This window comes from Dioscorea cayenensis, unplaced genomic scaffold (assembly GCF_009730915.1).
Source record: "Dioscorea cayenensis subsp. rotundata cultivar TDr96_F1 unplaced genomic scaffold, TDr96_F1_v2_PseudoChromosome.rev07_lg8_w22 25.fasta BLBR01000177.1, whole genome shotgun sequence".
Classification (NCBI taxonomy): domain Eukaryota; kingdom Viridiplantae; phylum Streptophyta; class Magnoliopsida; order Dioscoreales; family Dioscoreaceae; genus Dioscorea; species Dioscorea cayenensis.
Window position 1 is genome coordinate 492 of NW_024086568.1, and position 72089 is coordinate 72580.

Genomic DNA, 72089 nt, shown 5'->3' on the forward strand with positions numbered 1-72089 from the left:
ATTGCTTCTATCTACTGTTGTGAGTGGCATGGTGGGTAAATTCTGTCGAAAAGATCATCCTGGGAAGATGGCTCTTTGTATCTTCTTAGCATCTGAGCAGCCGGAGTTTGGTCACTGGCTATGACCTAGGAGTCTCAGGTAACATATTAAACCATTGTTAATCAGTATTTGAGTCTCTCTCAAATTGTTTAGGTTTTAAAGAGACATTTAACAGTTTACTTACCTCTCTATATTCATGTGTATTCAAGGTGCTTGACTGTGTGGGTCCTTTTCATATGATTTCTTTGAAGTGTACCTAGAATGGAGCAGAAGGCCTGAATCAAATACTGCAAATTCAATTCTGAGTTTCTTGTTATTTGCATCTCTTCCCTTTGGCTGCATTATTTTGCTTCTGCATTCATTGCAGTAGTTACAGGTATTTGGAAAATAGTCCATGTTTTTGTGGTGGCCTTTACCTTTTTAGTTGGTTCACGCAATCAATGGTGCAGCAGAGAACAACCTCTTCTATGCTCATCCTTGGTCGTATTTTCCTAGAGCATCAGTGTGGATTTCTTCAGTGGGTAATAAAGTTTATTCACATCGTTATGCAATCCTTTGGATGCTACTTTTCTTCATAACCCTTATATATATATACCTTATATATATATAGTCTTCTTAGACTTAAAAACTTGTGCACTTTGGAACTATAGCAGAGTCCGTCCTCTTTATCTCTCTGAGTGGCTCCAGCAAATCTTCGTGGCATGCTCAATGTTGGCTTCAGCTCATGATCACCATTAGTATTCAACATGAAATCTCATCAATTGTCCCAACTGCTAAGATTGAGGAGGGATGGGGTTGGCGTGTTAGTCTTGCTCTCGCTGCTGTTCCTGCAGCGATCATCCTCTATCAGTTTTGTTTCTCGGACTTTAACCCTCATTGAACGTAGTTGCCAGAAAGGCCAAATCCATGCTATGCAAGATTCGCGGCTTGAGACATTCAAATGGAGTATGACGACATATTGGAAGCAAATGCAAAGAGCTAAAGCTATCAAAGCATCCCTGGTCCAATATGACAGAGAGAAGTATGGGCCCAGCTCACCATTGCCATCCTCATTTTCCTTTTCTTTCCAACAACTCCTGGCATTAATGTCATCATGTTCTATGCTCCAGTGCTCTTTCAGACTATTGGTTAAAGATGATGCATCTCTGATGTCACCGTTATCACTAGGACTTATCAATGTTTTTATACCTTTGTCTCCCTAGCCTTTATGTGGATGAGTTGGAAGGAAAAGAGTATACTCTTCTTACCAAGGAGGCCGGAATACAGGTAACTGTTTATGAATGCTGTTGGATCATTAATTGCGCTGATGTTTTACAGGACAGGTGGCCAGGCTGGGATATAAAGATTAACCACTATAGTTTGGCGCAATACATCTATATTTTTGGGTTTGCATGAAATCTGGGGTCCTCTAAGAATTTTAGCTTGATCTGGTAAGGATATTCCTCTAGAAACACATTCAGCTGGATAAAATTCTCATGTCCGACAACATATTTCTTCACTTTTGTCATTGCACCATGATGTTCTCATGATGCTTTATACTTACTAAAATTTGGTCTCTTCTTCTTTCTTCGCCAGGTGGATGGTGATCATGACCATCTTCATTTTATTCTTTTACGGAGACTAAGGAAGTATGCAATAGAAGAGATGATCCTTGGCACTTTTAGTTTTGATTGGTTCATCAATGATGAGGACATTCCTGTATCCAATGAGTGTAGTTGGAACTGATGACGCCCAGATATAAGGATGTAAACCTACCATTGTGGCATTAGGGATTTTTAGATCGTTCAACCAAATATTTCTTAAGAGACGAACATAGGATTTACATGGAGCCTGCTATCACATTGTTGAATAAATATGTATTTATATAGCCAATGTAACCGATGTAGCATGTTTTAGTATGGAATTACAGTTTGATGGCGAGCCATTAACTGTTAAATATAGAAATGACCAATGGATGCTTGAACTTGTAGAAGCCTTCACTTCAAGAATCCATAACACTAGCCATTTCTGTTTTACCAATGGCAGTGCATCTTGTAAACAAAGCAGCTACCATGATTTCGATTATCTCACCGACAACCTTAACCTTAGTGCAATTAAAATTTTGTATCAGAAAAAGGTAAAAGAAGTTGATGCAGTTGTGAGCTTGAGTTGATAGACTGGTGCTAACTACTGATGTCCAATTTTTTGATCCTAGATCTTTAGCAATTTTGAGCCCTGAAATTGCCAAAGGTTAAGGTTAGGCACTATTTGTGTATAGCACTAAATTGATCGCCTTTCTGAAAATTTATTATCTTTAGCTTTTTGATAATGTGATTAAATTCACGACTATAGGCATTTTTTCACCGTGATCTTTCATATGGCTATATATAAGACCTTTGCGGTTTAATCTGTTGGTATACGATGGCTCATAATGTGATCGAATTTGTAGTTATTGATTATCTATCTGGGTGGGCGTTCAATTTATCCGGAATAAATATAGCGTTTCTTTACAGGATATTGTTGGTACAGAGTATATAATTCTTACATCACTTATCTTATCATAAGCAATGATTAAATATGATGAAACAAATTCACCTCTTAGGTAGATCTTTAAAGTGTTAGAATAGATCGGAATGATTTGGTAGCGAAATCGTTACTGTTGGTAGAGCTATATGTTTTAGTTATTTAATTTTATAATATTTATAGTTGGTAAGGCATGAAGCTTAGCCAGCAATAAATATTATCAAATTGTTTGATATTTATAATGAGAATAATAATTAAATTTAAAAAATTAAACATTATGAAAACAAATATAAAAATAATGTCATGATAATTTACTGCACATAAATTATAAGCGTTCGTAAAAATAACCAATCCTAATGAATATCGATTGGATATATAAATTAATCAATTAATTTATAATTTTATAAAAATTAATTAACTTATTATTTTATATAAACTAATTTATTATTATATTTTTTTATTTAATTAAATATAAATAATTATTGAAATAAATATTCAAAGATTAAGCATTCCATTACTTTTGCAGCTACTATAAAAGTATTTTATTGCGGTAAATAAATATTTAGTTTTATTTATTTTCTAGAAATTACTTTTAACACATTTGGATTATGAGTTATCATACTTATATATATATATATAACTTGAGAAAAAACACATCAATTTATTAAAGATAATGATATTTAACCACTATGGGGTCAATATGAGCTACATAATTAATACCATATAAAATTATAAAGGTGTTTTATATTAAATTAAATTAGTTTATTGAGTGAATTTGTTTTGTGTTAAAACTTAAATAATAAATATTTAATGAATAATAGTTTTACTTGTATAATAACAAATAATGTTCATATATAAATTAAGCTGAAATTTGAAGTATTTCATACAAAAATAAAATTAATCTTGTATTAAAATTCGGATTATTTATATTAATTTTATATCCATTGTTTAAATTTAAATAATTAATACTTAATGAATAAGGCTTTATAAAAGGCCTGACATAAAATATAAATAATAAATTTTCCATAAGTTTTGACAGCCTCAAAGAAACAAAGTTATTGAAGCATCAACAAATATTTAAATCCTTCCCTCACATTATTCTTGGGAGGATCGAGAACTTTCTGTGATTAACAAAGAACCCGCAGAAACTGCGTAAGTCTTAAAATCACTTCCTTTGAAGGGTGGTTTCAGTTATATATATTGTGGCTGACATGCTCTTAGGCGGGTGGGGAGGCACTCAGATTGGATGTGCGGATCTCTCCGGATCGCCAGTAGGCACCTTGGGGTTAATCGGCAGTTCTGCTTTCCGGAGATGGGTCTTGCATCCATCTTCATCGTCTTATAGACCGTGTAGATGACCATCATTGAGTGAACGTCTTGAGTGGTGGGGTTGAGCGGTGTTGTTGCTGAGCTCTTCTCCTATTCCTTAACAAAATAAAAAAATAAAGAAATTCAGTAAACGAAGGAATAAGCAAAGGTCTTCGAGCCGAAGATATTTAACAACGGAGTCAATTATTAACAAAGAGATTTATTTATTTAATATTATTTTATAAAAGGCATTTTCAAAATCTGATCCTTAACGGTGTCTAAAGAATCAAAGTTTGAGATGTTTTTCAAAATGGATTAAAAATATTATTTTATAGGAACAAAACTCAAAAGGCACGTAATAAAAATAATAATAATAAAAAAAAGAAAATAGAAACTCATGAATTCCATGGATCCATCCTTTTTTTTCTTAGAAATTATTATATATCATGTCACTTCATCTCATCTCTCTCTCTCTCTCTCTCTCTCTCTCTCCCTCTCTCTTGACCCCCACCAGCCTCTCAAAACAAAGCCCCAGCATTGATTACTCCCGTAGGAGAACTCGAACGGGCTAAGCACCGGAGCTAAGTCCGCCAATCAGAACCCTAACCCCCAACACTGCTGCTGTCATGGCAGTAGCATTTGGGGATCACTGCCGGCATTATCATCAGCAACCACTTTTGCCCCGTTCACCAGCGCCTCAAGTAAGTGGATGTCGATCGCCTTGGGCGCACCCTCTAAGAACAGGTTTAATCCCTTACTAAATCCCTTCATATGGTTTCAATTTCATTGTTTCTTCGTTTTCTTAGTTTTGCGCCTGGGATTGCGCAGGGAGGCGTGGCGTACCTGATGTTGATGAGCCGTGGAATGAAGTGGTGACTATGCGAGTTCAGCGAGGGCTATAGAGACAATGAGAATTTGATGTATTTCATGATCATGAGGAGGGTAGTTGAAGAAGGAGTATGAGGAGGATGAGTTCGTTGAAGATGGGCATCATGTTGATCAGACGGTTTCGATAGCAATGGGCGTATGCTAGGGCGCTGCAGGACCCGGAGGAGCGGAGATCCTTTCCTCAGTTGATGGCCTTTGCCGGCAGACCAGTTGTGAGGGATGAGTTCTAATTCTTGAAAAGAATGATAACATTTTGCTTTACTTACTTTAGATCGTAGCTGACTTGCTTATTTATCTTGGCATATGTTGAGATCTACTAAAGACTCCCGAGTCATTCAACTCCTGCTGGCAGCAAGATTTGAATTCTGCACATGAATGGCAGCATTTAGAGACCAAGGAGTTTTACTATTGCCTGCTTTTGTGACATGAGCAGCCAAGGAAATTAGCAGTTAAGGCTAATTTTCAACCTTGGTTCATGTGGAGCGGAGCATCTGATAAATCAGATATAAGATTTTGGTCAAGTGAGATGAAATTTGTTTAGTGTTTGTAGGGAGTATTTCAAATTCACAGAATCACTATTTATAGAAATTTATTTAATTTGTCCATCCATGAGTGAAATAAGCATAGCTGAATGTGTTACATTTGGCTAATTCTAGCTGACTAAACTTTTGTCTTTTAAAGCTGATGATTAAGAAATCATTCAATCTAGAGGGCGCGCCATGCCGAGCGTTTCATTCCTACTAGCTTTAGTGCTTAGTTTTGTTATCTAAATCGCTAAAACATTGTCTTACGCAATGATTGAATGATTCTGAGAGCCAGTACTAGTAGAGTGAAGGTAATACTGAAAGATTTATGGAACTTTAATACGACATAGTGGCTAGATAGTACGACCACAAAATCTGACGATATGAAGTCTGCGTCACTTCTAACATAGTAGGTAAAACTACATATGCGATTATCCGAACATTAGAGTGAGTGTTGTGCTATGAGACTGTGGTGATACAACTATAATTAATGTACCCAGTTGGCTAGGAACTTCATCGTAGTGGGTAACTTGCTCTTGGGTAGTTTCGTGCACTAGTATTTGATATATTTTAGTTTAAATTTGCATGGAGAAGGTGCTCGATTGTTTGCAAATGAAGTTGTAACTTTTAATATTGGTGGACTGGGCAAACCTTGCTGCCACACATGCATGACTAGAGGCCAAATTGGGTCTAGAATCAAAACCTAATATATTATGCAGATCTAAGCTTATATGTATATGTATATGGAATGGCTATTAAACAATAAATTGGGCCACTGATGACCAAGTCTGAAGTAGCTGGATGGGAATCTTTTACAGTATCACTCTTTGACTATGAGGATCGCATGTTGATAGAGAGAAAGTGGACAGGATAACTGAGAGGGTAGATATGTGTCGAGTGCATGTTACCATGAGCCAATTTTGTGATTAATGAGAGCAAAAAGTGACTTAATCAAATTATTTTCACGTCACAGCATGTATTTTCCAGCGGGCAAGCACCAGCACTAATGGAGGAAAGCCTGAAATTTCAGTCCAGTTCACCTCTCACATATGCTTCCAAAACTCATTTGAATTGTGTTCGTAACCTATTCTTGTTAAAAGATGCTGACTGATTCACTGTTTTCTTGATGCTAATTATCTTCTAGAAGTAATGATTTCACATTGATTAGACAAATAATCATTAGTTTCAATGAACCGATATGTTTTTGCGTGGTGGTTCTTTAAAAGTATTTTGTTTACTTCTCTGTGGAAACTGACTAGCGTCTACGGTTGTATGCATGAGGAAAGTGCTGACTGATTCACTGTCTATGATGCTAGTTCTCTTCTGGGTAATGATAGTTTCTACATTGATTAGACAAATAATCATTGGTTTCATGAATAAATGTGTTTTTGTGTGGTGGTGAGTTCTTCCAGGGAGTGTAACGTTCCTTCTCTCATTAGAGGCCCGACTAATGTCTACAGTTGTATGCATAGGAAATGTGTACAGAAACATAGATGCATTTTGACTTGATCTAATAGAAAATTACTATATCCATTCATTTCTTGCACCAAATTCACATAAATTTTCATTCTTGTTAATTTATGAGTTCATTTCATCGATATGAAGAATAGATTAAAAGACGTATGTCTGAATGTGGATTCGATCACGTCACTTCTAGATGCATATGGAGATGGTCGGCGTGTGAGGTCTGTTTCTATTTTTCACTATGAACAACTGTATGAAAAGCTTATTTTGTGTGTGTTTTATACTCTCATTTTCTGTGCAACATATCTTGCGGTATATCTATGTGAGATATGTTTGGTATAATCATATGCTCTTTATTTTGACGCTTGTGCTATATTATTCTTCTTTTGATCAGTTTTAGTCTTAGGCAAACACTGAAAACTTTACACTGCTTAACATTGATGTTCTTTTGTGATTACGGGGACATGCATGTTGTCATGCTGATTGGTCAAAGTGAGATTGATTAATCAAATGGAGTAAAGAGAAGAAATAAATCGCGATGTTGTGGTAAAGTAGGCAAAATATTACGATGGAGTAAAGCCGAGGCAATTCAGGTGTATATCATACTTCACAGAGTTGTATAGAATCGTGCACATGAGTATTATATTTGAAATATTTCGAAACAAATCTCGGACTTTACCTGCGAGTTCAAAATATATATATCTTTTGTAAGATGCAGACCATTTGAGGTCTTTATGCATTTCTTAAGAATTGGAACATGATGTGTATATATTTATGTAAAGGTGTTCGGTGTTAATGTGGTAGTTGTTGAAGACTTGGAGAGTTGGAGATAAATTAGAATAAGTTGTTGTAACGTGCTTGAATAATTTTACTTGATTAAAATGATATTTAGAATGATAAACTAATATAAAAGAAATATCATCTTGGTTAACACAAGGTGATGTTTAATACTAATTAATGATTGTATTAATTCTGAACTAATCAAAAGTTTCTTTCATGTTTCCAGCTCTCACAATTTTAGGTTTACTCCAACAAGATCCACTCATCTCCAAATTTTCATCCGTAAAGTCACTAATCCTTGATAATGACTAAATTTTATGTTACAGAAATATATATAATTTAAGAACTAAAATAAACATTAAGTGGCTACTACTAAGCTAAAGCCTTACGGCTGGCATGTAATGCCTCATTGTCCAAATATCTAATGTCACAAAATATTTACTCACTTTTGTATTTCTAACAATTTATAATCGCGAGTATGCGTATTTCCCCTTCGAATGTATCTATAAACATATTGCTAAATAAATTAACAATGGAGAAATATCATTTTAGACATATATATATATATACTATAATCTGATTCAGTGATGAGACATTTAAAGCATGATGATTGGACCTTAAAGAACTAGTCGAGGACTCCTACCCGGTCTGATTTGGTGATAAGATTGAGACACTCAATTAAGTTGTATTTAATGTTTGTAAGTTCCAGAGAAAGGCATAGAAATGCCTTATTTGAGTATGCTGCTATAACCGTAGTATTATGGTGTCCTGATCTTGGGCATCGATGTAGCGAAGGCCTAAACAACTCGTGGATCACGAAGATAAATGTGTCGCTGTGGATTGTGTGCTAATTTGTTTTATTTTTACATTCATAGGATTCTTGTATGACTTAGCTACGATTAATTTACACCACCCTTGCTTTTCTCTTACGTCAGAGCATATGTTCTCTCTTGCGCATTAACGAGATCTTTGAGGGTAGGAATTTCCTAGTACCTGCAGGAGCGAGTTGGACTATTTGAACTTGAATGTTGTTGAGGAGGTGTCAAATTTGAGTGTTGTGTTGGAGTGTCACGTAAAGTCTTATAAGGATCTGTCACTTAATCTTGTTTTATTGCAGGCCAATATGTGCCATTTCAATGGATCTGGTTTTTGTCTTTGACCTGCAGTGAGCTGAGACAGGAGTTGCTGGCACATGCCATTAGCATTCTCTTAATTTGAAAAGTCATGAAGCTTAGATGATGTATACACCATTTTCCATAAAACTGCTTGTGAACTTATTTTCTTGTTTCTAGAGATTCCTGATGTGCATTTTGACCAACAAATTAGTGATGATTACTCTGGAAAAATTTCAGGCTTTTGAATTTGTGCGTAAGTAGCTATATGCTATTGGGTTTATTCATCCGATGAAATATTAACTTGTCTAAACAGTTTTCCGAAGATGGTGATGAGGAAGAATTCTTCTATCATACTGCAAAGACCAGGAGTTGGACAACCTTCTTGGAGATATCTATCATAAAAATTCTTGGTAGCTTATTTTCTGAGTCTTTATTCCTACCATCAGATTCACCCATGTTAATTTTTCAAAAATTAATTTGGAAGAAAAATTTGTTTTTCCTCTATGGGCTTTAATTATCCTTCACTTTTCTATTCAGTCCTCATTTGAATTATTTTTCAACTCTATATGGTTGCTATGCGATAGGGCAGTGTGATTATCTCAGTGGAATTAATTGTGATTCTTGGCAATAAAATTGTTTTGTCCTACGCTGTCCTTTTTAATTGATTGTCTTCTTTTCCATGTCAAGTTTCCTCTTGCTGGCTTAAAAACCTGCCTCAAGAGAGAATCACTGATGATTTTTATACTTATCATCTTTGAATTCCTCTTTGTAGATATGGAGAGGGCAATTGTTGGGGTTTGGTGTCTCATGTGCTTCAATTTGCTCCTCAACTAATTAGGGGCTGTGAGATTTTGCAGCAGAACTTGATCTGGTTTGTCCACTTTGATTAAAATTTTTCATATATTTTATATTCTTATTTGTACGTTATTTTATTTCCAATTTCTTATTCTGCTTGTCAATTTTTCTGAATATCATCTTATTTTGCATTCTTTTGACAGCCTTTTGTCATTATCGCTGGTTGCTCTTCAAAACAATTATGTGAGGACCCATTCTGACTGAAGTTCATTGTATTGATATACAAAATGGAAGGTTATTATCTTTTATAACTGATACACTTTTCAAGCAACAAAACCATCTAGTTACTTGATTTTTAGTGATCCCTACAGCTTATATTTTACATTTTGATAACTAGGTTAATTGCTGAGTTTACTTACATGGCTGTCTATTCTGCTTGTAAATCATACATGTTTTACAAAATGACAGATCGGACACTTTTTGTTCCAAATGACACAAAAATTCTCAATGATGGTGAGTGGTGTTTTTAATATACTTTATTTAGTCATATTTGTACAAACTTGGTGTTGCATTTCTCAAGTAGAATAAACATCATAATTGGCCCTAATTTTTAAGGGAAAAGTATCTATGTTAAACAAGTTTGATTTGTTTTATCATTTTGAAACATATTTATTCATGTTTTTTCACGGAGGCTCAAAAATTTGCTTTTGTGTCATCAAAAGATGATTTAAATTTTCCCTTCCATGTGTGAACAATTACTTGACATGTTTCATTTCTCTAAATTATCCCTCACTTTAACCTTGTTGATGCATGAAGTTTGTGAGATTTATAGTGGAACTTCATTTTGTTTTATTGTTTGCATGTGAACTTTTGGTTTAAGGTAGTTTTCATATATATTTTGTTTATGTATGCTCTTCAATTAGATAGGGAAAATCTGTGAGATCTCTCAATTACAATTTTCAAAGACATCTTGATGCAAGATAGACAAGCCAGTGACATCCAGAAAATCTAAACAAGCACAACTAGAAGATGGCAGTGAGCTAAAAAAACTGTATGATTCATCTAGACTACTTTTGATATTTAACTGTATTTAACTAAGGAAACTGTATGATTCTAATTACCCCTGATATTTAACTTCAGAAAAATATAATTTTAGCTCTTAGATTATTTCTAAATCTAAACCATGTCAAACCTTGTTCTCACTTCAATACTTCATTGCTGCTGTTATGCTCTTTGTGAATAAATTTTAAAATGTTGTTGTTGTCTTTTCCAAATAAATGGTTTCAGGTGGCTTTGATTGTTTTTCCTTTCTCATGTTGGATGTTTTGTACACGTTTGAATGCGACTATTGTGGGGACGACCGATGGGTTAGCTATGCAAAATTTACAAAACATTTGTGAACATATGTTTATTGATGTTTTTATCAATTCATTGATTAGATATTATGGTAGGATATTTTGTGCAATGGGAAGCAAGTTTATGACTGCTGAACAGTCAACATTTATGATTTATCTTCATCAAGTAGGGATGATGCTTCGGTAAAAATCAAACTGCTCCTACCTTCAGTGCTGTTATTTTTTATCACCTAAACATTGATGGCAGACTTTACAGGCATGCAACATCACGTTCTTTGTGTTTGTTGGATGAATTTGGGAAGGGCACTCTTATAGAAAGTCAGTTGTTTTAATAGGACCAGATCCATGTTATTTGCTCATCAATTTCAAGTATAAAAAGTCTTTAGGTAGCCCTGATTCTTCTAATATTAATTACACACAGATGGCATTGGGCTGCTGGGAGGAGCTATAAATTTGTTTTTCCTTATTAGCACATATAAGTTTTTTTAATCTTTTGTTTTGATTGTTGTATATCTAATTATTTTAATTTGGTTTGTTGTAGGATTTTGATGGTATTGTTGGTAATTTTTAATAGTCTTTGATATTTATCATTGTTTTTAAATACATTTATTTTCCCTTATTGTCATATATAAGTTTTGTTCATTTTTTGTTTTGATGGTTGCATATTAAATTATTTTATTTTGGTTTGTTGTAGGATTTTGATGGTATTACTTGTAATTTTTTAATGGTCTTTGATATATATCATTGTTTTTAATCTTTACAAGTTATTACTAGCTTGCAAGTCCTTTTCGCTATTGTTGTGTAAACAATTTTAATTTCTATTTTATATAATTTGAAGGTACCTGATGCTTCTAGTGCTCAACAAACGCCGCGTGGGAATAATCATTCTCATGAATCAAGTCATCAAGCAAATCCAAATGCATCAAGTAATCTCTTATTGTCTCTAAATTAAAATATGGCATGATATGCTGTATATTATTTTACTTATAGTTTTTTTATATTATTCAACTTATTATTTTAAGTTTTTATATTACTGTTTTATTGTTGCATACATTTTATTAATTGTAATTTTTTTTTAAAATGGTTCTTGTAGGTAATGCTGTTTAGAAGATGATATCGGTTCTACTTGGGAAAATTCTTGTTGCTTTATTGGGTTGTTAGACATTAAATGAAAGTAGTTTATTTTTGTGTTAGATTTGGAATTGAGGGAAGAACTCTTGGTTTTCAAGATTGAATGGTGGTTTATTTTTGGACATATACCTTATAAATATATGTTTGTGGTGATGTAATAGTTTTTCTTTTTTATTTTTAGTGGAATGTTTTTGTGTTTTTTAATGGCATTGATTTTTTTAATTTATTGTAAATTAATTTAATTGTGTATGAGTTATTAAACTATTTATAATATATTTCCAGGGGTAACAATAATAGTTTTATTGACAGATTAATTATTAATATAAAAATTTTTACCGGCGAGTATAATTGTTGCTAAAAGCTAAACATGTCTTTTCGAATATACATCTATAGCACGGATGTTGTAGTCATTGATAAATCAAATGGATTTATTCAACAAATATTGTAACCGTTGGTATAGGGTCTATACTTTATGAGATTTTTATTAATGATAAAAAAATGTTGGAATATACATTTTATCATTGATATAAGGTAAATAAATATGAGATGCTTTACCAACGGTGAGATTAATAGTTACAGTTATATTCCGTTGATAAATCCCATGAACCTTTTCCAATAGAACTATAACCATTTGTATAGATGTATGTGCACAAGACTTTTACTAATTGTAAAAAAATTGTTGGAATAAGTGTTTTTATTGTTGGTATAGGGTAAGTAATTTGATGGTGCTACCTCAACAGTATAACCAATAGTTATAATCATATTCCATAGGTAAAACTAATAAATCTATTCCAACAAACGCTATATCCGTTGGTATATATCTATACCTACAAGGCTTTTACAGACGGTAAAATAAGTGTTGGAATAGGTATTTTTACCGTCGGTATAGGGTTTTGGGACCTTTACCAACGGATTTTTGACTTTTACCAACGTATTTTACACCGTCACTATATGGCAATTTATTTGTAGTGATCGGACAAGTGATGAATTCTGTTTGAGAAAAACTACTCAATGTGTGATGAGCAATTCAATCATATAATAAATATTGATGACTCTGACATAATCTTTCAGCAGTCCAAATTTCACCTTATGATTATTCACTCAATAGAGGTATGCCTTGCCAAACTCATACTATCTTGTTCCCTAACTTTACGAATTTATGACATTGCCAAATCAAAAGCTTTGATTGATCCTCAGGTTGTTGGATCTTCAAAGAGATCGATGACCCGGTTCTCGTTATCCTCAAGTTGTTGAATACTTGCAATTCTCAAAGAGGTTCCATGCACTTCATTCCCACCAGCAAGCTAGCAACACATTTGCCCACACTTCTAGAATAAGAAAATACATAAATAAACACCATATGAAAAATAAAATAAATAATATATCATAACAGCCTTATTAGAATTGTGTCATGAATATCTAAACAAAATAATTCTACTCTAAATAAAAAAAAACAACACAAAATTGTGATAAAAACATCACCTTATCATAAACTGTTGTAACAAAAAGACCCAATGCTTCTCCACTATTCCAATATTAAACTTTTGATCCTCGAACAAGTTTGCCTTGGCTTGATGATTAAGTTCTTGCTATCACTACCCAGAATACATTAAAAACTCCATACTTCTTGATCTCAATGAAAACTCTTTTTGTGAAGTGCCAAAAGCCTCCCTTTCCATATATAGCTTTACCAACGGTAGGAACACATTTACCAATTAACACCTGTTTTTGCCTTTGTTTTTCTATTTAACCTGCAAAAACAAGAAAAGAGTGAAAAATATAGACGTAAAAAAACAAAAATCACATAAGTAGCACCAAATACAAAGTCAAGTTTGAAGGGCACGCATTTTAGACTATTCGGTACATTAAGAAAAAACTTTCAAAGTTGGACAAAATCCATAAGTAATCCGTAGCAATACCTAAGTGAAAATAACAAACAAACAAACAATATTTTACAGATATATATATATATATATATGAGGTTACATCCTCATCAGCGTTCACGAAAGCGTAATGCGTGAGCGTTGATATGGAGCCGTTAGTTTCAATCCAGCGGTACTGCATACCGTGAGCGATAACAACATGCCACTATTCATAAGCACGGTAAAAAGTGGGATACGGTGTTTTTAATACGAACCGTCCAATCAATCTCGACGCACGATGGCGAATCAATCACAACCATCCAACCCTATAAAAATGCACGTGCATCATCGCAGACGACTCTGACGTCCGCAGATGATGTTTAGCCTATATATATATATGCTTCCAAATAAATCCAACATACTAACAAAGCACAACTTACTTGAAAATATAGTTTGAATGAAATATAGAACCCGACAATTAATGCCTTCAATCGATCAACTTTCAAGCCAAACTTAACTTCAAAAATACATAAGATAATAATGGTAAACATACCTCAAACTTAGAAACCAAATAATAGTATGTCTTCACACTGCCATAAATAAGAAACCAATCAAAGTGTTCAGATTTGAGAAGAAAAACCATAAACAACACAAGAGTAATTCATAGCATAATTGCACAGTAAATATGGTAGATCACTTATTAATTGCAAAAAGAAGTTTTAGTTATGAGAAGCTTTTGGAGATGAAAAACTTAGGAAATTAAGGACCTGTCAAAATGATGGCACGGTTCCTCAATGTTATAAGTTGCACATTGAATTAAAAAACCAAAAAGAAAAGAAAAGAACATTTTCTCCAAATTAATGTTGATCTTACTTGGTTTGAGCATAACATGATCTCTAACTTGTGCAAACAAAAGTAGAGAAAACTCAAAGACCTTTCTTTCACTTCAACTAATCATTCATGCATTATATATGGTTCTCCTCCTATTAGTACAAGAATAGTCAGCAAATTAATCATTCATAATAAGTAAACGTTCCTCGTTTTAATTACATACTTGTACATATACTTCCAAACTTCCAACATTGTCCATGCATTTAATAATAATAATAATCCAATTATTATTGGTGTTATAATAGTTGCATATTAATAAACTATATATAAACTAATATTAAAAAATGATAAGGTAGGGAAAGAGGCATACATATGCCCGATTAATAAATACCCCTTCTAAAGTGGGATCTTATAGAGCTAATTATACAAATATAATGAATTTTAAAGCTCCTTATATACATATTATAAGAACTCAACATGAATAGTAAAAATGAACTCCATACTTTAAGAAAAAAAGCTTATATTATAGCAATTGATTAATAATTAGAAAATTATATTATTAACTTGATTTAACATTCATGAATCCACAGTACATGTGAATAAGTTGAAAATAATAAAAGAAAAGCATGAAACTTACAGTTTAGAGATATGGCCGAAGGTGGGATGGGATGATGGCATCATCCCAATCTAAGCTTTCCCGCCATTCTCTATAACAATAAATGTCTATCATTCTTTGATTGTTGTTAATGCCACTCTTGAATGGAAGTTTTTTTAAGATTAGGACAATGATGCACTGAAATCTTTGAAAGTCGAGGGAAATTCAATGCAAAATTGCTTATACCCACTAATTTTGGTAGCACCATTAAATATAAAGATTGAAGGGCAGGGAATGTAAGGCCTTCCAATACTTGTTGAATTTCTCTCTCCTCAATGTAAAACAATGTTTCTACTGTTAGATATGTGTATGTATATTAGATGTATGTATATATATACATATGTATACCTGTACATTTAGCTTCTATATGAAGCCCCATGATCACTTGTTGTGTAATATGAGATGAGTAATTGATCACCTTCTTCTCCTCCTCTTTCTTCTTCCCTCTTCTAACATGGTATCAGACTAGGTTTTCTTCTCCGGCCATCTTCTCCGGCCACCTCTCCGGTCATCTCTCCGGCCATCTCTCCGGCCAGTCCTTTCTTCTTCCCTCTTTTCTTACACCTATTCCTTTCTTCCCTCATTCATACATTTAAAAGCTACGCCTAATCACCCTGCTAGCCTATGTACGTCCCTCCCGGACTGTGCCCGGGTACTGCGCCTCTCCCGAGCTTCGCGCCCGGCCTCGCCGGCCAGCCCGCCCGACCCTCTGCCCCACCCCTTTTGCCCGCCGACACCGCCCCCGGCTCGCGTCCGGCCCGCCCTGACCCTTTGCCCCACTTTGCCCCGCCGAGCCCCACGCCCCTGACTCGGCCCCTCGCCGCAGACCTCGCCCGGCCCGCTGACCCGCCCGGACCTCGCCCGGCCCAGCTCGGCCCGGCTCCCTCGCCCGGCTGACCCAAACTCGCCCGGCCGGCCCGACTTCGACGCGCCCGGCTCCTACTCGCCGAAAAATCCCACCAGCCCTCCATTTTCCATTTCCTTGAATCAAGGCTTTGTGCCTTTTCCAAACATATGATGCCAAGCTCAAAGAAGCCCTCTGTCCTCAAAAGCAACCACATTGATTTGATTGTCACTGTACACACGTGATTAAAAAAAAATATATTATTATTATTATTATTATTATTATTATTATTATTATTATTATTATATCTATAATTAAATATGGATGGCTATAGGATTCGGTGAGGGTGCTATCGATATGCGTCATCGCAATCTCCATCATTAGGATGTTGTACTTGATGGCACCAACTACATTGCATGGCGGCTCATTCTCAAGCGAATTCTCGATGGCATTCGTGTTCTTCGTCACGTTGATGGTACTAATCTTTTCCTATACGCTCCCTTCTATTCCGACACCATTCCTTCCACGAGGCCTACATCCTTCTCACGGCCTTTGGCGGCGGTTTGAGAAATGGGGTGGCAGCGATTCTCGACTAAGATGATAAAGTCATGTCGAGACGGTCACTCTTGATATTAGTACTTTTCAGTTGCTGACCTTCCCTGCTTTCGGGAGATGTGGGATTATCTTGGCGTCTCTCTGTGGTTCGATCGGTAGCAACTTTACACGCTTATATCGGATCTCTCTAGTCTTCAGCAAGGCGAGGATACTGTCGACCAGTTCTATAGTCGGTATTGTGCCTTATGGCATCAGATTGATGCTCTGACTCCTCCTTATTGTCTTTGCTCATCTTTGCCCGGATCCTTACTTGTTACGAGTCTTGCTCTCGTCGCCGTAGTCATGATGGGACCTGACGGCGTATGTATGATTTCATTATGCGCCGTCACGAGTTTGAGCAAACTCGGGCTCGATTCTTACATGCCTCCTTGGTCTACTCTTTGGATGATGTCTTCACTTTTGTTCGTGCTGAGGAAACCCGTCTCCAGGTTTCTATTACAGGGGGTGTCAGTGCTCTTGCTGCCCCTCGCCTTTCTTCTGTCTCTTCGTTTTCATCTACTCGACCCCCGGCACCTTCTGTCTCATCTCGGACTTCGTCTTCTACACGGCCGAAACGCAGTATGGTTTGTCACTACTGTGGCATGTTTGGTCATCTTGAGCGTGAGTGTCAGAAGAAGCAGCGTGGACTTCCCCGTACTATTCCTTCACCACCTCTTCTACCGCTGCCTCACTCCAACCAACAGGTTCATTCTGTTCAGGGCTCTCCTGCTCCACCATCTCCGGCTACATCATTTTCTCCGTCTCTATCTCCTGCTGATCATCAGTTGTTGGCGATGTTTCGCGATTTCAGTGATCTCACCTCGCGAATCACTGGTCATCGCGGTCATTTCGAGTTCCACCTTACGCTCCGGGTAGTTCTGCATCCTCTATGGCTTCTTGATTACGGTGCTTCTCTTCACATGACTCCTGATGCCACTTATCTTCATCATTCTCGTCCCACCATTACATATTACACGTGTTACGATCTTGCGATGGCACCACGCTTCCCTATTTCATCTCTCGGCCATTTTTCTTCTACTTTCTTCTCTATTCCCTCTCATGATCTCATGTTCCTCGTTTATCCATGAACCTTATGTATGTTAGTCAGCTAACTGATTATGGCTGTCAGGTTATTTTTTACTGTACCTCATGTCGTGTGCAGGATCACAGTGGGAAGGTGATTGGAGCTGGCCACCGCCATGATGGAGTCTATGTGTTAGATACTCTTCATCTATCATCTTCCGCTAAGGATTTTCATCACTGTCATGCTGCCGTTTTATCTCATCATCTGTGGCATCATCGTCTCGGTCATTTGTGTCACTCTCGTCTGTCATCTCTTGTTCGTCTTGGCGTCCTAGGAGCTGTCTCTCCTTCCTCTGATGTTGTCTGTCTTGGTTGTAAACTTGGTAAACAGCTTCAACTTCCTTATCCTATGAGTGTATCTCAGACTACTGCTCCTTTTGATCTTATTCATTCTGATGTTTGGGGTCCCGCTCCTTTTGTTTCTAAAGGAGGTAACCGCTACTATGTTATTTTTATTGATGACTACACTCGCTTTACTTGGATCTACTTTATGAATAATCGTGGTCAGTTATTGTCTATTTATCGATCTTTTATAGCCATGGTTCACACCCAGTTTGCTGCCTCAGTCAAGATCTTCCGATTTGATTCAGGTGGTGAATACATTTCTCAGGCTTTTCGTGCTTTTTTGTCCTCTGAGGGCACCTTGCCTCAGTTATCTTGTCCTGGGGCTCATCCTCAGAATGGGGTAGCAGAACGCAAGCATCGTCATATCTTAGAGACGGCTCGTGCCCTTCTTCTTGGTGCATTTCTTCCTCCTCACTTTTGGGCTGATGCTATCAGTACGGCTGTTTATCTAATTAACCTCCAGCCTTCCTCTCATCTCCATGATCGCAGCCCAGGAGAGTGTCTTCATGGCACACCTCCTCGCTATGATCATCTTCGTGTTTTTGGTTGTCGTTGTTTTGTTTTGCTCTCACCTCGGGAACGGACCAAACTCACCGCCCAGTCTGTCTCTTGTGTTTTTCTGGGATATAGCCTTGAGCATAAGGGTTATCGTTGCTATGATCCTGCTACCCGTCGTATTCGTATCTCTCGAGATGTCACATTTGATGAAGCTAACCTCTTTTATACGCCTCCTTCTTCTACTGAGTCTCCCTCTCCCTTGGTTCCTTTCTCTTTTCTTTTCCTTCCCTTTACTCCTTCAGATACTTCCCCAGTACCTTCGCCTCCTCCTCTCCTCACTTCTCAAGAGCTTCTTAGTCACTCCTCTCTTGACCCTCCTTCTCCACTATCTGTTGAGTCTCCTGCTGTGTCTACCACTTCTTCTTCACTCCCTCCCCGCTCACCCCGCCCTGATTCGTTTACTTTTACCATCGTCGAGATCCCCATCGTGACTCCACCCGAGTGCGGTCCCTCTCCCGAGCGCCTCCCCTACTATCGATCCAGGCTCCCGAGGTATCCTCCCTCCTTACTCTTTTACGAGATCGCTCCACTTTACATCCACACTGTCGTTATGCTTCTTCTAGCACTAGTATCTCGAGATGTCATTGAGCCGGTACCTGCTGGGAAGCGGTTCGATCCCCAGTGGCGGACCGCCATGATCGAGGAGCTTGATGCCTTGTCTCGGACTCACACATGGGATATTGTCCCTCTCCCTGCTCATGCCATTCCCATTACTTGTCGTTGGATTTATCGGGTGAAGACCCGTTCTGATGGATCTCTCGAGCGCTATAAAGCGCGTCTTGTTGCTCGCGGTTTTCGGCGGGGAGTATGGTCGTGACTATGAGGAGACTTTTGCCCCAGTGGCTCACATGCACATTGTTCGTACATTAGTTGCTGTTGCTGCTGTTCGTCGGTGGGTTCTTCATCAGCTTGACGTGAAGAACGCCTTTCTTCATGGGGACACGAAGAGGAGGTCTACATGACTCCTCCTCCCGGCCTTGAGTGCCTCCGGGGATCTGTTTGTCGTCTTCGCCGTGCTCTCTATGGTCTCAGCGGGCTCCTCGTGCACGGTTTGAGAGATTCGATACTGATTGTTGAGGGCTGCTTTGGATTTACTTGAGCATCCATGATCCGGCGGTCTTTATTCATTCTTCACCTCGTGGCGGACCATTCTTCTTACGTATGTGGATGATATGATTCTTCTTGGTGATGATTACGCTCATATCACTTTTGTCGAGCGGAAACCGTGTGAGACCTTCTTGATGGCCCGATCTAGGTCCGCTTCGTTATTTTTACGGGTATCGAGATCACATCTCATCTTGATGGTTGTCGATTATCTCAGTGACGTTACACTCTTGATCTTCTTGCTCGCTCCGGCTTGGCCGATACTCGTCTGCCGCTACACCGATGGAGTTGCATTTTGCGACTTCGTTACGATGGAACTCCCTTACGGATCCTACTCGCTATCGGCATCTTGTTGGTAGCTTGGTATATCTTCTTTGTTACCGTCCGACATCTCTCATCTTTGTGTGCACATTCTCAGTCAGTTTGTTGCGGCTCTCACCTCTGTTCATTATGGACATCTTCTTCCCGTACTGCGATATCTTCGTGGCACTGTCTCGCATTGTTTGTTCTACTCACACCCGGTCCGATCCACTCTTGACTACGGGCCTATTACGATGCTACTTGGGCCGGCTCACGATGATAGGGTCTCACATCGCCACTCTGCATGTCTTTCTTGGGTCTTCCCTTGTTGTTTGGAAGACTAAGAAAACGAGAATGCTGCCAAGTCCGATCTTGGTCGAGGTTCGTGCTTTGGCTTCTCGATGCAGGAGGTGCTTTGGATTCGCTCCATTCTAGAGGATTTTTGGTGTCTGGATTCATTCTCCTATTCCTATTCACTTTGTGACGATCGAGGAGCCCTTCGATTGTTGTCGATCCGGTCAAGCATGGTGACCAAACACATTGGTGTGGATGCACACTTCACTCGTTGTCATGTTCGTTCTCATCTCGTGTCGCTTCATTATCGCCCTCATCGAGGTTCGGTGGTCGATTTCCCCAGACACGTGATCAGCATCTATTTATGTTGTCCAAACTCAAGACACATGATCCACCTTGAGTTTGAGGGGGGGTGTTAGATATGTGTATGTATATTAGATGTATGTATATATATACATACGTATACCTGTACATTTAGCTTCTATATGAAGCCCCATGATCACTTGTTGTGTAATATGAGATGAGTAATTGATCACCTTCTTCTCCTCCTCTTTCTTCTTCCCTCTTCTAACATCTACCTCTGCACAATCTGTTATCTTTAATTCAATAAGACATGGGAGATGCAGAACCCAAGCTAAATTATCCAAATTACATCCCGATATTTCTAATGACTTCAACCCATGAAAAATTCTGGAGGCGATAGATCTGTCCAAATAATGTTGTGCAGTTTTTTGGCATAACGGATTTTGAGCTTATTGAGATGACTCCCACTTCCATTCATCACAAACTCCTTAAGCTCTTCACAAAAACAAATTGATAGTTCCTGGAAGAATCCATGATCTTTGCAGCTTAAAGTATCAAATAAAAAGAGAGATCAAGTTATCCAAATTGCATAGACAAAGCTGAGTAGTTGGTAAACATGAGAGTTGTTGGAGAATCTCTTGTGATACTACACGCATTCCAATTGCTTTGATGTGTTTCTTCAATAGCTTTAACTCTTCCGGTTCTACACACCCAAACGGATATATGTCGATGACCTTCAAATTATGTAATCTTGACATAAGACCATTCTCTACAAATCAGAGGTTAACATATAATTAACCTGTTTTGAAACTAAAAGAGCACACACACATGTATATATATATGTACCTTGCTCTCCTGTTTTGAAACCATACTTCAACTTGTCTTGGCCTAAGATTCAATTGTTTTGCCAAGGCTTGCTTTTGTTTCTATACAATAATTAAAAGAAGAAATAACATGGTCAGACATGCAAGAGGTTAACATATAATTTGATAATAGTAAGGAATTAATTGTACGTCCATACCGGATTAAGGGTAGTATGTTCTTTGAACCTTTCTTCCAAAAGGGCAGATTGATCCTTGGTAAGCCTAAGCTTCTTCTTAGCACAAACTTCTTCATCGTCATCGCTTCCCCGTGGCGAGACTTTCTCCGTGCCGGTCTCTTCTCCGATGATCTCCTCGCTCTTAATACTTCTTGGGTTTGCGTTGGAGAACGATGAGACAGGGCTTTGTGTTGACTCTTTGAACACCTTACTCATCGTCGGAGATCCATAGGGGTCACCGGAGAGGCCTAAGGTGAGCATAGGCTCAAGAGAGCTCATACCAGAAATAAAAGATTGGTTTAGACTTGTACTCTTTCTCTTGTAACCCTAACCCAAGAGCAAGGCCAGTGTCACACACTCCATAACCTTTGTCCATGTTTGATTAATTTCTTCTTAGCTGCTTCTTGATGAGGTCTCCTTTATATCCTAAGAAAGAGAAGGAAAGATATGATTGGAAGCAAAGGGAGGAATGAGCATGGAAATGATGGGAGTGTTATTGGGAGTTGAGATGGATGGCACACACACACTTACATAGGTTGACAATGAAAAGAATTGAATAAAAGAAGGGTGTGGAAAAGATTTTGATGAGATGACTACGTGGATTCACATGTGAAGGCATATCAAGTGAGTCATTGGCCAACTGCATTCACTGCTCTTCCAACCACCTTTCTACATAACTATGTCCTTTGTTTCCATCTCTCTCTCTCTCACTCTTTCTCACCTGTGTTTCTTTTTTGGTAAAGCTCTTCCTCTCATTCTACACACCTTTTATTCTAACTTTTTCTTTACAGATAAGGTAAAGCCATGTATGTCTGCTTATCAGATATTGCAATTTATTCAAATATGCCAACTCCTTGGAAGTGATGAGATCCAAGTGAATGAAATGTTTAGGCATTGTAAATTAGCCAAATGTTTGATGTCCTTTGCAAGCTCTTTGATGCCAGTTCCTGAAAGATACAAATATATCAAATTTGGCATTTGTCTGAAAAATCCTTCAGGAATATTTATCAAATTATGACTATTCCTTATCATTAAACACAACAAATCATAGCACTGTTGAGACAAAATTGGCAAAAGCTCCACCTCGCCACTTATAATCACTCGGCTTGCGAATATCCAATTCTCTGCATTGATTGATGGTTTTTCAACTGCGAACCAATCATAACTTTTCACTATCCATTTATTCATGTTCCTCCTATAGTCTGATGCTATCCACGTTGCCATCTCATAAATTACTTTGTGCAAGTGCACACCACTATCATCAGAAAAATACAATAAACATGATTCCTCTAAAATCTCGAGGATATATTCTGCTTTGTCATAAGCTTGTTGTAAATTGACAAAATCACCGATTATGCCTAAACCCATCCATAATTCTAACAAATCATCTTTATATAGCCATCGCAAAATGGAAGCACACAAGAAACACTCCTGAATATTTCGAGGTAGATTATCATAACTGAATTTCAAAATCGGAAGTAATGATTCCTGCACACCTTGAACTATTTCAGTTCCTGATTTCTTTGCTGAGTTCTGTTATGTTCCCACATTTAATTGAATGGAAATTATAGGTGAAAGGCAAGGCGAAGATGAATGAGTATAATGAAGATTTTATTTGCAATGGCCACATGGACATCCAAGATAGGCTGATGGAGAATCAGGGAGACGGAATGGGGAGTAGCCAGGTGGAGACTCAGGAGCGGGGTGGATCCAAATGATTTAAAAGGTGATCAGCCAATTGGATGTGGAGAGTCATTTCCAAATGGACACGTGGAAGGCCAGATGAATGAAGTTGTTACAGCATCAACGGTTGACACGAGAAGGGGACGAGCGATGAGAGAAAGGCACTTGAGTACTCGTTTGGAGGGGTATGTTCTCACAGGAAAAGGAAGGCATATAAGAGGAGGAGATGGGGAAGAATTAGGGCTATCGAAGAAGTAAATCAAAAGTGAGGCCCTGCTGTGAAGAGGGATGAGGACCTTGGTTCATCTTGGATGATCAGAGGTTTATTTTGTTCTCTTGTTATGCTAATAATTGTGAGAGAATTAGACTCTTGAGACTTGAATGTTTTTCTCTGTTTTTTCTGAATGTTTGTTATGAAATTAGAGATCTAAGGATCTAAACTATCTTGGGTCGTTTTCTTGTTGAAACTTGCTCATAAGGTGTTTGATTTAATGTCAAAGTGAGCTGGGAGCTCTTAATGGGAGTGCTTGTGCAGTGATATTGAATTCCATTGAGAAATTCATTACAAGTTCAAATTAAATTCTCAATCTTGAATTGATTTTTTGTTTGACATGGCCTTACCAACCACTTTCAGAGCAAGTGGCAAACCACCACACTTTCTCATCATCTGCCATGCTATTTTTTTAAAATTTTCATTTGACTCGATAACATTGTCCTTGTAAAGATCCCATGCTTCATCTGGTTCCAAGCATTCCACTTTGATGATCATTTCTTCTGCACCCATCGTGGCACACATCTTCAGATCGAGTAGTGAAAATCACTTTATGTTTGTATTGGTTGGTGGAATTATTGTCGCTATATGGATAGGGAATTCCAAGATCAATAGGACATACTTCTTCCCATATATTGTCCAAAAGCAATACAAAGTTGCTACTTTTTAAAACATTGAAGATATCTTCTTTACCGGCAAAAGGTTCCAATTGCAAGCCTTTAGCATTCTTTTTTCGAAGTTCTTTCAGCTGAATATCTTTTGAAGCTTCGATAAATAGCACATGATTAAATCCCATGTTTGCATCATCTAATAGTGATTGATTTATTTTTTTCAAGAGTGTGGTCTTGCCTACACCTCCCATCCCGCATATGCCGATCATTCCAACTGCTTCATCTGCCAGGTAACTGCAAGCAATATCAAGGTTGGAGCTGATTTTTCCCCCACTGTTTTATATGATTCAGGGACTGGTTTAGGAGACCGTTGCTTTATGATTGAGACTTCCGATTGTTCTCCTTTCAACTGAGTTATTTCATCTAATAAATTAACAAATTCTGTTACCTTCTCATCTTTTTCTCAAACCTGTTTAAAATCAATTCAGATGTTGTGAAACCAATTATAAATATACACATTGTTATATTATAACAAATTGAAAACTCAAACCAAAACATAAAATGTGTAAGATGATTTTGAGAAAAACTTATCTTGATTTAGCAAAAGAAAGAAAATGTTTGACTATATAATATTTTTTCCTTCAGTTTAACTACATTATCCATTTTTCTTATATTTGCAAAATATTTCAATATGGCCCTTACATAATAAATGGTCATTTTCTCCCATGGATAATATTATACCTGCGTTATTTTTTAATTATTCTGAATGTGGCAACTAGCACGAACTAGCCTGTTCAGAGTTCGTATTCACATTATTTTTTGCTTTTTGTCTTTCTACACCAGAGTGGATTCATCAAAATGTTAGTCCACATTTATATAATAAATATAATATTTTTAAAAATTATTGTTTAATAAAAACTGTGTGACGTTGCTTATCACTAAACATGGTCAAATCAAAATGCACCACTGCATGTATCTTATATGGTGCATAAAAAAAATAATAATTAAAAATCAATCATTTATTAATTGTATACTGAGTTGATGTTATAATAAAAATGATCACTATCTAATCATCATATCCAATATTTAAAAATTATAGAAACAAAATTGAATAAGATGATCAAATACAAGTACGTAAAAATTGATACAAACCTCCCTCTGAAAATAAACAAATAAATAAGCAAAATTTTCAATGATTACCTCACCAAACGAAGGTATTATTGGAGAGCCTTCATGGCCAGATCTAGGAGAGGGGTCAATTGCAAATAAAAATAAAGAAAATATTTTTGTTAGAAACCCATACCACAATAAGTTTTTTTTTTCTTGTTTTTTGTTTTTTTGACAATTGGTGATAAGCACCTCAATCTACGAGTGTTAAAACAACATGCCAATATGTAAGTGCATTAGTTATAATAGCTTTGGTTAAACACTGGACCACCATTAAGGACACTTTGGTTAAACTTTGCGAGGATTTCCATGATGGATCCCTCAACTTTGAGCGACTAAACTGGATACACATAGCTCTCATTGCCAAAAACAATAATCCAGGGTTGGTCTCTGATTTTCGCCCCATAAGTTTAATCAACTCCATCTGTAAGATTATATCCAAGATCCTTGCATCCCGCCTAAGCACCTTGATCAGTGACCTGGTTGATGAGGCTCAATCTGGTTTTATCAAGGGTAGATGCATTGCAGAGAATATCATTGGGGCTCAAGAAGTTATTTTTAAGTTATAGAAACAGAAATCCCTTGGATATGTTTTCAAAGTGGATTTTGCCAAAGCTTTTGACTCTCTTGACTGGAACTTCCTACTGGAAGTTCTTGCTGCTAGAGGCTTTAGACCTAGATGGATATCCCGGATCCATACTATTCTCTGTTCTGCGAAGGCACAATTCATCATCAATGGCACCACACAAGGATATATTCGTTGCAAAAGGGGTCTCCGTCAAGGTGACCCCCTTTCTCCCCTTCTTTTCGCTCTGGCTGCTGACACTTTGAGCGCTATGTTCACACACGCCCTTAGATCCAAAGTTATTGTGGGAGTTCCACTTGACCATTCAGATAGCATCTGTCATCTTCAATATGCAGATGACCTTTTAATCTTCTCTGCCGGTGGACATGAAGACCTCCGAATTATCAAACTAATTCTTTACATTTTTGAAGGGTCTTCAGGTCTAACCATTAATTTTTCAAAAAGTTGCCTTTACTCCACAAGTTTTGGATTCCAACCTCATCCTTCTTCTGCCAGAATTTTAAACTGTTCTAGGAATTGTCTCCCTCTCACATACTTAGGGGTCCCGTTATCTGGAAAAAGACCTAGAAGAGTAGATTGGGCTAAACTCATCCAAATGGTCCGTTCTAGACTCACTCCATGGAGAGCAAACTACTTATCCCTTGGTGGTCGATTAACTCTCATTAATTTGCATGCTTTCATCTGCTTTCGATCTCATCGGATGTCAGTGTTCAAACTTCCCATCTGGGTAATCAAAGAAATTGACAAAATTCGCCGTGATTTTTTGTGGAAAGGACCTGATTTGCGTTCCAAAGGCATCGATCGGGTTGCTTGGAGCAGTAATCACCGGACCTAGAAACATGGGAGGTGAGGGGATTATCAATCTCCAAGAATTCAACAAAAGCTCTCCTCGGGAAATGGTGGTGGAAACTTCTTTGCAATCCTAATTGTGGTTGGGCCAAAATCATTCACACCAACTACCTAATTGGGAGCCCAAATGGCGTGCTCTCTCACATTCCACCCAGAAATAAATCCTTCTTTTGGGCAGGAGTGAACTCCACATTGCACCCCTTTCGATCCCGCATCACCCTTAATCAGGATAATTCCCCTTCCTGGTCCCTAGATAAACATGGCAAGTTCACAGTCAAATCCTTCTACAAATTCCTTATTGACGGTGGTACTCGATGTCCCCTTCACAAACTTTTCTGGAAATCCCACTGTCCTAGCAAAATCACTCTTTTCTGCTGGCTTGCTGGGGAGGATAAAATTCTCACTTTTAAATAACCTCTTCAAGAGAGGTTGCAACTTCCAAAAATTCCATCGATACACGTGTCCCTATGTCATCAAGCCTCAGAGAATCTAAATCATCTTTTTCTTGAGTGCCCCTACTCTAGTCATTTATGGGAAATTTTTTCACACATTTTTAATCCTTTTACCACGCCTCATTCAATACAAAACCTTTGGACATCCTGGTTACAATCTCTTGATTCCTCTTCCAGACATATCTGGGATCTCATCTCCCGAACTATTTTGTGGAACATTTGGCTAGAACGAAATTCCCACATATTTCAGCTAAAAGCTTTACCGTCTTACATTGTCATCTTTAGATCTGCTAACATGCTTCTCTCATGGTTATCTACAGACTCAGACAGTCATCTATAATCCAACACCGATGCTTCACAGAAAATCAAGCGCTCGCTCAACTTTCTTACCGAAAGAGTTTCCCACCAGGCCGACAACTCGGAGCCTGACATTGCACAGGAGTAATCCTCCTTCTTTTCTATCCTGGACGGACCTATAGCTCCAGACGGCGCCTTTCGTCGGTCCAGTGTTTATTTTCAGTATTGTTCTTTGCTGCTCCTCTGTTTAGTAATATTTGCCTTTTCTCACTTCTGGTGAGGGGCTCTTTGTACTGTTTCCTTCTGTACTGTTGTCCTTTAGTTTTTCAATAAATCGGTGGTTTATCCACATTTACTTCAAAAAAAAAAAAACATTCCACAATTTCTTTGTCTTTTATGGGAACATTGCCAACTGTAGATAAAATTAACAATAACTTATATATTTATTAGCAACACACCACAATAAAAAAATTTGAAAATAAAAATAGATAGAATCCATTATTTTTGAGAAATACCAAAAATCGAGCAATTTCTTCATTTTTGCAGGAACATTGGCAACTGCAAATGAAAGTAACAAAAATATTTTTATTAATTAGCAACACACCACAACATAAAAATTGAAACTAAAATAGAATAATCCATGATTTTGAAAAATACCAAAAAATTCTGCAATTTCTTCCTCTTCTGTGCTATTTGAGCAAAATTGGGATTGTATAGTGGCATCATCCCACTCTAATATCTCCCACCATTTCTTCTCACATTTAATCAATAGGCCTTGGTTGTTGATGATATCGGGCTTGAATGGAAGCCTCTTCAAATTTGGACAGTCCATTAAGTGAACCTTTGGCAGATGAGGGAAATCTAATACACAACTGCTTATTTTCACTAGCTTCGGTAAATGAACTATTGTCAAATACTTTAGTCTGGGAAACGTAGTGATGGCTTTGTCTTCTTCAATTTCTCCCACCTCTTCATCTATCAATTCTTCCATTGCATCACAATTTTTTAATACCAAAACATAGAGGAGTGGGAGATGCAAGACCCAATGAAGACTTGTCAAAGAGTGGCATGCTTTAATTTGGACAAGTTGAAGCATTGGAAAAACTTCTTTCGGCTCAATCCTCCAAATAAAACTTCTCAATTTCGGGAGATCAAATAATCTGAGAAACTTGAGATTTATCTTAGTTCCATTAGTAATCACCAGGTTTTGAATGGTAGTGCATGATCTGATTTGAAGATCCTTTGGCCACCCATGAACTTCACTTGTTAAACTACTAAGTTGAAGTGTCGCCAAAGCCTTCAATTTCTTGAATATTAATATTGACAATTGGCGGTGGCGGAAATTGTTGGAGAATCTCATTAGTAGATGCACACATTCCTATACCTTTAAAGCTTCTCAGTATCTCCAATTCCTTTGGTTCTACATACCCATATGGATATAGGTCAAGCACACAGATCAGTATAAATTTGATAATAGCCCAGACTTTGTAATTTTTCCTAAAAACATATATCCACATAAAAGGTATTTCAACTTTTTCAAATTTCCCAGCTCGTGTGGAAGTGATTTGATTTTTGTACGTGATATGTCAAGAAACTTGAGGTTAAACAAATGTGTGATGATCTCATCTGGGAGCTCATGGATTTTAGTAGAAGATAGATTCAAGTATGTGAGATTTGACATTTGTCTTAGAAAGAACTTTGGCAGATTTTCTAGCCTTTGATTATGCTGAATGTTCAAACTCAAGAGGCTTGGGCACTCAAACTGCAACTCGGGCAAAACAATTCATATCACAATTGACTATTGACACCCATTCCAAACTGAAAACCATGTCTCAACCTCCTCCATTGATAATCATGTATGCGGTAATGTTTTGTCTAACAAACCATTGCTTGTGGCTACCACCCCCAACTCCTATGGCTATCCATTGGGCCATGTCATGCATTACTTCATGTACCTTAGCTACTCTTTTATTATCATGAGTTACTACCAAACTGTTAGGATCGGATGAGAGTAGTTGTGTAAATGAGCTCACTCAAAACACTCAACTCACTGTCAATTAATCTTACAATATAAGAACAAAAGAAAGGAAGGAATGAGAAGAAGAGTAGACAAGTGAATTCCTCTGAATTTCCTTGCATTCCACTTCATTAGATCATTCAGGCATTTAAACAAACAAGTCATATGCTTGCCAGTGAAGCAGCATAGTTCATACAACCAGAACAACTTAAACACATAATACAAACATACAGTAAAAGCATATTCTAAAGTAATACAAACACTAAGATAAACTTAGGATGCATTGAATCCCAATTCAGAGTAGTTCACGAGCCTTCTACTGCAGTATAGACCAAGCTGGTAGCTTGAACAAGAACCTGGGAGCAGACTGCAATGGCTCCAGCAATGTGTCTGATCAAACAGCCTTAACATCCTCCCCTTGATCAGAGAAGTCCCTAACACCCAGCTCAAGTCTTTGTGCTTCAAACTTGCATCTTGGCAATGCTTTGGTAAACATATCGGCAAGCTGCTCTTCAGTCCTGCAATGTTTCACGTCAATTGCTTCATCTTTATAAGATCACGGATGAAGTGAAAACGGGTGTCAATGTGCTTCGTACGCCCATGGAGAACAGGATTTTTGGCAATACAAAGTGCAAAACGATTATCACACCATATGACAGTTGATTCATACTGTCCTTCATTCAAATCTCCTAACAAACGCCTCAACCAAATAGCTTCACAAGCAGCTGAAGTCAGAGATATATACTCTGCTTCAGTGCTTGACAGTGCAGTGATGGCCTGCTTCTTGGAGCTCTAGGCAACAGCACCCGAACCAAGTGAAAAGACCCATCCCGTAGTACTCTTCTAGTCATCCTGTGAACCGCTCCAATCACTGTCTGAATATCCAGACAATTTAAATTCTTCACCTTTGTTATAATGAATACCAAAATTAATTGTTCCACTAATATAGCGTAGGATTCTCTTCAAGGCTCCCAAATGATGCATACTCGGATTTTGCATGAACCGAGATGCCAGAGAAACAACATGAGTTTTGTCTGGTTGAGTATGGGATAAATACAACATCCCTCCAACTATCCTTCGATATCTCACCAGATCTGTTTCTCCTAAACTGTCAAATAGAGAGAGTTTTTCATTTGCATTCATGGGCGTATCAATTGATTTACAATTCTCCATCACAGCTTTGCGAAGAAGATCAATAGCGAATTTGTGTTGAGATACAAAAATTGATCCTTTCTTCTATAAAATTTCAAGACCAAGAAAGTATCTCATAAGTTCGAGATCAGACTTTTCGAAGATGTCCATCATTGAGCTTCTGAATTCCTTTAACTGCATCTCAGAGGAACCTATATAAAGAATGTCATCAACATACAGACAAAGTAATAGAACACTAAGGTCACCTTCCTTCTTGCAATACACAGTCGGTTCATTTGGACTGCGAATGAAACCCAAATGAGTGAAATAGGCATCGATGTGGCTGTACCATGCTCGAGGGGCTTGACAGAGACTATACAAAGCTTTGTGAAGTCGATACACATAAGCTTGTTTGTCTTTAACTATAAATTCCTCCGGTTGTGAGACAAAAACCTCCTCCTTGAGTTCTCTATTAAGAAAGGCCGATTTAACATCGAATTGGTATATTGTCCATTCTTGTTGAGCACCAATGGACAAGAAGATCCTCACTGTCTCCATACGAGCGACTGGAGAGAAAACTTCTTCAAAATCAATGACCTCCTGCTGAGAATAGCCTTTTACCACAATGAGAGCTTTCTTCTTTAACAGTGTTCCATTGGGATTGACTGTTGACTTGAAGATCCACTTCAAACCGATTGTTTTCTTCCCTTCTGGTAATGTGGTCAAGCTCCACATTTTGTTTTTAGTAATTGCCATAACTTCTTCCTTCATGGCTGCAATCCAGCCTTTATGCTTCGCTGCATCTTCATAAGTCATGGGGTCTCCAACTGTGAGAGAAAAAGAGCAGGAGTGATAGATTTCAAAGAGATTTTGATACCTTGTCGGAGCGCCACAGTCTTCTCCTGTGAGGTCTTCAGTATTTGGAGAAGAAGAGCTGTTTAGAAGATGATGATCTGGCCGTTCAAAGAACTGATCAAACGGTGTGGGTTGCGCACGAACTTTACTCTTTAAAGTCACGCCTTCCTCACGTGCAGGCTCACAGTTTGATGAGGCTGAGTCAGCACACTTCAACCAATCCCACGCTTTCTCTTCAAAAAAGAGCACGCTTCTGCAGATGTGTACGCGTTTAGAATCAGGAACGATGATTTTATAGGCTCTCGAGATTCCACTATAGCCAATAAAAATGCCAGCGTGTGACCTAGAGTCAAACTTGGTTCTGAGCTGCGGGTCAACTAGCATGTATGCCAAACACCCGAAGACTCTGAAATGATCCACACTTGGCTTCTCTCCGGTCAAGGCCTCCATCAATGTTCGGAGCTTCACTATTGAGGTGGGTGATCGGTTGAGAATATAGACGGCGGTGGCGACAGCTTCGGCCCAGTATTCCGGTGGTACTGACATTTATCTTAACAGGGTGCATGCCATCCCTGTTACAGTTCGATTCTTCTGCTCGGCTACTCCGTTCTACTGAGGAGTCTGAGGAGCAGAGAGTTGATGAAGAATGCCGGCATTTCTGCAATAAGCTTCAAATTCTGAGGATGTGAACTCTCCCCCACGGTCAGTGCATAGTACCTTCACTGGAAGAGCCAATTGCTTCTCCACCAACACTTTGAACTGTTTGAATTTTTCAAAAGCTTCTAGCTTTCTATGTATAAAGAACACCCAACTGTGTCTTGAGTAATCATCAGTCAATAAGAGGAAATAAACATTACCTCCTATGGATGGAGTCTTGATCGGTCCGACGAGATCAGCGTGAATTAGCTTAAATGGAGCTGCTGCTCGCTTTGCCAATTCTTTGGGAAACTTTGTCTGAGTTTGCTTTCCTTGAGAGCAAGCTTCGCAGGGTTGTACATTGCTAATGTTTGGTAACCCCGACACCAGCTGTTGCTCTATTAATTGCTTTAGCTTCTTCACATTTATATGGCCATATCTTCTATGCCAGAGGTCAGAGACCTCTCCATTTTGTGCTAGATAAGTAGATCCAACATCATCTACTTCCAAGGGGAAAAGATTGTGAGATGTCATGCATACCTATGCTATTCGAGCTTTGGATTCGGCATCCTTGATGTTGCACACTCCTCTGGTGAACTCAACATCATACCCCGAATCCATCATATGTCCAACGCTCAGTAGATTATGAGCGAGGTTGGGCACGAATTGCACATCATTCATGTCTAGTTATTCTCCCTTTACTTGAGCAGAGACTCACACTCCCAATTCCTTCAACTTTGAGAGTTTTCCCGTCTCCTACTGTGATTGATCGACTTGGAACTGCTTCAAGACTTTGAAACAGGTTCACATCTCCGGTCATGTGGTTAGAACAACCACTATCAATAAGCCAGACTCCACCTATTTTTTGTTTCTTCACTAATGGCCATAAACGCAACTTCTGTTTCCTCTTTTTCTTTTTCTTTTTCTTTCTCTTTTTCTTCTTTCACGATGTTGGCTTCTCTGTTTCTGTACCAACAATGGGCTTTAACATGCCCGAATTTTTTGCACACAAAGCATTGAACCCCTTTGTATGTCTTGCTACCTTCTCCTGAGCGACTTATCTCTGTGCGACCAGCGTCAAAGCCTCTGCCATGCCCTCTTCCTCTTCCTCTGTTAAATTGATGACCACATCCTCTTGCTCCAGCCTGAGCATTTCCTCTTCCAATGTGACGAGCTTTCCCCCTTCCTATTGTTATTCTCCTTCAATGTTTAATATGGACTCATAGTTCTTCAGCAGACCACTGAGTTCTTCCACTGTGAGAGTGCTAAGGTCCTTTGCGGATATGATTGAGTGAACCACCTGAGAAAACCTTGATGTGAGGCCTCTCAGCATTTTGGACACAATTGCCTTCTGTGGAAGTTCTTCTTTCATGGCTCTGATTTGGTACACAAGGTCCAGCACCCTGCTTACCAAGTCTTGGACTGATTCTCCATGCATCATCCTAGCAGCATCAAATTCTCGTTGAAGAGAGTGAATTTGGACAGTTTGATTGGTTGTGTTACCTTGGAATTCAGTTTTGATAATTTCCCAGGCTTGTTTTGCTGTTTTGGCTTCTGTGATTCTTACAAGAATTCTGGTGTCTAGAGCTTGTTGAATGAGGTATAAGGCTTTTGCATCTTTTTTTATACTCTCATTCAGTCTAGCTCCATCACGTTCTTCACTGAATCCCTTCTCCACTAGCGTCCACAAGTCTTTGTACCTAAACATCGTCTTCATCATCAAGCTCCAGAGGTTATAATTCTCTCCTTTGAAGAATGGGACATTGGCTTCCCTTGCAGATGATGAACTGGATATTTTGGGTAGTCTCTGATACCACTGTTAGGATCGGATGAGAGTAGTCGTGTAAATGAGCTCACTCAAAACACTCAACTCACTTTCAATTAATCTTACAATATAAGAACAAAAGAAAGGAAGTAATGAGAAGAAGAGTAGACAAGTGAATTGCTCTGAATTTCCTTGCATTCCACTTCATTAGATCATTCAGGCATTTAAACAAACAAGTCATATGCTTGCCAATGAAGCAGCATAGTTCATACAACCAGAACAACTTAAACACATAATACAAACATACAGTAAAAGCATATTCTAAAGTAATACAAACACTAAGATAAACTTAGGATGCATTGAATCCCAATTCGTAGTAGTTCACAAGCCTTCATCTGCAGATAGACCAAGTCGGTAGCTTGAACAAGAACTCGGGAGGCACTCGCAATGGCTCCAAAGAATGTGTCCGATCAAACAAAGATTAACACAAACTTGCTTCCTCTAAGATTTCAAGGATATAGCATCCATGCATGTAAGCTTCAGATAAAGAATCAAAGTAGAAGATCGGCCCAAAACCCCAACCAACATTTGATTATATCTTCAGTTGAGATGAGCTTTTTTTTAGGCCACAAACATGAACATAAGAAACGTTGTTGAAGCGTTTTATTGGCCAGACTATCATAGTCGCATTTCAAATAAAAACATTGATTCACATAAACTTGAGAAAAGCCTATCCTGCAGATTGAGTATAAAATTCCACTCTCTTGTTGATGTCTTGTTTGACATAGCCCGCGCAACCATTATAAGAGCTAGTGGCAATCCACCACATAAACTGGCCACCTTTCTCGCTGCTTCCTCTATAAAAGGCATACCTTCCAAATCCATCGCTAAATTTTCTTTGAAAAGGTGCCACCCTTCATCTTTGTCTAAGAATTCCAATTAGATCTTTTTGTCTGCTTTCATGCAATCACATACTTTTTTTGATTGGGTGGTAAAAACTACTTTGTGCTTGTATAGAATATTTACATCACTCTCATCATGTGGATCAGGAATTCCAAGAACTGTGATATCTAATTCCTCCCATAAATCATCTAGCAATAATAAGAAGTTCTTATATTTCAAAATTTTGAAAATAGCTTCTCTGCTGGGCTCGCACAATGGCAATTGTTCAGCTATACAATCACGGAGATCTTCAGCATGAAGTTCATATGAAGCTCTAATGTGAATGATATAATCGAAACCCATGTTCCAATCATCTATACACCTTTCGATTTCTTTCAAGAGAGTGGATTTGCCGACCCCTCCCATACCATAAATCCCAAGTATCCCAAATCTTTTATCTGTCAGGCAATCACGGACAACACACAAATTGGACCCAATCATTATGCCAACATTTGTGGTTGAGATTGGCATATCTATGACCAGATTGGAAGGCCTCCTCTTTGCCAAAACACTTAGATGAATTTTTTCTTTCATCAATTGTTGGAGATTAAGCTTATTGAATAAAAGGAAGAGAAGCCAATCTATTTCTGAATCATGGTGTTGTTCATCAAATACAATCAAAGATAGTCACAAGATTTCTCATTGATATGTTTTCATTTGTTCATATAAATGTTTCTGTTATTAAGCAATGTAAGCAGCTGTTATTAAGCATGTTGTGGCAGCATAGCTTGGTGGTTAATTTTCTGTTATTTGGACAGCTGTGATGTTATAAGGCTATAGTATAAAAGGGCAACGCCTAATGTAACCCATTCAATTCATTTTTGATTCAATGAGAATTACTGTGCTTCTTTTTCTCCAAACCCTTCCTCTCATTCTCTTCTTCTTTTCCCTAATTTCCACTTCTTCTTCTTCAAAATCCCTTCTGTTCTTCATCATATCTGCATAGAAAGGTCAAATCAGGCGGAAGATGGCTGATGATTCAATCTGAAATCTCTGCATCAAGGTGAAGAAGGTAACAGAGAATTGTTCGTGAATTTCTGATCCTCTGACTTCATTCTTACATCAATTCATCTATTTCTTTCTTTAATTTTGTTGCTTTTCTGCTAGCATTTAATCTTGAATAAATATTTAGGGAGCAACATCTGGTGACACAACACCTGCTAAAATCAATCATCAACTGATTTGTACATTGATCCATGTCCACAACCTGCATGTTATCAATTCAAATAATTGTTTGGCACTTTATATATAAAATGGAAACTTGATTTTAATTGTCTTTTATAGTTTTATACGATGGTTTATATGACAGTTTACTTCATCAAATCAAATAAATTTTAACTCTGAAAAATGTAACTGATACTGCAGCAAAACTCAAAGGTTTCTTTTATCAGGTATACATCTGAAAATTTTGGTGTACTTATATATATCTCAGCTAATAATTTTGCTAGGAAGTTATGTACGAGAGTAAATAGAAGATTAAATATCAGATTAAAAGTGAAAGCTATAGATGAGGAACTACTTGTAAAATATGCACAGAAGCTACAAATAAAAAATACAGAGATGCTCATGGCCTTCGATCCATATATATGATAAGAAATTATATATGATCGCCTCTGTGATAAATGTCCTGATCAAAAGATTTGATGTGAGTTTTTGGCTATTTATTCGAAGTCATGCAACTAATGAAAATAGAATTAATTATATGATATATACCTTGTCAAGCCATGCTTGCACTTTTTGGGTGCGTTGTTTGCCAGGAAACAATTCTCAACTGCCTCAATCGAGGATTTGAGAAGACGTCGCGCACCAAAAACTATCCATATTTATGAAAAAGAAGAGGCGGAAGGACGTGGCCATCTCTATGGCCAGATTATTCGAGGAAAGTAAGAGGATAATTTTTCCACATATTTTTCCCTATGGTCCTTTTGAAACTTTTTAATTATATAAAAAAACCACTATTTAATGAGCATTTTTTAGTTTAGCCAATCACCTCCGATTTTTTGTTTAGTATATTTATATTTTGTTAAGAAGACCATTTCAAATCTCAATTCACATAAGGAAAATGACATAAATATGTTGAGGCAGTAACTCCACACTTATGCACAATCTAGTTTGTCCTCTTTGTCCCTTTTTTTAAATTTTTAAATTTAAATTCAAATATATTTAAAAAGACCATCTTAGCCCTTTTGTTTTTTGTTTTTTGTTTTTTTTTTGAAAAAGTATCACGTGCCACACCAAGCTAGACCATGCATGCCTCTACATTGTCTGAGCATTAACCTACCCAGTCCGGCCATTAGGAGGGAGCTAGGCAAGATTTTGAGGAGGTAGCCCAAGGGTAAGCTTCTAAATAATCACTTTAACTACTTAATTTTGAAAGGGTCATCTTTAGTTCTAAACCTTTAAATTTAAAAAAATATATTTTTTTTATAGCCTTCAAAATTTTAATCTTTCTTGCATGGTCCATGGAGTGTTAATTCAATCATATGGTGTCTAAATATGGAAGAGATTACGACCTAAATTTGTAGGAGATTAGTTGTTCATCGTGAACCTTAAGAAAAAGATAAACATACTTTAGGAATACTGGGAGTATAATCAATTAACTTAAACGCAGTCTAATATTCTAGTCTAGTACTTCATTGAACATTCTACGGATATTCCTTCTTCGGATACCTCCTTTGCATGATTGATTATCTTCTTGCTAATTTACATTGCTTATATATCTTTTTGATTAAATTTTGTTCGTGTTCATCATCGTCACCCTCTATCAGCTAGATAATAGATCAATACGTAGTACTAATACTTCTTGTCTTCGGTCAACAACCTTGCATTTATCAAACACTTTATTAACTTGATATGAACCATGCACTTGTGGAAGCAACACATTGTATATTAATTTACACGCATATGTGACTTTAAAAATTATCTAGTTCATTTCTTCTTTTATGTAAACCTTCTAATTAATTAGTTTAAATGTGAAAACTCAGTGTGTATTATCTATCCGCAATTGCACTGGTTATATCAAATAATAGTAGTGTGCATAAATGCAAGGTTATCGATCCAACGAAACTACTAGAAATCAGGTCTATTGCTACCGATTTTTACTAACTAGCTATTTCAGTAGCTAATCGCAACAAGTTTGTGATGGTTTTCACGATGGTTCTCACATTTAAAATAATTAAGTACATTCGTAGCATAAAAGTAACCACTTAGTGACCACACTTTGGTTGTTGTTTATGTGCCAACTCTGTAACCACATCTCAATTGCAATTTTGGTTATACTTTTGGTCACCGACAAAAATCTAATGCTATTTTTGTCGCTAATTTTTGGTCGGAATGAACATGAATTATTTGACATTTCAGTAACCCCACATCGGTCGCTATTTCAATCTCAAATATGTGACTGAAATTAGTTGATCATTAAAGTAGCGAATATTTTAATAAATTACAACCGATTTATAACCAAAATTTGCGATTGTAGCAATTCGATCACAGTTTCCACTACCGATAATCAGTAGCAATTTTAAATTTTCCTGTTGCTATTGAAACTACGATAAGAGCTTGAACAACAATGTCCAAATTAAATTTTCTTTTCATTATAATTTTTTTATATAATTGATCAATGTATTTTATTAGTGTTAAGATTTATCCCATCTAAAGACGAAAACTTTAGTTTATCCACATTCAGTACATGTGTATCATCACATCAATAACTATTTTTATAGAATATATTGTAGGTGTGATATCCATTACACTTGTTTCTATATTGTGTAAAATACAAATAAATATTTTTATGCCAATTTCACATAGAATAATAGTATGAAGTCAAATTCGCTATCATCGTTGGCTAGTGTGCATTGGAATATGTTTAATGTATATATTCTAATTTATTAAGACAATACATCCTCTATGGGCGTCCAATCAGCGTACCGTTGGATCGACAATCCAACGATCGACGTTGATGAATAGTAATTATTGTATATGTCACTGTAGCAAATCTTGTTTATTAATATTGGCTGTTGGATCGAGATCAAACAGCTGATAATGGACGTTCATAGACTTCTTATCTATGGACGTCCATAGAGGAATGGTCCCTCATTTATTGATAATAGAACAATAATAACTTTGTTATGTTAGTTATGTATCTTATATATTTCAAGTTTAAGAGTAACTCCTTAGTAACTTTAGTTTTGTAACCTCATTGACTTTAAACTAGAAAATAATCTTAATTAATCAATATTTATCTTCAATAAAATTTTATCTTTTATTAATTAATTAATTAATATTTTAACTAAAAGATTTGTGTTGGATTTATGTTATTGGAACAATTTTGAACTTTTGATATGATTGAGGGCTATCAAGAAAAGACAATAATTTAATTCAATAATTGTTATAAATTTCACTACAATAACAATTAAAAGATCAATTTTGTTTGGTATAAATCTATTAATAATTTTTAAAAAAATTAATTATGAATTTATTTTAATATGAAGTTTAATAGAAAATTATAGTTATTAAAATTGTTTAATATATTATTAATATATGTATTACTTATCTAAATATTAATATTTATAACAATATGCAATAAATGATATAATTATAAAATAAATAGAATTTTATCTACGACTACATTTTTATTTAAATTATTTAGTACATTTGAATTTTATAATATATCTTCTAAAAGCCTGCATACGAATATATATATATATATATATATATATATATATATATATTCGTATCGGTGGCATTTAGAAGATATATTTAGGGTTTTGAGGGAAATCTAAATCAAACATTAACTTTTTAGGATTACTTTATATATATATATATATATATTTAAAAGGCAACCCAAAAAAGTTAATGCCTTGATTTAGTTTTCCCTCCAAGCCTCTCCATGACTCTTTCTCTCTCTCTTCATGACGGCATGCCTTTTCTCTCCCTTCTTTCTTTTTGTCTCTCTTTCTTTCTCTTTCTCTCTTTCTTGTATGCACTTGAGTTTTGGGTAGACATGGGGACACCACCCTCTCTCCTCTTGTAAGCACTTGGAGCTTTGGGGTAGGCATCGGGACATCTCCTTCCAAGGTTTCTGGATAGTTACCATGCTATATGCTTCTCTTTATCCTTCTTTGAATCCCTAATTTAGATATTTAGGGTTTCCCCTTCAATCCCTCCCCCTCCCTCTTTTTGCATCTCTTTATTAGGGCTTCATTCAAACCCTAGGTCCACCATTTACACATAATATATTTATTTCCCTTGGCTTTATAATTCTACCAATGATCTTGTATTTAAAGAATTTAGTGAAAGATTGCATAATAGAACAAGTAATATCTCATTTTGAATTTGTAGATAACATAAAAATCTTTTTCTTGAATAAGAGCAACTCTCATTTTGTAATATGGCCTTATTTTTATTAGCACATAACTTGAATGAGAGCAACTCTCATTTTGGAATATGGCCTTATTTTTATTAGCACATAATAGGGGTGTTTGAGTATAGGCAGTACACCACCATCACATTCATCAGGTCGGCAACAATTGATTATTGATGGAACAAGGTTATGATTTTTTCTCTAGCTTTTATAAAGTTATATTTTGTTTTTATGTTGATCAACTAAATTTGCGTAGTGTGCATGTTTTAAGTTTATCGAATTCAATTGGTAAGACAATCACATATGACATTGTTTTTATTTTTATTTTTTTTTTATTTATTTATTTTCGTTGTTTTGATTGATTAAAATCCAAGTAGCTACTTTGTTTAGCAACCCATGCTTTTGTTTATCTCTTTTATTATTCTTTGTTTGGTGCTGCATTACTCTTTATGAGACATACAAGTAGAATAATATGGACAAATGAATTCTTTGATGTAGGTATATGTGCAAAATTGTCCTGCTTGGTGGTTAGATGCTCTTTACATAATGTTCAATTTAAGATGAGAAAATATTTATTATGATGATTTTTTGTTTCATGAAATTTGTAGGAAAGATTTTATTGGGATCCGTCACAAGAACATTTTTGTGAGGAAAATCTGAAATAAGCTTACTACAAACCACTACAAAGATGGTTTAAGTAAAGCAAGAGCACTAGCAATGTAAGATGGAATATCCATTATAGCTTGTCATAGCAAAAACTCATATTGGCTACCACTTGATATTTGGAACATGTTGATTGATAATTTCTGGGCCGGGGAACGGAGAAATGGCAAAAAAAAATTGACAATCGAAAATCAGGAAGAGAATGGTCATTAGCAAATCATTATGGGGGACCAAGAGGATTTTAAAATACAAAGGCAACATTAGTAGGGTTTTTTTTTTTTCTTTTCCTTTTATATGTTTAAGGTTACTAATATAAGCTTTTGTGAATAAACATCATTTGTTTCAGTTTTTTGTAGAAAAAGGAATACAATCGTGAAGTTTCATATGTTGAGTTGTATAATCGCACCCATCAAAAAGACAAGGGGAACAGTCCTTTTGTTGATATAAATAAAATATTAAAATATCAATAATTTCATTTAAAAGCACACACAATCTTATCAACTTAATTACTTAATTCCGAAAATATCCTAAACTCATAAAGACTTAATAAATATGACAAATAAACAAAATTGTACAAATATATATACATAAATAGCCTTAATTTATTATCAATTATAAATAAACATGTACATATTATGATAATAATTAAACAAACCAGTGAAAATAATAAATTATCAAAACTTTAATAATTTTAAAAAAATAAGTATTTACATATTTATTGTAAAAAAATATATAAACATCACCTTCGGCCCTTAGTTAAAATGGCAAGCTCTATCCTTCTCTTCATAGTCTCCTCTTTTCTTCAGTCCTAATGTTTAGTTTAGTTAAAATTTAGAGATTTTCTCACATAGATTTATTACTTATAAATAAGCATTTACATATTATGGAAATAATTAAACAAACAAGTGGGAATATTATAACAAAATTTCAAAAATTTAAATAAATAAGCATTTTCATATTTATTGTAAAAAACATATAAATAGACTTAGATCCTTGTTAAAATACCGGTCAGACTCTGCTTCTCTTCTTAGTCTCTCTTTCTCCACACTCTTTTATATATATATATATATATAATTTGCCTCACTATTTGCAGATGAAGTAATAGTAAGCATGTGAAAAAGTTATGACAGTAATGAAGATGGATTTTGTTTTGCCTCATTATTGACTCACAATAATGAAAATTATTAGTTATAATAAAGATTTATTGATAATAATGAAGATTTATTCATTATTGTCACAATAATGAAGATGCAACTACTCAAGATTATGATAATAATAAAGATGTATTATTGTCACAATAATGAAGATTTATTAGCTATAAGTATAATTTGATATTGAATAAATGAATGATTAATAGGTTAAGGGTGATTATAATTTATAAATTTATAATACAATGGACCAATGGTGCTTGTCTCATCTCATGTATGGCCCGTGTGACCATGTGAATATGTCAAACTTTAAATGGGAGCATTCCAATGATAATCATGCACATTTTTTTGACTCCATGAAAACTACTAACTAATAAATAACTGACTTAAGCTTGTTTTGCTCATTACTTTTATTCATTGCTTGACATTGTTCTAAAAGGGCTTCAGTGTTTCACCATCAGCAACTCATAAGCAGGGGAGGTCTCACTTGTGTTAGGAAGCTGAAGCGCCCTATAGCACCCCTCCTTCTCCTTGGTTCCACCACTGATCCTGGTTCCGTCACTGGTGTGGTAGCTGGCATAGCAAAATTAACCAACGTGGGCAATGCATAGCCACATGTATATGTGTGGGGTTCTTTATTCTTACCTGGCCTTTAATTAGGGTCTACTTGTTGAAAATGATGGAATCACAGATCAAATTTAATTTTTTTTGGATAATTGCATGTTCATGACTTCCATTAGGGGCAAGCCTTGATGTTAATTATCCCATACTCTGTAGTGGGAACCTCCGATTAAGAAATAAGTGTGAATGAGAAATGACTAAAAAAACATAAATTTTTTTTTTTTTTATTTCAAAGAGTATACGAGTACATAATCATCAGTGAGAATACAAAACTATTAAGAGAATTATTTTTTTTATCATACTCTTCAAATTCCTTTTTTAATTTGCATGACTTGGCTAACTCTCTTGATTCCTTTTCTAAAAACATACTAGAAGACCCTTTTAGCTCCGTGACTGTGGCCTTCTTTGATTTATTTTTTATGTGTGCTTGCATCTTGACACATCACATAACTCTCAAGCTACGACTTCTCTATATTTATGAGTTACCTATTTGAACATCTTTGGTTTTTTTTATTGCTGAAGACTTCGGCATTTTGTGCTTATGAACTCTTCAAGTCTCTAACTTGTGAAATTTCTTATATCTTTGACTTCTTTACATCTTGGGGCTTCAAAGTTGCATTTGTCATTTATATAAAATGTTTAGGTCTTGACTCTTCCGTGCTACCTTGACCATCATATCATCAAGTTGTGACCTCCCACATGATCAAGTCATTAACTTGACTATTCTTGACTTGCTTTTAGAATGGATCCTTTGCTGTAATTATAACCTTGATTTTCATTGACTAAGTCATCAAAATATTTCCCCATGAATATCTAACATCTGACTTCATAGAAACTTTTCGTAGATTTTTATCAAAATTTCTCATCATCCCTAGGAGAGTCAAACATACAACCACAAAGTAGGTTTGATGAGAAAACTTTGAGTGTTTTCCAACATCCCTGTAAGTGCCGAGCATTGGATCTCACAATAAGTTTGAAAGGACCACTTCAAAAATTTTCATTACTCCTGTGAGTGTCGAACATGAGACGTCACAATGAGTATAAAATTTTCATCAACTCACCCCCACGAGTGTCAAGATCCCATGGTAGGCTTAAAGAAGTTTTTAATAAATTTTTATCCACCCCCATGAGTGTCAAGACACCATGGTAGGCTTCAAAGGAAATTTTCATAATTTTTCTTATCCCCCATTCACCCCAAGAGTATCAAGACCTCATGGTAGGCTTCAAAAGAAATTATCATAAATTTTTTCTTATCTCCTATTCACCCCTAAGAGTGTCAAGACCTCATGGTAGGCTTCAAAGAAAATTTTCATGATTTTTCTTATCTCCTATCCACCTCCAAGAGTGTCAAGACTTCATGGTAGGCTTCAAAGGAAATTTTCATAAAAATTTTTTATCTTCTATTTTTTATCTCCTATTCAACCCCAAGAGTGCCACGACCTCATTGTAGGCTTCAAAGGAAAATTTTCATAATTTTTTCTTATACTAATTCACCCCCAAGAGTGTTAAGACCTCATGGTAGTTTCTTATCACCTGTTCACCTCCAAGAATGTCAAGACCTTATGGTAGTTTCTTATCTCCTGTTCACCTCCAAGAGTGTCAAGACTTCATGGTAGGCTTCAAAGGAAATTTTTCATAAAAATATTTTATTTCCTATTCAACCCCAAGAATGTCACGACCTCATGGTAGGCTTCAAAGGAAAATTTTCATAATTTTTTCTTATTACTAATTCACCCCCAAGAGTGTCAAAACCTCATGGTAGTTTCTTATCTCCTGTTCACCTCCAAGAGTGTCAAGACCTCATGGTAGTTTCTTATCTCCTGCTTTACCTCCAAGAGTGTCAATACCTCATGGTAGGCTTCAAAGAAAATTTTCATAAAAAGTTTTTATCTCCTATTCAACCCCAAGAGAGTCACGACCTCATGGTAGGCTTCAGAGGAAAAATTTTCATAATTTTTTTCTTATCTCTAATTCAACCCCAAGAGTGTCAAGACCTCATGATAGTTTCTTATCTCCCTGCTCACCTCCAAGAGTGTCAAGACCTCATGGTAGACTTCAAAGGAAATTTTTTATAATTTTTATCTTCTATTCACCCGCAAGAATGTAAAGACCTCATGGTAGGGTTCAAAGGGAAATTTCATAATTTTTCTTATCTCCTATTCACCCCCAAGAGTGTCAAGACCTCATGGTAGGCTTCAAAGGAAATGTTTAGAAAATTTTCCTTCATCCCATGTTCAAGAAATTTTATAAAATTTTCTCTCTAGGTGCAAGAGTGTAAGACCACATGCTAGGCTTCAAAGGTTTCGCCGCTATAGAGATTTATAGTAACAAACTTATATATCCACTATTAAATTTAGTTACTATATCCCATTTTTCTTGTAGTGTGTTCTTGTTTATAGAGTCCCGCTGTACGTGCAGACATGAGCTATTAATACAAAAGAGAAACTTGATAGATTAGAAAACTCCCTGAAAGATCTCATGGCCATGAAGCATGATATTGAGAGAGAGCTTAATCTCCCTCAAAACTAGGGAAACAACCCACCAATTAACTTCAACTTCATGTGTTGATTTAGTAAGGTAAAGATGAATTCCACTAATGAGTTTTTCTTGTTTTTTTAATTTCTGTTTTTAAATGCAATTTTTAATGCCCCTGCATGAATCATTTTAGTCATTTTTGTTTCTATGATTTTAAAATATTAAATACGGTGATTATATAATGGCCAATTTTATCACAATGTTGATTTAGCATTTAGCTTTATACACAATTGGTCTTTAATTATTATTTTCGTTTATGTGCGGCATCATATACTATTTATATACGCTTTGAATAGAAAAAAGGATAAAAATCAATTAGAAAAAAAGAAGAAGAAAAAAAAATCAAATAAAATGGAGGAGAAAAAAATCAATTAAAAACAATTATTATCATGTGATTATCACTATTAAAATAATAATAATAATATTTTTTAAAATTCAGAAAAAAATTTGGAAAAAAGGAATAAAAAAATATAAAATAAAAATTTTAATTTTTGAGAAAAGGAGAATTTTGAAATTTTATCCCTGTAATGGGATGGCAAGGCCGAAGGTTGGGAAGAGGATCCTGGGGGAGAAAACAAAAAAGAAACTAAACAAAGAAAAGAAAAAAAAAAGGAAAAAAAAGAGACAACGAAGGAGACAAAGAAGGGAGAGGAGATTCTAATAGAGGAGAAGAACCAAGAACAAGGAGACGAAAAAGGAGAAGACAGAGAGATAGGACCAAAAAGGGAAGAAGATTAAAGGAAGGGAAAGGCCGACACGTGATCATTGTCCAACGAAAGAAAAGAAAAGAAGATCCGATTGAAATCACCCTGAGTCTCGACTGGAGGTACAATATCTTCCTTTAAATATGTACATATAGTCCGATATTATTAAAAAAAAAAGAAGGAAGATGTTCAAAACACACTTGCATTATAATGTTCACCTCCATCAAGTAGTGGATCCCATTCGTTCACTATTTTTAATGATCCATGCCATGCCATGATTTGGTTCATAAAACACTTTTTGTATGTATGCATGAAGGGCCTTTGCTTATGTTTCATATGCCATCATCCGAATGTAAAAAGAATTATGGATCTTCCAATTAATTTTTGGTGGGTCCTACCCTATGTTTTATATTATTTATGCATGATTTATGGATCTAATGGATGTATGATTTATAGCTCTGTTAAATGTTTGGTTTCATGCCCATGCACTTTAAGCTGTGTAGTTTCCCTTTATATTAGTGATGTTTGTGGGTTATTATGCATACAGTGAGTACTAGACTTGTTATTAACCCACTGTGAGATAAGGCTGTTTAGATGCCCGTACTGGCATACATCCATTTTGACTCTCCGGAAGTGACAGTTTATTGTTTATTTACATTCCCATGGATTTTGTTTCATACTTTACTTGCATCTAATATTATTTAATCCCTACATTACCCAAAAAACAAATTGCATCAACTTCCTCTGCTTCACATTTCTTAGCTCCAGTCGATATCAAACTAAACGGCTCTAATTACCGAGAATGTTTACTACTGTTCGCATCGTTTTACTTGGTATGGATCTACTTGGCCATGTTGATGGTACCTCTCCTCAATCCTCTACTCCTGATACATCATGGGCTCTTGCTGATCATTGTACCATGACCATTATCTGTCAATCTTGTGAGATTGATGTCCGTATGGAAATTGGACATCTTCCCACTGCTCATGCAATGTGGAAACACTTAGCTCATATGTTTGAGCATTCCACCTGCTCGTCAAGATGCCATTTTACGTGATCTTACTCACGCTCGCAGCAGTGAGCATTCCGTCAGAGAATATGTCACTAACCTACGGTCCTTATGGCGTCACATTAATTCCTTGGAGACATCCACATGCCTCACATGCACATGTTGCAAAACTCGCACTTAGTCTTGCCAAATACAGCGCACCTTGGAATTTTTGATGTGACTTCGTCTCGATTTTGAGGTCGTTTCAAAAGCCAACCGCTCAATCGAAACCCCTCTTCCATCATTTCGACGATATTCTTTGTAGTGTTATTGCGTAAGAAACACGCCTCAACACATTATCTCCACGACTCCTCCCTACAGTACACTCGTTCTGCTCGTGACCTCTCCACGTGCCACTAAAGTATCCTCTCGCGCCACCGACTCCCTATTTTTATCTACCTCCATTCGTTCTTTTGTTATCTCGCATTACCGCAGCTGTCCCCGGTCATATGAAGCATCAAGATATCGAAGCTTCAAAGAAAGACAAGAGTGGCAGCCTCCCATGCGCCTCGCCCCTCCACCCTCGATCTCCCGCTTTCTCCCCTCATGCTACTGCCTCCGCTCGATTCTCCTTTCTCACCGATCTTCTTTCTCGTTACTCACCATCGAGCGATTCATGCTATGCAATGCGCTCCGCCTCCAAAGATTTTCTCCTCAGCACGCCCTGCTGCCTCGGTATGTCTTCCTCCTCCTCGATTTTAGATTCCGTGCCACTCATCATATGACCCGCCAATACTTCTAGCCTAGTCTCCATTACTATGCCCTCATACTTTTTCTAGTGTTCAGATCAGCCGATGGGAGCTCTTCATCCCGTCACGCAGCTAGGTGGCCGCTCTTCGCCCACGCTATTTGACATTCCCCGATGTCCATCATGTCCCTAGCTTAGATCTCAACCTTCTTTCTGTTAATCAGCTCACTGATCATGGTCTCACCGTTACCTTTTCTTCCTCTATTTTACTGTGCAAGACAATCTTACAGGCAAGAGGATTGGGATCGGGCGTAGAGTTGGAGTCATCTATCACTTAGATTCTCTTCATCTTCCAGCTCCTCCATCTTCTGATATTGTCGCTTCTGTATGTTCTCTTGATCATTGGCATTGTCGCCTCGATCACTTGTCTAGTTCTCGCCTAAAACTCTTAACAAGTTTAGGTAATCTTGGTTCTGTTTCTTCCCTTTCTCCACATCCATGTATGGGTTATATGCTTGCTAAACCCACTGCTCTTCCTTTTTCTTCATGAGAATCTATTTCTGAATCTACTTTTGATCTAGTTCATTCTGATGTTTGGGGTCCTGCACGCTTCTCCTCTCTTGGTGGTTTCTTCTATTACATCTCTTTTGTTGATGATTTCTTGCGTTATACCTGGCTTTATTTAATGCGTTCCCGATCTGAGGTTTTTGCCATTTATTCTCAATTTATGCAAATGGTATATACTCAGTTTGGTAAATGCATTAAGATTTTTTGCTCTGATAGCACTCTTCATCCTTTCGCACATTACTTTCCACTCATGGCACTCTTCCACAACAGTCCTGTCCTTATACACCTTCTCAGAATGGTGTCGATGAGCGTAAACATCGCCATATTTTAGACACTGGGCGTGCACTTCTTTTTACCTCTTTTGTCCCTCAAACATTCTGGGATGAAGCCATTCTTACATCAGTCTATCTCATCAATCGCACTCCTACCTTCACTCTATCTGGTATCACACCTTATGAGCATCTATACTCCCTTCCTCCTTCCTATGGTCATCTTCGCACGTTTGGTTGCACATTTTTTGTTCTTCTGCCCACTGTCGAGAGAACCAAACTTTCTCCCTGTTTTACCATGTGTATTTTTCTTGGATATAGCTCTGAACATAAGGGCTATCACTATTATGATCCTCATTCTCACCGTCTTAAAATTTCCCATAATGTCACTTTTCTTGAAGTACCCCTTACTTTTCTTCATCCTTCCCAAATCTTTCCTTTCTTCAGTCTTCCAATACCACTACATCCTCTTCTCTCCCCTCCATAATTCTTCCGAGTTCCACCACAACTGCCAATTCAGTGCCCTTTCCAAATGTCTCAATCGACACTTCCTCTGTTTCTCCTTCCCCTTCCTCTGGGTGCATTGATAATTCTGGTGATTCTGGTGATTAGACTCCTCTCTCCGCCGATCGATCCTCTCTTGAAGATGTTCCTGCAGTTCCCCGTCGTTACCCTGCACCGCCCCTCGCTCGGCCTCCCCGCCGGTACACCCTTTCTCTCTTATCTTCTTATTCTTCCATTTTCCAAGCCTTTCTTGCAACAATTCACTCGCATTCTGAGCCGCAGTCTTATCGTGAGGCAGTGAAACATCCCCATTAGCAACAGGCTATGTTAGAAGAACTTGTCGCTCTACAACAAGATGCATACATGGGATCTTGTTCCTCTTCCATCCGGTGTTACTCCCTATCAGCTTGTCGGTGGGTTTATCGAGTCAAGACCCGAGCCGATGGTAGTATTGAGCGCCTGCAAAGTGCGTCTTGTTGCTCGCGAGGTTTTACTTAGGAGTATGGCATTGATTATGAGGGAGACATTTGCTCCTCGTGGCCAAATTGACTCACTTGCTCGCTTTTTGCTATTTTTGTTGCTCGTCACCCGGGCCGCTTCATCGCTAGATGTGACCAATGCCTTCTTACATGGCGATCTCTCCGAGGATGTTTATACGACTCTCCTCCTCGGTTTTTTTCTCATCCTTCTCAGCATGTATGTCATCTTCACCGAGCTATCTATGGACTCAAACAGGTTCTTCATGCCTGGTTTGAGTGGTTTCGTAATGTGGTTCTTACTCTTGGTTTCACCGAGAGCTCTTATGATTATGCCCTCTTCACCGCCCAGAGACTCTCGAGGCATCACTATTCTACTCTTTATGTTGACGATATGGTTATCAACGGGTGATGATGTTGATACTCGTTTTTTCTTTGAAATAGCGGTTACACACCGATTTTCAGAAGAAAGATCTTGGCCCTCTTCATTATTTTCTTGGTCTTGAGGTTGCTTATTCTCATCGAGGTTACTTGGTGTCTCAACAGAAGTATATATCTGACATTTTTTGATGAGCTGATATCACTGATCTTCGACCGCCTCTACCCCCTATTAAGCTCGCATCACCGCCTCCTCTTCTGATGGTGAGCCTATGCCTGATCCTACTTGCTATAGTGTGCTTGTTGGTGCTCTTGTCTATCTGACTATTACTCCGCCTGATATTGCATATGATGTTCGTGTTCGTAGTCAATTTGTGAGTGCTCCTCGCTCTACTCATTACTACGCCTCTTCACGAAGTTCTTCGTTATCTCGTGGCACAATAACTCATTCTTTATCCCGCCACATCTTCTCTTGAGTTGCGCCGGATCGTGATGCTCGATCAGGGCGTGTGATGCCTCTGATCGACGTTCTACTACTGGTTTTTGTATTTTTCTTACAGATTCTCTTATGTCTTGGAAAAGCAAGAAACAATCTATTGTTGCTCTTTCTACTACTGAAGCTGAGTATGGTGCTATGTCTTCTACTGCTAAGGAGGTTCTTTGGTTGCGACTGATTTTGATGGACTTTGGTGTCTCTGTCTCTACCCCTACTCCTATACATTGTGACAACCAGAGTGCCATTAAAATTGCTGCTAATCCTGTCTTTCATGAATGTACGAAGCATCTTGAGATCGCTCTTCACTTTGTACATCATCATTATATTGCTGGCAGTATTATTCTTCCTTATGTTGCCTCTACACAGCAGCTTGCTGATATTTTCACTAAGGCACATACAGTCTCTTGGTTTTAATTTCTGATTGACAAACTCTCAGTTTATGACCCACCATGAATTTGAGGGGGCATGTTAGAGTGATATGTTAGATGTATATTTTTTATGTATGTACATGTATATATGTATATACATATGTATAGTTATATTTGTACATTTATTTGTTCTATAAATATGACCCAAAGGGGTCATCTATGTTGCCCTGGCTAAATACATATCCTCTTCTTCTATCAGGAAGAAAAGGTACTCATATGTGTGTTGTAATATTAAGGAGAAATGAAAAGGAAACTTGGTGTTAGATGGAACTATTGAGGAAAGATTACTGAAGCTCTTGGATTCAGGAAATGAAACTGTTCCATTGAGCCGAACAAATAATTTGTATACCTCTGCCTCAGATGCCATCATGATCTATTGTGATGTCCTTTGCCCCTTTTTTTCTCATGTGCTAGGCGTAAATGAACAAATTTATGTGCGTAACTCACTAAAATAAACATAATAGAGCCGATTTCAAAGACACTCGGATTAGAAATGGGAACTTCGCTTTCAAACTATGTTTTCTTTTAACATCGAACCGATTATTGGGAGTCAAGCATCCAATGGATGTTGATTACCAATTATGGCATTTTAGGGCGTTTGTGATTTGTGTCATAAATTTGTGGCCCCAATATCAACTTGGTGATTGGATTTAACCTCCTCCTGTATACCTACTTGCTCATATATACATACATATATGGTGGCTTGAGCTTCTAACGTGCTCCTATCTACCATTCTATAGTTACACTACTAGTTATCATTTTAATAGAAATCTAGCATAAGAATTCAGTTTGACAACACAATCTCTGTGACATTTTTTTATCGGTGTTTATGTGTTTTTCTTAGCAAAAAAAGCAAGGATAGATTGATATTGTTTTTATCTTTTCAAAGGCTCTATATACAATATATAAAGCATGTGAATTATGTGCGCTAACAAACAACGATTCTCATTTTTATTCATATATCACTTGAATACCTTATTTTCTTTGCAGGGAAATCTAGGCCAAGCTACTATGTCATATTATGATTTGGAGGAGAAGGAGATCTGTTTAAGGCTCCATAACCAATTATTGAGGTTCAAGTTGTTTTACTTGATCTCATGACAACTGTAATTCCTATTATTGCTGGAAATGAGAATGTCCATCCAATAAAGAGATCTACTTAGTGATGTCTTCTTGTAATATACTTTGTTGTTGTGAGAGACTAATAATATGCATGTGCGTGGCTATGTTTGTGTGTGTGTATTCTTATAATATGTATACTGATTATAAAAAAAATTGTTCTTTAGTTTATCATTTTTGTAACTTTTTATAGTGTGAGATTAATAAATTAAAATATTAATGTTGGTTTTGATGGTGTCTCATATATATATATATATATATATATTTGTCTATATTAGAAACAGATTTGATTAGCTATTAAAACATCTACTCAATTTGTAGGATTTAATACTTTGGGTAAATTACGAGGCCTATAACGATAGATTTTTTCACCGCTATAGGATACTAAACAAATTTATAAATATAAAAATGTTTCACCGTTATAGGACTTATAGAGATAGAAATTATCAAAATTTATAGCGGTAAAATTTTCCGTCATTACAGATCATTGTGCAATTCTAATTGATCAAAGATTTAGTGGTTAATTAGCTATCAACTGTCACTACACCAAATTATAATTATAGAAGCAGATAAGGAGAGCCGGTTTTAGAAAACCGGCACTAATAAATAGGATTAAAAAGTTAATCCCACTTTAGAACCGGTTTAAAGGAATCGGCTTTGTAAGTCAGTAAGTGTTTGTTATAAAAAAATATTAGCTAATGTCACTGTGGACTCTTTGCAAACTTCGGGACCTCGGGTTGGTGAGAGCAAAGCACCTTGGCCATAGATCCCATGAAGCCCCTTCCTCTCCTGCTCTCTCTCTCTAAGCCCTAGCCCCCACCATGGTCGTCATCTCCTCCCAAGGCCCCACCACCACCACCAGATCGGTGGCGCTACTCGCGGAGCCACCCTCAAATCACTGACGCCGTCCTCTTCGGACACTGTCTTGGTCGCGATTGACTCGGATTCCGGTGAGTTCTTGTGCTTTTTTTTTCCTAGGATTAAGGTTTTGTATTGCAGACCAGTTGCTTGATTTGGGTTTTTTAAGAGACTGAATGATTAGGGATTGACTCGAATTTGACGATGAATAATTAGTTTTGTAGCCGAATTGGAATTTTGGAAACCCTAGCTTAGGGTATTCAATAAATTGAGAGGTTTTATTGTATTTAGGTTTGATTAGGGTAGAGAAGAGCAACAGATAACTCCTATAAAATATCAGGCACACCACCAAGCTTCAAAAGAAAGTCCATAAACAAACCAACTAGCAAATTTGCCACACAAGAAACCATTTAAATCTAGATACCTCGAACATCCCAAAACCATTTAGAAGTGACCAACTTCAGACAATGAACAGGCACTCATGATTCTCAATGACATGAGGTCAAAATAACATTCTCACGTATTGGAAAAAACATCCATATATAGAATGATAAATGGGCACATATATATGTTCTTATAGCACTAGATGACTATCAATTGTCCAACACCTAATTTATTCACAACAAAATAAAATTGACAACAAAAATCTTGATTATTGGAGAAAGCACAAAATTAAACAAACACAAAAATCTTTACAAACTAAAGTCAACAATTAATGCAATATGGAAACCACCAGTTGGATGAGCATCACAACAATTTACTTAATAAAAAAGAAATGCAACACATATTAATGCAAATCACATGCATTTAATTACAATAGCTCAAAATTTTAAAAAATAAGTATTTTTTTTAGTTCAATAATAGAATGAACATCCAATAGAGCAAGGAAATTATCAGTTCTCAAAATTTAACATTCGTGATATTGGTTAGGATTGATTGTATTAGTGTCTACCCAAGCTCATATTGAAAGAAAAATATGCCTTTATACCACATTATTCAGTGAGTGCATTTTATGTACCTATGAAAAAAATTATGTATTCAAATATATACACTATAGAGGTTGATGTCTTAACTATAAATCAGCAAACCTTTTTATGATAAGCTTCGTAGTTTACCAAGTTAATGCTGAAACACTTAAAAGTGTAAGCCATAACTTTTGATCTTGAAAGGGTTTCTAAAATGCATGGTTTTCTTGCTCTCATCACAGAACTTGTGTGATTTCAAAAGAAGTCAGCAGTCATTAATTTGACACTATCCTACCAAGCACTTTGTCTTTGTATGCTCTATATTGCATTTCTGTATCTACTGTAAATTTTGAAAATCACCTGCCTTGTTAACTCTAACAGGAATTTTCATCTATTATAGTTCTTGAAAGATGAGCTTCCATGCTGTCACCTTTCTTGAAATGTTTTTGTTTCTATATTTGTACATTCTTGTCACTTTATCCAAGTCATTCATATATCCTACATTTTTACTAAACCAAGTGTGTTCTTGTTCATGAAGCACAATGGCTCTGCATTACATGTTGTGAGTAATATGATTGAAAATCAACTGTTTGATGTATTAATCCACCGGCAAATTCAATGGGTATTTTTGGGTAATATCTGCAACCACTGGTTGTATCATTTTTTATTTTTTCCGCTACTTTGATATCTTTCAATGCCGAAGCTCTCTATTTAGATGTTCTCTTTTGCAAATCAATAGAGACCAAATCAAGCACCCTTTCATGGTTTGCCGGTCAATCATCGCCGATTTTAGGCATTAACAAACTACATCAAGCATCTTATTTAGATTCACAAGATTCTTCCACTGGTCATCATCGAGCAAGTCTCATTATACAAACCAAACTGCCCAACTGAGTTGCTCATTCATCCAACAACCTCCTGAAGCAAAAAAAACCAACTGTTATCATTCATTTGGATTTTGCTTTGGATTTTTCAGACCCTACTTAGCTTTACACTGGTTATCTGGCTTTGCATTAGCATCACATCCTTTTCGACTTCCCGGATTTGAGCTATCAGAGGAATGTGGTTGCTTTGGTTTCTCCTGACACTGTTTACACTGGCAATCAGGCTTTCCACTAAGAGCACACCCTTTTCGACTTCCCGGGGATGATTTATCAGAGGAATGTGGTTGCTTTGGTTTTTTCTGACTCTGTTTATTAGCAGCCGTTCCACTGCTGCTATTCCCACTATTAGCTTTGCCACTGCTACCATGCCCATTACTAGCTTTTGCATTTCTACCATGCCCTATATAATTTCCCAAGAGCAAGCAATCAGAAAAATCATCTGTTGAGATTTGCAGTAAGGAACAAATGCCTTTTAGACATTTTAATATGTTTTTAATTAAAATTATATGGCATTTTGAAATAATCTGCTATGCATGTTTATTCTCCACACCTCCAAATTGCTATTTGTTGTTATGCTTTTTTTTTAGCTTATCTATTTATTAATATTACTTGATCTCTTAGATGAACAAATCAATATTTTTGTTTACTATTGTTTGATTTTTCATCTGATCTCTTGGATTATCATATTACTGAATTCTCACTTGATCTCTTACATACCAAATTGGCACTTATGTTAGCTATGCTGAGTTTTTCACTTGGATTTTTTAGATGACCAAATTTCTATTTATTATTGAGTTATGGTTTAATTTTCACTTGTTCTTGTAGATAAAATAATCACTTCATGAGAATTTTATGTGATAAGTTTTGTCTATAAAATGATTGGCCATCTTGTATAAACTCGTGTATGGGACGAGTGAGTGTACACCCACCCTCTTCTCTTGAGGGTAAATGTGGCACCCATCGGTTAAAATTCTCTTTTAAGCGGAAACTGACACCCTCGCTTTTAAACAAAAATCGGATCTATAAATCACAATTTACAACTTCACACCAACTACTGAGGTTCAAATACATAAATACCATGAATACTGATAACTCAAATTTGCGGGTACAACCGCTACTAAGATCACGACACCAATAAATAGAAAGAAAGATATGGGACCCTACTGCAATCTTGGACTCAACCACGACTAGCGCTATACTCGATCGAGGCGATCAAGGGTCCTAGCTCCCTGCACTTACTGACACATTCGAGTTGGTCGGTAGTGGCTTAATAATTTTAAATACTTAAATACAGTATATATAAAATATATAAATACCAACTGCTCAAATAATTTTCCAATTTTTCCAAAATACCAGAATTCTAGCAAAAATACATTTTTTTAAAGAACTCTCGAAACATAAATTCAACATAGATCAACATCAATTTGATTTTCTCAGAAAACACAAATTTCGTGAGAGACTGCCCTCATCACAATTCAAAAAAATAACATAAATCTCAAATTCAAAATCTGATACCCAACACTCACCCAGTATAACATGGTCTGAAAACTCTCTAAACCTTCGCAGTGGCGGCTGCAGGTTGAGGCCGTCAAGGAACTCATGTCCTCAGCGTTGACCCATCGGTTCAGCGGTCGGTGACCCCGGCTACCCGATGAATATCCGATCGAGGGCTCTACGCTCCCACGAGGCGGCCCTCGTAGTAATCAACACCCGGGTCCACCACGCCACCTCTAAAAGGGTCGGCCCGTGGGGACCCACTCTGCGATGAGTCGGGCCTTAGCCCGTCGCCCATCAAAACCATCAAGTAAATACAACAATAATACCATCCGTATAAATCATAACACGGGATCCTTTTTCCGGGACAAGTATTCACATCACGGAAATAACCATTATTTTCCACAAAGCCCGATGCCAAAAAGTATAACAATGCATAATGCCGATAAAAGCCCGGGATCAGCGATACCATTCCTATACCGGGGAATGAAAACCAATTCTACTAACAATGCTCGATAAAACATCTTTAATATGCTCACATGATTTCGCAAAATCACTCCAAATCAAAAGCATATATACCCATCAAAAATAAATACATGAACCCGAATAATTAAATCACATATACATGTATTTTTACTATTCACAAATCACGTATAATTATACAAAAGCGAATGTATCAATACGGTTATCATGAACATCGATGGCAAACAAATATACGTATATTTCAACTATATATGGAATCAAACATGATAAAATGAAATACTTAAACATTTATTTCCAAAAATACTAGCCATTAAACAATTATTTCAAAATAATAATAATTAATCAATTATTTAAAATAATAGCCACTACCAAACTCACTCGGTGTCCTTGGGTTCCTTGCTAGACACGGAACTCCTCCCAAGCCCTAATCGACACCTAGTAGGATAACATAATAAAAATAAATAAATACGACAACTAAAAATATAATTTATCCCAATAGAAAATACAGAAATCAATAAGCGACTCTCTAATTGGCCCACTCACTCCAATCGGTTCAAACGCGACGTTGTATAAGCAAATTGGTCTCCAATTACAATTAAGCCAACTCAATTTGGGCTAGACTATTATGAACCAACCTGAACCAACCTCAATTCCATTGAACCAAACTCAAATTCACTGAACCAAACTCAATTCTTATTCAAAATCTATTGAACCAACTTGGTTCAGTCCAAAATCCTTAACCCAAATCAATTGAGACCAAACCCAAACCATCTCAACAGTTTGATCAAACCCAACTCAACCAAACCAATTCAACTCAACCCATTTCAATTTGGTTAAACCCAGACCAAATTCAATCTAACCATCATCATTAACACCTTAATCATCATCATCATCATCAACTTAATTAATCAAACCAAACCCTAATCTCGGTGCTTTCACGATGGTGCTACTGATGAAACCGAAAATCTCATCCTCCATTCAAGTTTAGATTACATACATACATCTGATGATTTTTCAGCGCGAAATTGAAGCAACGATCATATATAATCGTTAAACATGTTTTTTCTACTCAAATCCATAATTATTTTTCATCAAATCCATCAAATACACATATATACATGCATACATACACTCATTCATCAAAAATACATGCAAGAAAAGCCCTTTACCAAATTAAAAACCATATCTCCCAGTGAAATCTCATAAAACTGATCTCAAGTCCCTCTCCTTAAAACCTCCAATTTCTTCCCATTTCTTCATTTTCTTACTCGGATTCTTTGTAGCGGATGAAGGGAGAAGAAGATGAACCATCAAAATCTAGAGTTTTTCTCCAACTTAAGTTTTTCAGCCGAAATTCACATTTAGTCCCTCAAAATATAATTTCTTACAAAACAGTCCCTGAAAAAAACTCACCAATGATCCCTGAATTATGAAATAGTATTCTCAAAAGGTCCTTTCAAATTATTCAATGATCCCTGGATTATAAAAACAACATTTCAAAAAGATCCCTTCATCTTACCTTTCAGTCCTTGGTTTTCAGAAACATTTTTATATCAATCCTTTTTTTAATTACTCTTTAACCCAAAAATCATGTTATAAACTTTCACATTTAAGTCCTTATTCTTTTCACTTGGGGTTTCTCAACAAGATTAATCTGTAGAAAACCTTCTGCATAGCTGTAGTAATACCACGAATATATTTTTCTATGAGTTATCCACGAGGTTCGAGGGTATTCTGATCCTTCCCATAAGAAAATTTAGTCCTCGAAATTTCTTAGCATTATCCATCGATATCATTTGAATTTCACTTATTTGTTCCAAGACCACTGTTTCTCTTGCTACAAATCGCTCGATAGTAAATAATCACTGCTGCGATTCACTATGTATCGATCGATAAAAGAGCATCGAACACCTTTCTTTGGCGTCTTTTAAGTTAACTCATTTTTGGATAAAATCAATTCGATAAAATCTCGACCATGATTACGATCGCGATTACACTACTCGACTCTTTGTCTCAAATGTCAAAATCAACTATCGATTACTTTCGATCGATATGCGACTTAGGTTTTAACCCGATTGGAGACTCGAAATACTTCTATTGGGCCCTTAACTTTATTTCTAATCACTACTAACTCTCCAAGTCTAGACATGGCTTCTAAACTTAGCTCGGATCACTGACCCGTGATCTCTACCAAGCAGGATATCTCAACCTCCGACTACGATGCAAAAGATGTCACTTTCCCGCCCCTCTACTTGAGGGTAAATGTGGCACCGTCGGGTTAAAAATTCTCTTTTAGCTGAGCCCGACACCCTGCTTTAAACAAAATCGGATCTATAAATCACGATTTACAACTTCACACCAACTACGAGGGTTCGAAATACATAAATACCATGAATACTGATAACTCGAATTTGCGTGGTACAATGGCTACTGAGATCGCGACACCAATAAATAGAAAAGAAAGATATGGGACCCACTGCAATCTTGGACTCGACCACGACTAGCGCTATACTCGATCGAGGCGATCAAGGGTCACGCTCCTGCGACTCTGACACATTCGGTTGGTCGGTAGTGGCTTAATAATTTTAAATACTTAAATCGATATATATAAAATATATAAATACCAAGCTTCTCGAAATAATTTTCCAATTTTTTTCCAAAATACGGAATTCTAGCAAAAATACATTTTTAAAGAACTCTCGAAACATAAATTCAACATAGATCAACATCAGATTTGATTTTTCTCGGAAAACACAAATTTCAGTGAGGCAGCACTCATCCTGATTCAAAAAAATAACATAAATCTCAAATTCAAAATACTGATGATACCCAACACTCACCGAGCATAACATGGTGCTAGAAAAACTCTCTAAACCTTCGCAGTGGCGGCTAGGTTGAGCCAGTCAAGGAACTCATGTCCCTAACGTTGACCCATCGGTTCAGCGGTCGGTGACCCGGCTACCCGATGAATATCCGGTCGAGGGCTCTACGCTCCCACGAGGCGGCCCTCGTAGTAATCAACACCCGGGTCCACCACGCCACCTCTAAAAGGCGGCCCGTGGGGACCCACTACTGCGATGAGTCGGGCCTTAGCCCGTCGCCCATCAAAACCATCAAGTAAATACTAACAATAATACCATCCGTATAAATCGTAACACGGGGATCCTTTTTCGGGGACAAGTATTCGCATCACGGAAATAACCATTATTTTCCACAAAGCCCGATGCCAAAAGTATAACAATGCATAATGCCGAGTAAAAGCCCGGATCCACGATACCATTCCTATACCAGGGAATGAAAACCAATTCTACTAACAATGCCGATAAAAACATCTTTAATATGCTCACATGATTTACGTAAATCACTCCAAATCAAAGCATATATACCCATCAAAAATAAATACATGAACCGAATAATTAAATCACATATACATGTATTTTTTTACTATTCACAAATCACGTATAATTATACAAAAGCAGATGTATCAATACGGTTATCATGAACATCAATGGCAAACAAATATCGTATATTTCAACTATATATGGAATCAAACATGATAAAATGAAATACTTAAACATTTATTTCCAAAAATACTAGCCATTAAACAATTATTTCAAAATAATAATAATTAATCAATTATTTAAAATAATAGCCACTACCAACTCACTCGGTGTCCTTGGGTTCCTTGCTAGACACTGGAACTCCTCCCAAGCCTAATCGACACCTAGTAGGATAACATAATAAAAAAATAAATAAATCGACAACTAAAAAAACATAATTTATCCCAATAGAAAATACAGAAATCAATAAGCGACTCTCTAATTGGCCCACTCACTCCAATCGGTTCAAGCACGACGTTGTATAACAAATTGGTCTCCAATTACAATTAAGCCAACTCAATTTGAGGCTGAACCATTATGAACCAACCTGAACCAACCTCAATTCCATTGAGACCAAACTCAAATTCACTGAACCAAACTCAATTCTTATTCAAAATCTATTGAACCAACTTGGTTCGGTCCAAAATCCTTAACCCAAATCAATTGAACCAAACCCAAAACCATCTCAACTTGATTTGATCAAACCCAACTCAACCAAACCAATTCGACTCAACCCATTTCAATTTGGTTAAACCCAACCAATTCAATCTAACCATCATCATTAACACCTTAATCATCATCATCATCAACTTAATTAATCAAAACCAAACCCTAATCTCGATTGCTATCGATAATTTGACTGCTGATGAAAACCGAAAATCTCATCCTCCATTCAAGCTAGATTCATCATACATACGATGATTTTTTTCAACACAAATTGAAGCAACAATCATCTATAATCATTAAACATGTTTTTTCCTACTCAAATCCATAATTATTTTTCAGTCAAATCCATCAAATACACATATATACATGCATACATACACTCATTCATCAAAAATACTAGCAAGAAAAGCTCTACCAATTAAAACTATATCTCCGTGAGCTCCCTCGACGATCTCCAAGTCCCTCTCCTTAAAACCTCCAATTTCTTCCCATTTCTTCATCTTCTCGGGTTCTTGTAGCGGATGAAGGGAGAAGAAGATGAACCATCAAAATCTAGATTTTTCTCCAACTTAAGTTTTCAGCCGAAATTTACTTTTAGTCCCTCAAAATATAATTTCTTACAAAAACAGTCCCTGAAAAAAACTCACCAATGATCCCTGAATTATGAAAATAGTATTCTCAAAAGGTCCTTTCAAATTATTCAATGATCCCTGGATTATAAAAACAACATTTCAAAAAGATCCCTTCATCTTACCTTTCAGTCCTTGGTTTTTCAGAAACATTTTTATATCAATCCTTTTTAATTACTCTTTAACCCAAAATCTGTTATAAACTTTCACATTTAAGTCCTTATTCTTTTTCACTTGGGGTTTCTCAACAAGATTAATCAGTGAAAAACCTTATCACGAATCTGTAGTAATACCACGAATATATTTTCTAACGAGTTATCCACGAGGTTCGAGGGTATTACGGTGAGAATCATCCAGCTATAATTATTGCCGGTGCAGTGCCAATATTGAAGAGGATAGTTTTCTGAGAAAGGGGCCTCAATAGACACGTGCGCTTCATCTACTAAGGACGCTTCCAACATGAATTAAAACTAGGTAGGCATCTTTGTTCTGCTTTAATGGGCACTTCTAATGGATTATCTAAAGCATTGACATTCTTGCCCATTTTTGTAGTGACATGGGAATGTTTGGATCGAGAGCAAGGATGAGCAACCAGCACGCTCAGTTTTCAGAGTGTTCAAGGATAAAGAGAATGGGATAAACTTGTTTTCCAGAATTCACAATCAGTTCTCACTTAATTGTATCACAACTCAATCATTCAATAATAACAAAGTGAATGAGAAAGAAGACTGATGTATATCACACTCAATGATTCACTCACTTTTATTTAATTAAACATCATGCATTTATACAAACACCTAGCAGACCAACCATCATGGTCGCACAGTACAAAGCTAGAGAACATTCAAATTAACCAAACATTACAAACAAACATAATTACATATAGGTTTAAGCATCCCCAGATGCAATACAAACAAATGCATTCAGTTAATTTCTTTCTTGGTTGAGTCCTGATGATGCGCACCAAAACCTGGAATCCTGGAGACGTGATGCGCACCAAAACCTGGAACCCTGGAGACGAGCTGGAGCTGCAGTAGTGCGTTCATTGGGATCTGATCAACAATCTCCAACAGGGAAAGAGTACAACAGCATGCTTGGTTGGCAAGTGTAGTCATACCAACACCTGATGAGGTGAGTCTACATTGCTTCTCATTTTCGACCCGAGAAATTAGCCACAACACTTGGTTGCATGGTCGAAAGCAAGATGTTTTGTTGCTTGTGTTGTCAGCAGGGTAACCATTACTGAGCCATAGCCATCCATGTTGAAGTCCTGCATAAGAGAGTTTGCGTAAAAAAAAAGAATGAGAGCTAAAGATTTTGCTTGTCCTTGGAGTGATTTTAAATGATGCTGATGTGATTTTACTTAGGCTTTTGAATTATTTCTTTCTATAGTCTCTCTGTTTTTTTTTAATGATTTGTATGTATATAGTAGAGACAAACTATATCTTGTTAGCATCTCATCTCAAGGTTGTTATACAGCTGCTATTTTTTTCCTCTTTGATGATGTGATTGCTATTTTATTCTTTCCGACAGATAATAAATGTTTGGTTTTTATGATGTAGGGTTTGGTAATGATGGGATAAAATGAGTGGTTTTAGTGAAACCTTATAGAGGGTTTTCCAGAAGATGATTCAATGATAAAAAGTGGTACGAGACAACGAACCTGCATGTTTTAGTTCATTTGGATTGATTCAAGGCCAAGCATATATATTCTTCTCTTATGAGATTGTGGCCCTGCTAAACTTCTGTGTTTCCATCACTTTTTTTCCAGGATGAAGAGGAAGTGCAGAATCCGAAGACACAGCAATAAGGTACCTCTATTTTGCCTTTTGCCCCTCATTATGGACCAGTCTATCATTCTGTCACTCCATATCTGACACTGAAGTTTGTTTTCTCACTTGACAATTGCTATTCCCTTATGAGAATGAAAGGCCGGTCCCTCTTTTTCACATTGCTTAACAATCTTATTAGTTAGGTTCAGCTGTGATTAGCTCTGTGTGATTTCTGAAAATTTACAACATCTCCTTTTAGTTTTATGTTTTGTTTTCTTTGCAAATTTATAAATCTAAAGTGTGTTGTCTTTTAAAGGGTTGACTATCTATAACCTTTAATGTAATAGACCAGAGCCCAGGTTGTATACTCCAAGTATGCTGGAACATAGCTGGAAGGGCCTGACCATATATTGTTAAAGGAGGATGATATTGTTGGTATTCTTGATACTGATGATGTCAAAGATCTCAAGCCTCTTGCCGATTGAGTTCTGCTCAAGGTTTGTGTTTTTCTTCAAATATCTTCATATTCTTCTCTGGAAGATATTGTCTATCCGTTAAGATTCGATGATGCATCTCAAAATCGACTGTTGTTCCAAGGTTTCTCATTGGTGTTCCTTATCTTTTATTCTTTTGTATAAATCTCAGGTCGTGGAAGCTGAAGAAAAAACTCCCATTGGTGTTCTATTGCCAGGGGACCAAGGAAAAACCTCCCATAGTTACAGTAAGTTTCGGTCTTGATAGTGTGATTCTAGTGGATTTTTAAATTGTCTTATGCTTAATCTCTAGTGAAAGTTGAGTTATATTAGTCGTAAAATTCTCAACTAATATTTTGTGGGGTGACTAAGTTAAAAAAATGAAGAAATAATCTTCAGTCTGAAAATATAATCATGATGGTGATTTGCTGAATATGCTGTTAACTTATATGTTTATAACATACTAGAATAGTTGTTTGTAAATTGAATTTGATTAGTTTAATTTTTTTTGTTTGAGAGAAGCTTGTTGTTGCTAAATTGCTAATTAATTGTGGCATTTGACTGCGGAGATGATTGACATCAGTAATAAAATCCTTGGCTTTGTTTGGACTTTGGATCTCTTGTAAAGTATGACTAGTTACGTGATAAATGAAACTTTAAGTAAGATGACAAGATTGGTTTAATGATAATAAAAGCTATTTATTGGCAACACATGGACGTTTGTCTCATCACTATAGCTAGTGATTAATGCAAAGGTGCTCATGATCAATAATTTAGGAGCGAATTTGCAATGATTTTGTTTGGGAGTTCATTACGAGCGAGCAGTGGATTTTTTTTTTAAATTCCTATGATTTATATTATGATATTGAAAGCTTTATTGTTCTGCTTTGATCTTCATAACTTGAAAAAAAAAATTTTACTTATTTGATTTAGGCAACCTTGAGAGAATAAATTCAGCATGAAAACCTTGAGAGGAGAGTGGCATCTATTGTTTTACAATGTAGAACAACATAATTTGTCTGATTATCGAGAGGTTTCATTCTAAAGATTATTGATCTTGGAGGTGATAACATGAGATGTCATGTTGTTGATGCTAATGATATGCTAAGAAGGTGGGTAGTCAGAAGTTATGAATTGTGAACTTCTCTGAACACTTGTTCTTCCTCTTGCTTTACTTGGAAGTTGGATTGTCATGGCATAGAGCCTTTTTGTTCAAGACCAAAACTTTACTTGGAGGAAACAGTTGTGGTTTGTATAGATCATCTACTCATACAGGTAGAGACTAGTTTGACTATATATAATAGAATGTGAATGACTCAGATTTAAGCAAAATGGGTTCATGTATCATTTGCATTTAAGCATGGTTAAAATTATTTTTTTTTGACTTTTTGATATTTGTAGTGTTTATAATAATTTGTCCGGGGAAACTACTTGGGGAATCAAACACAATATTTAACATCAATTGATATCTAAGGCTTTATGCTGTTTGCTAGAGTTTTAAAACTATGATTTCCATTTCATTTGTTGGTATTTATTTAGTGATTCAAGCCTTGTTAGCATTGTATTTCGTAAGTTCTAAGCAAGCTACTCATTCTGGTGGGTAGCACAATGCGATCATCTCGGTTCAAGTTCTTGCGACTACTGTTATATGATTTATATGTCTTCTGTTTTGTTTTGTTTTTTTAATAAAAATGTCTTCGTTTTGTGGTTCTCATTGAGTGTTGTTTATTTTTTGAGTTTTAAAATATCCTCATGCTTTAACTATAGGCACAATGTAGTGTTTATTGGAGTTGATCCATCATCGGTGAACCTTTATGAGTATTTTTGTGGTGCCTCTTCTCCACTAACAATTAGAGAATGTGATCACAAAGAGGACCACCACTTTATTCTTATTGCAATTTGAAGGTTGAGGGAAGTGTCTAATGGATAGCATCACATTAGCATGTTTTCCTTTTTCCAAATTCATGGTATGGATTTTATAATTTATTATTTAATATTTTTTTATTTGATTTTAAATATAATTATAGGTCTTTATTTAATAATGTTTGTCTACTTTTGCCGGAGAATTCATGGTTAAAGATCGAGAGGATTAAAAATTAAGAGGATACACGAAACTTTTTACTTTGTGTAATTAAGCAAAAAAAAAATTTGTAATAAAAGTAGATAAATAATGTAAAATTTTTTACATTTTGTTATTAATTAAAATATATTGCACTTGTCAATAAAAGTCAATAAAATTGAATTATAATGCTTTTGAAGGTATTGAAATATTCATGTTTTTGATTTACAGGTTAAACAAATTTATTTATTATTAGTATGAAAATAAATTAAAATTTAATTTAATTCAATTAATGAACAAATTTAGAGGTGGTTATAACCGCCTCTATAGCTAATAATTTCTTATACATTTATACATTTTAGAGGCGGTTATAACCGCCTCTAAAACTTTTGAGTGATAAAAATTATTAGTTATAAAGGAGATTATAATCACCTCTACAACTATTGAGTAGTATAAGAAATTATTAGTTATAGAGGCGGTTATAACCGCCTCTAAAACTATTAAAGAGTAATGAAAACTTAATAGCTATAGAGACGGTTATAACCACCTCTAAAAGCTATCAAAGAGTGATGAAAACTTAATAGCTATAGAGGCGGTTATAACCGCCTCTACCACTTATAATTTTTAGAGATGGTTAAAACCGCCTCTACTCTTTTTATTAAAAACCGCTTCCATAGATAAAACTTGCCCGTACAAACCGGCTCTAAAATGTAGAGCCGGCTTGATACGAGGCGGTTTAGAGGCGGGTGAAAAAACCAACACTATACTTATAGAGGCGGTTAAAACCGCCTCTATAGGGCTTGACAACCGCGGTTATATATATTATTAAATATATTTTTATTTAAATAATAAACAAAAATTAGTTAAATAAATCTTAGTTTAATATTTTGATGAGGTTATTTGCGCAACACCAAATGAACTCTCAAGCTTTTTACCGTCAATTTTCTTTTCATAAGTAATAATTATTTAATAATAATATTCATATATAGTTATTAATTGATTAAAAATATTAATTTTCATTTCAAAATATTTGTTTATATAGATTTTTTTAAAAAAAAAGAAGAAATAGAAGAAAAAAATATTAGAAAAAAAATCAAATTAAAAATATATATGAGGGGCTAAAAATGATGTACGCCTACAAATTGTCACGTGAAAAAAATAATAAATTAAATTAAAAATCAAAATTAAAAAAATAAAGCGAGTGAGAATATAAAAAGAAATAAAAAGAAATGGATAGGATAAGAAGGGATTTTGAAATTTAAAAAGTGAAGAAGGAAAAATCTCTGGGGTTGAGGATTTTTGGGGAAGTTGAGGATTTGTGGAAAAAGAAGAGAAAAAGGGAAAAAGCAGGGAGAAAAAGAAGAGGCAGGGAGCAAGAGAGAGAAGGAGGAGGCGAGAAGGAAGAAAAAAGAGTCTGGTCCTTCGGCTCTATTAGTTCCTCTCCCACTCTCTTTTCTCTACCACGAGATGAGCCAAAGAAAGTCAAGGATAAGATGAAGTACAGCAGTCGTGGTGGTGGCGATGTATATAAGCCTTCGCATGCGTCACCACCCTAAGCGGAACCTAAAAGCCCTCGTTGCTTGTTCTCTTCTCCGATCCCGGATCTCGATCTCAATCCAGAGGCAATGAGGAAGATCAATGGCGAGAGACAACATTCAATCATAAAAAGATCATCGATGAAGTTCTTCATCAAATTGACTTTGTTGCCATTTTTGATGTTTCCTATAGAAAAGATCAATTGCTCCACCACGGCAAGCAAGATGATGTTGAGAACCCTAGCACAAATCTCGAGGCATGCTTGAGAAACTACGTCGGTGCTTATGACTTGAAGAGGTAGATGCTCTTATAGAATTCTATTCAAAAATATTTATACATATACATGTTCTAGTTGCATCCATACAAAATACCTAGATTTTTAGTTTTACAAAACAAAAATTCTCATAACCCGGTGCTTCACTGTTCATTCATTCCTATGTGAATATTAGTCATGGTGGGACATGCACTGTGGATTGCTTTGTGAACCATGCATTCCTTGCTTAAATGAGTAATGAGATATATACCATAGTAGCATGTCTTTATGTATTACTTGCCAGCATGCTTTCGTAATCAAAACCTCCATCTCATGTCTTGGCCTTTAGATTTGGCTAATATTTCGATGTAATCCGAGACAGAATGTTATTCATTCGATATTTGGATTCTTTGTTAAAAAAAAAAAGAGGAAAAAAAGAGAGAAGCGGCTCTGTTATAAAATTCGGCAAAAATTTTGTAGAAAAATTGGGTTTCATTGCAAAATCTATGGAGAAGTAAAAAGCAAGTATTTGAGGACACATATGCAAAATTGTGAAAATGTGCTGAAAATATGAAAGCTCGAGGGTTTAGCTGCAAAAAAGCCATGAAAATATGAAAAAATATGAAAGTTTGGGGTTCGTTTGCAAAATTTAATAAAAATGTGAAAAATGAAAAGTTAGAGGGTCTAAATGCAGAAAAGAGGAAAAAAAGAAAAGAAAAAAAGGTTTTTTAGCAAAGATGAGGGGTATTTTGGTAATTTTACAAGATTCCCTAAAGTTTACCGTGATGTCTAATGCATGTCGACTGCTCTCCTTAAAAGGGCCTCTTCGTTTCCTCTTATGATCACTGAAGCGGATGAGTTATAAAAGTTCCAAAACACCTTAAAACTCTCTTTGAGCTCATGCACTCTATTTGAGGCCATTGACTCTCTTAGGAGTGATGAAAAATCCCAAAGAAACCCGTAAAACTCTCTTCGAGCTCATGGACCCTGTTTGAGGCCATTGGCTCTCTTTCGAGTGATAAAAATTCCAAAATCCATTAAACTCTTTTTGAGCTCATGGAACATATTTGAGGCCATTGCCTCTCTTTCGAGTGATGAAAAATTCCAAAACCCATAAAATCCTATTTGAGCTCATTGCCTCTCTTAGGAGTGATGAAAAATTCTTAACCATAAAACTCTCTTTTGAGCTCATGGACCCTATTTGAGGGCCATTGACTTACTTAGAAGGGATGAAAAATTCCAAAACCCATAAAATTTGTTTTTGAGCTCATGGACCCTTTTTGAGGCCATTGACTATCTTTAGAGTGACAAAGAAATTTCAAGACCTTCAAAAGCAAAGCATTCTAAAACAAAAAACAGAAAAAGGAAAAATCAAATCAAAAATCAAGGCATTATGATGAATCAACAAATGAGCTCAACAACCTCATTGTTAAAAGCGTTGAGGAGTTCAAAAGTTGCAAAAAGCCTCACAGCTCGAAAATGAAGCTATAAAAAAATCAAATTCAAGATGCAAAGCTGAAAAAGTCCAAGTTCCATGTTTTCAAACAAATCAACAAATGAGCTCAACAACATCAAAGTTAAAGTGTTGAAGAGTTCATAAGTTGTAAAAAGTTTCACAAGCCTGAAGGCCGAAGCTTATGAAAAGCCAAATGAAGTTCCAAATCAAATCAAAGAATGCAAATTCAACAAATGAACCCAACAACCTCAAGGATGAAGAGTTGAAGAGTTCACTGAAAGTTGTAAAAAGCTTCACAAGCATAAAAGCCAGAAGTTCATGAAAAAGCCAAAACCATGTTTGCGATTCCTCAATGCGGAGAATCTATAACTAAAGTCAGGATCAAATTCGAGACAAACTCAAAACATCCAAGATAAGCAGCTCAACAATCTCGGAGTTGAAGCGTTGAGGGAGTTCATAAGTTGCATCAAAAGTTTTCACAAGCCAAAGGCGAAGCTTATGGAAAGTCAAGTCAGACTCCAAATCAAATCTAAGATACAAAAGATCAGATGACCAAATTTCAAGTTTCAAATAAATCAACAAAATGAGCTCAACGACCTCAAGGATGAAGAGTTGAAGAGTTCCAGAGTTGTAAAAAAGCTTACAAGCATAAAAGCGAAGCTCATGAAAAGTCGAAGCCAAGTTTGTGATTCATCGATACAAAGAATCCACAACTTGAAATCCAAATCAAAGTTTAAGATACATAATCAAATTCCCAAAGAAAGCAGAGTTCAAAAGTCTAAGACCCAAGTTTTTAAGTTTCAAACAAATCAACAAATGGGTTTCAACAACCTCAAAGTTGAAGTGTTGAAGAGTTCACAAGTTGCAAAAAGTTTACTGAAGCCTAGAGGCGAAGCTTATGAAAAGCGAATGAAGTTCAAAATCAAATCAAAAATTCAAATTCAACAAAGAACCCAACAACCTCAAGGATGAAGAGTTGAAGAGTTCAGAGAGTTACAAAAAGCCTCACAAAGCACTGAAGGCCAAAGCTTGTAAAAATCAAATCAAGTTCCAAAATCAAATTCAAGATGATAAGCTGAAAAGTCCAAGTTCCAAGTTTCAAGTTTCGAAACAAAGTCAACAAATGAGTTCAACAATCTCAAAGCTAAAGGCGTTAAAGAGTTCTAAGTTGCAAAAAGCTACTGAGCATGGCGGTAAAGAAGTTTATGAAAGGTCGAACCAAGTTTGTGATTCATCAACATAGGGAATCCAGCGACTTGAAATCCAAATTAAATCTAAGATGCAAAATCAAAGATCCAGAGTTCCAAATAAATCAACAAATGAGCTCAACAACCTCAAGGATAAAGCGTTGGAGAGTTCACGAGTTCTAAAAAGTTTCACAAGCACGAAGGCCGAAGCTTATGAAGAATCAAATCAAGTTCCAAATCAAGTCGAAGATGCAAATTCAAATATCTAAGACACAACTTCACCAAGTTTTTTTAAGTTATGTTCAAGATGCATATTTCAACCGTTGGCCCGAAGACCAAAAAGTCAACAAAAAAGTCAAATAGCGATTTTTAAGCATAATAGTCGGGAAGGAAATAAAAAGGCTACAATTATTGTTGCGTCAGAGATAATTAAATTCAAACTTCTTGTATTTTCAATAAAGTCTATGAATTCATGAATAAAATTTATTTGTCGAATCATTTCTTTCTTCACACTTATTTTTAATCGGAGGTTCACGTGACAATGTCAGGAGTAATTAACACTAGGGGCTTGCCCCTAATGGAAAGTCGTGAACCCACAATCCCTTGAAGTCTACAAAATATTAAAATTTGATTTGTGATCCATGCTTTTTATCCGGTCAATCCTAATCAAAAGGCGGATGGAAAGAAAGGGCCCACAAAGTCGCAGCGCCCGGTGGGGACATAGACTTCTCTCCATCTTTGAAATCAAGTGTGAAAAAGATGTTGATAAAAATATCGATGCTTCATGTCTCATCGCTACCTTATGGAATGGGGGGCACGAGTAAAGTTGCTTTATGACTTTATCTATAATGGGTCATTAGAAGAAAAATCAAATCAAAATCAAAAGTCAAAATTTTTAGTGATGTCGAGACTTTATCAACGTTATCTTTGAGTGCACTTGACATCACGTCAAAAGCTCATATATAGACTTGTTAAAAAATCCATCAAGGGGCAAGTCAAAGCAAAATCTCATTGAAATTGAAGATTGAGAGAGATGACAGGGTTTATTGTTTAGAAGTCACAACCTTGTCTTTGGGAGACTTGTTGCAAAAAGAGGGCAAGTCCATAAGAAGTTGGAGGGTACCAGGGTTCCACATCCATGACTCTTGCCAAAGTTTCAATAAAAAGAAGAAGAAGGAGATAGATCAAGAGGCGTGTGGCCCTAAAAGGTACATATTGTACAAGTGATCGTTTGAAATGGTCAAATAACCACCTGAGCAAAAATGGCATCTCACTTGGTTCCAAAAAAATAAAAATTAAAAATTATCATTTTTGATTAAAAACATAAAATAAATCAATCAATATCAAAAATCAAAATGAAAAATATGATGATAATATTAGGAAAAATTTCAATCAAAACTTATCGACTCCATCAGCTTTGAGGTATAAGCGGAAGAAGTCTCAAGTTTAAATATTATGGTGGATATCGTAATGATGATATTTCTAGATCAACCATTCATCCGTTAACCCTTGGTTTGAGGGATCATCAATGTAAGTAGTTTCACTACAAGGTGTAGCTAGTGGCATTGAGGTCTTTAAAAAATCTTCTTGATGTTGCTTGAGAAACAATAAATGAACTACTGTGACGAGGTTGAAAATATAGGAATGACATGCTCTTTTTGAGAGACTTTGGCATCCTTTCAAAATTCTTGTATGCAAGGTCAAAGTTTGAGCAAGAAAGGACTTGGGTTTCAAGTTAACAAGTATATGAGATGCGCATGGTGACAATTGTTGAATGGTTTAGATACTAAAGGATGAAGATCCACTTGAAGAAGCATCGGATGAGTCATCTTGTGAAAGATATAAAATTGAAAGGCGCACCCTGACCTACGGGCTTGAAGGCGAAGGGCAAGCGAGAATTGATGAGTTGGTGGAAATCAACTTGGGAAGTGAGGACGATCCTAAACCCACTTTCTTAAGTGACTAGCGTGGCTCGAAGAGAGAAGAAGCCATTCAAAAGCATTCTTCGCAGAG

The 72089-nt window shown here is 36.4% G+C and overlaps 2 protein-coding genes and 1 pseudogene across 2 annotated transcripts; 1 reads left to right on the forward strand and 2 right to left on the reverse strand.

Annotated features, from left to right (window-relative positions):
- Nucleotides 1-4475: 4475 nt before the first annotated feature.
- Nucleotides 4476-11884, forward strand: LOC120253730 (annotated as a pseudogene).
- A 9267-nt stretch (nt 11885-21151) lies between these two features.
- Nucleotides 21152-22034, reverse strand: LOC120253731 (homeobox-leucine zipper protein HAT9-like). The gene is made up of 3 exons (XM_039261995.1): nt 21696-22034; nt 21474-21600; nt 21152-21219 (listed from the first exon to the last, which is right to left on the reverse strand). Exons 1-3 carry the CDS (start codon nt 21990-21992, stop codon nt 21152-21154), a joined length of 492 nt encoding a protein of 163 aa, XP_039117929.1. The 5' UTR covers nt 21993-22034.
- Nucleotides 22035-22550: 516 nt separating this feature from the next.
- LOC120253732 (disease resistance protein SUMM2-like) lies at nt 22551-28620 on the reverse strand. Its single transcript, XM_039261997.1, has 4 exons — nt 28287-28620; nt 24290-24561; nt 24022-24192; nt 22551-23246 (listed from the first exon to the last, which is right to left on the reverse strand). The coding sequence occupies exons 1-4, from the start codon at nt 28618-28620 to the stop codon at nt 22551-22553; spliced, it is 1473 nt and encodes a 490-aa protein (XP_039117931.1).
- Nucleotides 28621-72089: the final 43469 nt, after the last annotated feature.

Coding starts and splice junctions, on each gene's coding strand:
- LOC120253731 (XM_039261995.1), bottom strand. CDS start 21,992: ATGAGCTCTCTTGAGCCTATGCTCACCTTAGGCCTCTCCGGTGACCCC. Junction 21,601..21,695: donor AACATACTACCCTTAATCCG/GTATGGACGTAC, acceptor ATTATTGTATAG/AAACAAAAGCAAGCCTTGGC. Junction 21,220..21,473: donor CTCTTTTAGTTTCAAAACAG/GTTAATTATATG, acceptor TGATACTTTAAG/CTGCAAAGATCATGGATTCT.
- LOC120253732 (XM_039261997.1), bottom strand. CDS start 28,620: ATGGAAGAATTGATAGATGAAGAGGTGGGAGAAATTGAAGAAGACAAA. Junction 24,562..28,286: donor AGAAATTGCAGAATTTTTTG/GTATTTTTCAAA, acceptor GTTACCTGGCAG/ATGAAGCAGTTGGAATGATC. Junction 23,247..24,021: donor TGCCACTTGCTCTGAAAGTG/GTTGGTAAGGCC, acceptor GGAACATAACAG/AACTCAGCAAAGAAATCAGG.